Raw genomic sequence first — 71,878 nt, forward strand, 5'->3', positions numbered from 1 at the left:
CCTCTCTCTCTCTCTCTCTTATAGTACAAATTTTTATTATTAAATATCAACCTACCTATTTTCTATCTAACAAGGCAATATATTTCTCTAAATTTTATCTGATGTTATTATTTTCTAGTCATGGGGCAGACCTCTCTCTCTCTCTCTCTCTCTCTCTCTCTCTCCACACGTACAACGGCGCCGTAAATATCTCTCCCACATTAATTCCCTCTTTTTTGTTACCATTATTCATTTCTCCATCTCTATAGCTCTCTCATTACTCACATTTCTTCACATCTTTTAAGCCCAATTTGTGGCTCTAAAAATTTTAATTTAATTTTTATACTATTTATTTAAATCTTAATTCAATTTATTTAATGTTTAATTTATTGACCTCTCTAGTTACTCGGCATCTTTTTTCAATTTGTAGTTATAAAAGACGTATAACTTTTTATTTTATTAGATTTATTGAGCAATGATAGATACAAGGGAGCCCTTGCATAAAGAGCGGCAAAAGGGCTCTTCATTGGATCCACATCATTTTCAGTTACATTTTAAAATCATTTGAAAAAGAAAAATGAGTTACATTTGATGGTGTGGATCCAATCACGAGCCCTTTTGGAGCTCTTTATGCAAGGGCTGCCTTTACATTTGATGATGTGGATCCAATCACGAGCCCTTTTGCAGCTCTTTATGCAAGGGCTGCCTTGTATCTATCATTCCTCTTATATTACAAACCTAAAACATAGGGTCATAATTGAAAAAATAATCACATTGGCCATGCACGCTAGTGTGAATGCCAAACAAGACAAACTGGTATAGTTGGGAATTATCCCATCATCACAATTTTTAGGCTTTAAGCCATTCATGATAAGGCTCACCTCATGAACTCGTTTAGATCAATCAGCCCCCATTTGTCCAGTAAAAACTAGGAAAGTTGATAACACAATGCATAAATTATGGATGCGTATGATCATTCCCCACCACCATATACAAAATAACCAAAATAGGACGAGAGAGATTTATGTGCTTCATTTACGTTTATGCGGCTACATCAATGGGCAAACTCAATTCAAAAGCTTCTAATATATGCGCATTTTACATGGTACAAGACACACAAAAGATTAAAAAACCAATACATTAATTGTATAGAAATACCCATATAATGGAAATACACCCTTTTTGTACCCCCCCCCCACCCGGATGCCTCACCTAGTAGACATTAAGGTGTGCATATTGGTATTGTAGGCCCATATATGAGAGAGAAATTAAGACATAACCATGACATAGAAAATATTTACTTTAGGCTCTGTTTCATGTGTGTGTGCAAGTAACAAAAGTGAAGTAGATGCACAAAAACCAAGACAAACATAATAAGAGTTTACAATAATAGTATTGAATTTAATCCTAAAAGAGATATTGGAAAAATAGTTAGTGTTCAAGTTGAGATTTTTGCATAAAGAGGAAAAAAACTTAAAAGAACATGGAAGGATCAAAAGATAAATAATTGAACTTAAGAATTTGAAAAATAACCTTTATCCCTTTCCTAGCGCTTTACTGTTCAAACTCCTTTGCTTGAATTTACTGTACAACAGCCCCTCTTTAGTCATTGATACACTCCTCTGTTCCTGGTGATCAAAAGGGGCGGATATATCACTTCCCTTATAAGAAGTTTATAAAATTTATATAGTGTTTCTCTAATACTCAGTCATAATATTCTTGCTTTAATTCGGCTACCATTCTTTTGTAATGAAAATGCCTTGATGCATTATATTTCTACAAAATCATGCCTTTTGTGTTAATGCATTGTGTTAATGAAAATGCCTTAATGCATTTCATTTCTACCAGTTCTATTAAAGTCATGCCTTTTGTGTTAGATTCATTATACTAAAATTAAATGTGTCAAAACTGAGTCGTTTTGAGTTGATAGAAAATCGAGCCAAGTCATTAACCGAGTGGATGAGTAGTTTCAAGAACTGGATATTGCACTATACTTGCACTATACTTATGTTATGAAGATGCACCGGGTCTAAAAAGCTAATTTATAGTGGCAAACAATTTAGAGGTTAAGATAATCCTATGAAGATGATTTTTGTGGTAGGGCCCAACAAATGATCGATTTGCATCTTCGAACGAGGTGGGCCCAGATAAATGTTCTAATAAATAAGCATTATATGGTGTCCATACGAAGGTACACTTAGCATAAAAAATAGTTTAGAACGGTAAAAGGCTAATTTAGAGTGGTAAATTTTCTTTTTCCTTTTTCGATATTGTGTATTCATTACTTTTGAGAATGATCATATAGTGCAGTAAAAAGCGAATTTATAGCGAAAATCGATTTAGAGTAGTAAAAAGTCTATGTAAATTTGCTTTTTCTTCATGACAATGCATATTTTTTGTTTTAATAATACAATTTATAGGTGCAAAATGCCAATTTAGAGCAGTAAACAAGAAGGCAAAAAGTCAATTTAAAATGGTAAATTTGCTTCTTTTTTAATTTTGTCGCAAAGGTACACGGGATCATTCTATATAGATAATTCTTGGGGAAAGACCTATTTACGTTGGGGTCCAATAAATGAACGGTTTGGATCTTCAAAAAAAAGTGTGCCCCAATGAATTTTCTAATAAATATGCATTATATGGTGTCCGTACGTAGGTGCAAGTATTTAAAAAAAGAAAGAAAAAAAAAAAAACTTGAACCCAATTTATTTGAAGATCCAAACCATTTATTTGTTGAGACCCATTGTAATTAGGCACCTAAATGCATGGTCAATCTCTAATCAGATTGATTGTTGAATACAAATAACCGGAATTAAGAAAATAGCCTTTGTTTAGACTTCATAGACAATAAAGGAACTTCTTTAATCTAGTATGTTCATAGACAACAACACTAAAAAGATTGAGAGGGAACATGCAACAGTTCGCTCTAACCATTGTTAGGCACCTAGATGCGTGGTTAATCTCTAATTAGATTGATTGTTGAATAGCCTTTGTTTAGAAATGAGGAGAAAGAGGGGCTTTATGCTAAGGGTTTGGGGCAGAGGATCCCCAAACCCTATAGCTATCCGCAACCTGTTTTTGTGAAAGAAAGTGCAAAAAGCTGTAAAAGTACCTAGTTTAGGGTTGGTGCTGCTTTAGATCCTTAGATATTCGGCAGAACTCTGATGTCCCATGGTATATCAAAGGGAACTTCGGCAAAACTCCGATACCTGGTGATACAAAAGAAGAGATTTCAGCAGAAACTGGTTCTGAAAATCTCTCTAAGCTTCTCTCACTCACTCTCTCTCTCTCTCTAAGGTTTTTTTAAAAGCAAAGGGGAAGGGGCTGTGAATACCAAAGAGGGAGGGGTGCTAAAACTAAAACGGTGTACTTAACCAAAAGGGGCGGTACAAATGCTAAAAGGGTGTCACAACCAGAAAGGGGGTGTGAAAACTAGATCAAAAGCAAGTGGAGGGAGGAAGTGATAAAGAAGGGATGAAAATTAGAGAGGGAGGGGTCCCCTTTTCTAGATTTTCCTGGGAAAATCGCAGGGGACCCCTCCCTGCAATTTTGGAATGCTCCAAAATCACAGGGGCCTCCCAAAAATCGCAAGAGGTGGGTCCCACCTCCTGATTTCTAGGTTTTAGGCCCGTAGTTAGGGTTTTGGGGCACCGGGATGGGTTTTGGGATCCCGGGAGTGGTTTTCTAGCTGTAGGGATGCTTGCCAATTCTAAAATAGTTATTTTGGTATCCCAAACTGATCTCCAATTGCCGAAAATGGTCCCGAGCAGTGAAAAAGTAACTTTTAATAGCTACTTTATGGTTTTTTATAGCAACAAAACGGTCATTTGCTCTGGTTTGCTGGTAAATGGTTTCTAGTTTCCAATGACATGTCTTTGGTATCCAAATGTGATCTTCAGTTCCCGAGGTCTAATTCTTGGTAACCGAGAGTGGTTTCCGGTTCCCAGAAAATGGTTTCTGGTGACCAAAAGTGATTTTCGGGTCCTGAAAATGGGTTCCGAGTCCCTGGAAGTTGGTACCGAGTTCCCGGATTTTGGCTTGGGTTTGTGGGTGGCTTGACAAGTGGTTTTTGGATATAGGAAGGTTGTTTCTAGTAGCCAAAGTTGTTTCCGGTTACCAAAAAGTGGTTTTCGGGTCCTTGGAGGTTGGTATAGGGTTCCAAGTTTTTGGTCCAAGTTTGTGGGTTGTTTGGAAAGTGATCTCTGACTTTAGGAAGGTTGTTATTGGTAGCCAAAGTGGTTTCCAATTTCCAAAAGGTGGTTTCTGGTGACCGAAAGGTGGTTCCTATCCCCAAAAATGGCTTCTGGTAGAGCTTTTGTTGAGTTTTAGTGTTTGGATCTTCAAAATGTTGAGTTTATTGTAAAATCTGGGTGCCGAGCTATCGGGCTTTATCCTTGAGACCTTTGTTTGACCAATTCAGGGCTCGTTTAGAAGGTTTTTGAGAACTCGATTGGTTTTGAATGCAAGCTTGATTGCAGGTTGTCTTGGGTATTGGGTGTCTGGGTTGTTAGGGTGGTTTGGGTAACTTTGTGACTTGGAAAAATCTAGTGAAATACTGAGAGAGATATCAAGAGAAAGACCAGAGAAGCTTTAAGACTCCTCATACGGTCCGTCATCACAGCAACCTATCATTATTTTTGTCTTGACAAAATGGGGTGTTTACAACTACCTTGGTTTAGATCTCCCTACGACCGACCTAGTCAAGCAGCTCTGAAGCTTGTGGATCACCCTAAGTTCGATCAACCTAAAGCCGATCCACTAGGACCAATCTACTTCGGAAAATTAACAACGCAGAGATTGGTTACAAAGAGGGTAAGGCGAGTAGGAGCAACCACGAAGCAAAAAAAAAATCCCAGCTAAGGCTAACGGTCGGGACACGTTGGGATATCCACCTTTGTTGGCTGAGCTACCTATGCCAATGTGTACAAAACAACAAAAAACCTTCGGTTGGGCAATGGCCGGGGGCACGTCAACATAGACACCTCTGCAAGCCGAGAACTACATATGCTGATATGCACAAAATGAGAAAAAAAACTCAAGCTGGATAGCGACTGGGGCACGTCAGCATAGTCACCCGGCAAACCGAGCTACATGTGCCGATGTGCACAAATAACAAAATTCATGACCAAGGTGAACGCCCTGGACATGTCGGCATATCCACCTCTTCCAGATGAGCTACATATGTCGAGGTGCACAAAAGGCACATATCCCGGCTGAGGTGAACGCCCGAGAGGCCGAGACACGTCGGCATATCCATATCTTTTGGACGGGCTATGCCGAGGTGCACCAAAGACCAAAAATCCGGCCGATGTCAACATCTGAGGCACGTCGGCTTATCCTCCTCTTCCAGGCGAGCTACATATGCCGAGGTGCACAGAAGACAAAAGTTCCGGCCGAAGTGAACAGTCGAGACATGTCGGCAAATCCACCTTTTCCAGAAGAGCTACATATGCTGAGGTGTGCAAAGACAAAAATCACGGCTGAGGTGAACGGCCATGACACATCGGCATATCCACCACTTACGGATGAGCTAAATATGCCAAATTGCACAAAAGATAAAAGAAATTAGCTTAGGCGAACGGCCGGGCACATTGGCATATCCACCTCTTCCAGACGAGCTACATATGCCGATGTGCACAAAAGAAAAAAATCCCAGTCGAGGTGAACGGTTGGGACATATTGGCATATCCACCTTTTTTGAACGAGCTACATATGCCGAGGCGCACAAAAGATAAAATTCCGGATGAGGTGAACAACTGGGACATGTCGGCATATCCACCTCATTCGGATGAGCTATATATGTCGAGGTGCAGAAAAGACAAAAATCACAGCCAAGGTGAACGGTCGAGACACGTCGGCATATGCAACTCTTCTGGATGAGCTACATATGCCTAGGTATGAAAAGATAAAAAATCCGACCGAGATGAACAGCCGGGACACGTTGGCATATCCACCTCTTCAAGACGAGCTACATACACCGAATTGCACAAAATATAAAAATCCCAGCCGAGGTGAACATCCGGGACACGTCGGCATATTCACCTCTAATGGACGAGCCACATATGCTGTGGTGCACAAAAGACAAAATTCCCTACCGAGGTGAATGGCCTGGAAACATTGGCATATGCACGACGAGCTACATCTGCTGAGGTGCACAAACAATAAAAATCCCGGCCGAGGTGAACGGCATGGACACATCGTCATATACACCTCATCCGGATGAACTACATATGCCGAGGTGCACAAAAGACAGAAATCTCAGACGAGGTGAATGGCCGGGACACATCGGCATATCCCCCTCTTCCGGACGAGCTACACATGCTGAGGTACACGGAAGACAAAAATCCCGGAAGAGGTGAACGGTCGGGACATGTCGGCATATCTACCTCTTTAGGTTGAACTACATATGCATAATTGCACAAAAGACAAATATCCCGGCATAGGTGAGTGGTCGGGACACGTCGGCATATCCACCTCTTCCGGACGAGCAACATATACCGAGGTGCACAAAAGACAAATTCCGACCGAGATGTATGGCCGGAACATGTCGGCATATCCACCTCTTCCGGACGAGCTACATATGATGAGGTAGACAAAAGACAAAAATATCGGCCGAGGTGAACGGCCAGGACACGTCGGCATGTCCACCTCTTCAGGATGAGCTACATATGCCGAGGTGCACAATAGACAAAAATCCCGGCCGAGGTGAATGTCTCGGACACGCCGGCATATCCACCTCTTCCGGATGCGCTACATATGTCGAGGTGCACAGCAGGCAAAAATCTCGTCCAAGGTGAATGGTCAGGACACGTCTTCATATCCGCCTCTTTGAGATGAGCTACATATGCTAAGGTGCACAAAAGACAAAAAAAGAAGAAAAAACACCTTGGCAGGGATGAATGGCTGAGACACGTCGACATATCCACCTCTTCATGGTCGACCTACTAGGGTCGAAGTGAACGACCCCATGACCGGCCTACTTGGGCCAACGTGAACGACCCAAGGTCGACCTACTTGGGCCGATGTGAACTACCCCAAGCCGATGTGAACGGCCACAAGGATGACCTATTTGGGCCGACGTGAACGGTCCTAAGGCCGACCTGCCAGGGCCGTTGTGAACGCTCCCAAGGCCGACCTACTTGAACCGAGGTGAATGATCCCAAGGCCAACTTGAGTCGGCCGACCTACCATGGCGACCTCGAATATAGCTATACAGGGCTAGACGCCTCCAAGACAACTTGTAGAAGCTAAGGTGTAGTTCTACTCTCTCGGCCCGAACCTGCCTAAGGAAGTGAGGAGCATCTGATGGGGGTAAAAATTGACATCCAATAGGAGGTTGACATGTGTCCAGAGGTAAAAGGGTAATTCCACACCTCATATGTGGAAGCGCTAAAACCCTAAGACGCAATTCCAGAACCACTCGCCAGAAGTAATCTTGGAAACCTGTATTCCAAGAAAGCTGGCAGTTGCAGGATATCTATGGAATTCCAAATTCTAGGAAACTGACTCAATCCCAGAAGGAAATTGGGAAATTTACCAAATTCGGAAATGGAATCCCAGCCAATCAAGAAAGAGCTCTCAATAAGCAATTTTCCCTCCTCTAAGGCTCTCTATCTATATAAACCATTCTAAGGCTCAAATTAGGAATTGGTTCTGCAACTAGTATTCATGCTCTATGTTACTTATCTATTGCGGGTCATTGACTTAAGCATCTTCGTGGTGAACAAACTCCGGGTGGTCTTCTGACCATTAGTTCGTATTCGCAGGCAGCTCTTCTCACCTTCGAAGCCATCTTAGGCGATCCAAATTTTGCCTGCATTAATACGGCTTTGACTCACTTCCTTTTTCTAAGCCAATTCACCAAATTGCCTCATAAAAAGGACACAGGGATCCTATTGGTGTCCTACAAGCTGTCTACAAGAAGAATTTTATCAATAACAAGTCAGAAAAATGATTTGAAGATGCAAAGGGAGGAAGCCAGGACTAGGAAGGCCGCATCCCACGGACCTAATGTGAGCAAACCACCTAGCGATGTGGTCTAGCTCACATGTACATCACACGTTAAAGATCGCAGTACTGGCAACCTCTCGTTGCATCCTGCTAATACTTCAAATGTATTCCGATGATGATCACCCCAATTTTGTGGTGTATCAAATGGACCCTTAAATTGATTCAAGGCCAAAAGGGTTTTTTTTATTTTTATATATATATAAAAAAAATTAGCCTATTTTCATGGTTTTTGAAAAGGGATACGATAAATCCAGTGTACGTGGCAATCAGGCCCATTGAATCCTTCTGAAGTACATCAGCCCCTCTGCCAGGGCAGATGTATCACTTCCCTTTTAATTTAACTTGCTTAAATTATAGTATTTGATCTGAGAGATCTATAGAGACACCCTCTCTTCATGGCCATGCATTTTAAAAGTCTTCACAGTACCATAGATGGTGGGGGGTACTGTTAGCTGCTCTTAAGATTATCAAGAATACCGTAATCGTTATGAGGGAGACTGCAAATATTGCGTTGGATTTGAAAATACAGATAAACAAGGGATTAAAAAAATGGTTGAATTATTCTATTATCATTTTTGAATAGTTGTAGTGCAAAGTGGCTTGCCTTTTGAGTAGGAAAGGATCCACACATTAAAGTATGAAGTTTATAACTACTTTCTTTTCACCTTCACATGTTAGCAATGGGAGGAGAAGAAGAAAGAAATGGTTGAAAAGCTCTAAAATTTAATAGCTTACCAGCTATATAGCATTTAATAAAAGGTATAGGGTAGAGATTGAAATGATGTTTCTTCATGTTTTCTCCCTTTAAATACTTTTCCAATGGGAAGTTAATGGGTAGTTATGGAGGTCAGATGAAGAGATGGTAGGGCCATAGTTGAAATATTGTGCCACGTGGACGTGATCGGATTTGTTGATCAGATGGGGGACCACAAGTTGCCTTAATCACACATACATGGTGTGTGACAGTAACATCCAGTATTTTTCAAAAAGTATTGTACGGCCCACTTCATAGGATGACCAAACCATTCATTTGCCGGTTCACAGCGTAAATAGGTTGTGTCCCAAAAATCATTGGGGAGTGATACATCGACCTCCAAATATTTTAAATTGACCCCCATGTGTCTTTCTCTCTGCCCAAATCATTTCCCTATGATGATCCTAGTTAACCCTCCGATCTATAGTTTTCCATAATGTGCAGTCCCTCTATAGACCGAGGGTTATTTAGGCCCTGTTTGGATTGCAAGAATTTTTTGGAAAAGTTTGGAATGGAAAACTAATTTTAAAATTTCTTACTTTATTTCCACATGAAAAAAGATAACTTGAACCAACCTTATTCAATTTTAATCTTAGAGGGACCTTTAATTTATGTTGATATCCCTCCAAATTAATTGCAATTATATCATTTCCATCTACAAGAAATTTTTTTAGTTCAAAAATGTTTTTCTTGCAATCCAATCAGGCCCTAAGTAATCCTATGGAAATGATTTTGGGGGCACAACCTATTTACGTTGCGGCCCGACATCCTATTTACATTTTGGCCCAACAAATGAAGGGTTTGGATCATCCTATGAAGTGGGTCGTACAATACTATTTGAAAAATACTAGATTTTTACGGCCACAGACCATATAAAATCTCCACTGATAAATATGTATTCATATAAAAAAAAACTAGAAGGGAAAAATACAGTTACACCCCCTCAACTGTTTAACATTTTCAACTCTAACCCTCCCTGAGGTTTCAATTTGTATAAGGTAGACGCCTCTTTTGAAACACTATCAATGCTAATGAAGACCCCAGAACCCCTTCCAACCCGAATCTAAACACTACCAAAACCACAATGGGCCCATATTGTTTGGATGATCGAAAGCATTCATTTGATGGGCCCCAACACAGATAGGGTGTGCCAAAAAAAATCAGTTCCATATGATCATCCTAACCCTTCGATCTGTGGACAAACCGTCAACTGAGAGGGTCTACCTTATACAAATTGAAACCTCAGGAGGTGTCGTTGGTGGCTTTTAAAAGTCAGGTTTACAATTGAAAAAGTCAGAAAGTTGAGGGGGAGTATCTGCATTTTTCCCAAACTAGAAAACCCAAAGCTCGGAGAAATTACAGGATATATATTTGAGGAATTCTAGACTGAAGGGAGCCCTTGTGAAAAAGAGGTGAAAGGGCTCTCCTATTGGCTGCACATCAGCATCATGTTTGACTTTTCAGCTCTTATTAATGCATGATGGTGATGTGTAGCCTATAGGAGAGCTCTTTCACCTCTTTTTGCAAGGGCTCCCTTCAGTTTAGACTTCCTCTGTATATGTAGGCCATGTTGGTCAAAGATTTATGGCAACTGATTGTGAGTGTTAAACCGATTATTGGACTCAAATTTTAACATGATTTTGAGTCCAATAATCAGTTTTGCACTCTCAATCGGTTGTCATAATCTTAGATGAACAGGGCCTCATTGATTGAGAATCGTTGCATACAAAAGGTCATTAAAGGGGTTTAAATAGAAGACTAAGGCCTGGTTGTTTTGGATTTTGAGAACCGATTGTAAGTGTAATTGGACTCAAAAGTATACGTTCCAAAATTGATTATTGGACTCAAAATTATACCTTGTAATTTTGGATGTACATGCAAAGTTATCCCCAAAGTAGGGGTATTTTTGTCATTTTATTAGAAACCAAATTTGGCGGCCTTAATGTGTCGGGTAGAGAATATGTTCCTTAAAAATGATAGCTACATAAATTTGATAATGACATATCATACTTTAATTAACCACTTTTTTTGGTTGGAAACTTTAAGAACCTTTAAATGCGAGTAGGAGTGTAAACGGATCGAATTCGAATCGGATAGTGCTATATCCAAATTCGAATTCGATTACAATATTCAATATCCGTATTTGTATCCGAATCCGACGGATAATTATTATTTGATACCGAATTCGCATCCAACGGATATTATTCGAATTCGGATATTATCCGTATCCGTTTATCCGGATTCAAATCATATCAGAATATCCAAATTTGAATAAATCATATCCGAATGTCTGAATTCGTATCCGTATCCGAATTCGATTCATGTCTGTAACTTTAAGTTAACTGGTTAAATATCCAAAATTATCTAATTGAAGTTGAATTCGAATGCGAATATCCGCATCCGTAACCAGATATCCGAGTTTGCATGCGAATCCGGATATCCGAATTCGAATACGAATTCGGATATACGGATACGGATGCGGATATTTGGGATAAACGGATGTACTTGTCGGATTCGGATGTTAAACGAATCGGATGCACCATTTACCAGATTCGGATCGTTAAGAACCAGATATCTCCTAAACGGATTCAGATAATATCCGCTTGAAGCGGATTTGAATAATATTCACTTTAAACGGATTCGGATGCGGACGGTTATCGAATTTTCGAATATCCATTTACACCTTTAAATGCGAGTAAGAAAAGCATAAAGTAAAAGCCTTGTTACAACTTACAACCAAAACAAGGGAGTGCCCATATCAATTTCCTAAAGGAAATTTGGTCAAAAGGGTCCAAAAAATAGCGGAAATAGTGAAACGGTACCCCCACATTTGAAATTTGTGAAATGAGTCCATTTTACTTTTTCTGACATATTTTTTTTACCTAAATACCCCTCAGGCAGTTCTGTTTATTTTAAAAATATTACAGGCTTACAACCCTCTTTTACCTGGAAGTGGTTACCAGGTCAAGGAAAATGGGGGTACCACATATGAAAATGGGGTGACCAAGAGATCAAATGAGGTTATCACACCTGGAAAATTTTCAGTTCATATCTGTTGGGCCTGGAAGGAGTTACCAGGTTAAGAAAAATGGGGATATCACATATGAAAATGGGGTGACCAAGAGATGAAATGGGGTTATCACACCTGGAAAATTTTCGGTTCATGTCTGTTAGGCCTGGAAGGGGTTATCAGGTCAAGGAAAATGGGAGTATCACATATGAAAATGGGGTGACCAAGAGATGAAATGGGAGTATCACACCTGAAAAAAATTTGGTTCTTATATGTTGGGCTTGAAAGGGGTTACCAGGTCAAGGAAAATAGGGGTATCACATATGAAAATGGGTTGACCAAGAGATGAAATAGGGTTATCATACCTGGAAAATTTTTGGTTTATGTCTGTTGGGCCTGGAAGGGGTTACCAGGTCAAGGAAAATGGGAGTATCACATATGAAAATGGGGTGACCAACAGATGAAATGGGAGTATCACATATGAAAATTTAGAAATTACCAGGAATGAAGGGGACCTCTGTTATTACTTGACCATATCAAGCCGACTTATGCCAAATTGTGGGACCCACTGTAATAACTCAGCAATCAATTCGTCACCGTTTCAAAAATAGGGTGACTTCTACTCTAAAAAATTTATAAGTGTATCTGAATACAGCTACTGTTTACAAAATAACAAAAAAATTCATAAGAGTATATGAGTACATAAAAAAAATCATATACAACTTCTCCTAAAAAAACCCACACCCTTACGCAAAGAATGGAGCTTGACAAGGTACGCCTGACCTCGTGAGTATTGGTGCAGAAGGTCCAATAGCAGTTTCGTCGAGGTTCGGTCCGACGACGGGAGGTTCTTTGTAACTTCTTCTATTGTGACAAAGTTGTCGACATTGGGTGCACTTGTAATGTAATCCACATTTCAACTCGCGATCCGTTCTTCTCGTACGTGGCCTTCCAGGTGGTCGCTTTGCAAGCGGTAGAAATATTGTCATTAATGGTTTGGGACTTTCATGTCATTGTGTCCGATCTAGTGTTGCGTGTACAACCTTAGCGTATGTATCCCGATACCTTTCTGCATCAAAACATTCGTCGCAGTAATCGTACGGATCGAATTCTGTGATGTTAATGGCTGCGATTGTATATCCGCACGGAGGTCCAAATGTTTGGAAGGCACGACAACTATACGTTCGAGTTATCAAATCGACAGAATCTGTAGTTTCAAGGGACTTTACGGATTGACGTCCTCTGGACGAGCGAATAAATGTAAACATGTCTCAGCTACCCAAGCTGCTGTAACGAGAGGGTGATCATTGCCCCTTATTTTAACTGTACACGTATGGTCTGCAACAAACGACTGCAGTACTACAAAAGTCATATGAATCACACCCGTTATACGCCATTTGCAATCATCTTCCTTACATCGAACATAGTACTTTTTGCGTGATGACTTTGCCTTCTTAAAGATGAATCTCTATCGAATAGCATATTCTCGAACAACCTTCTTGAAGTGTCTCATGTCATAAAACATTGCCCTAACTGTTAACTGGTCAAATTTTAATGTATCAGCTTCTATATCTTGGGCTCCAACAAACATGCCATATACTTCAATTGGCCCACTACCGTCACTCAGAACCGATTGAGTACCACCTCTGATAGGAGTACCCCCTCTAATAGGAAAGCCTCTGTTGTAGCCACCGTTGATAGGCTGAGTGGTTGGACTAACAACGATGTTTTGATGATGATCATCCTCGTCCTCCACTTCCTCGTCCTCCTCCTCCTCCTCCTCCTCCTCATCATCATCATCATCATCATTTCTTTCTTCTTCATAATCTAAACCCCTTACACAGAAATCATTTTCAAAAACATTATTGACATCCACTTCATGATCTCCAACATTTTGTAACTCGTCTATACCTCCAGTAACATGGTTAGCATGCAAACCACTTGCCAATGTTTCATTTAAGTCAAATTGAGACCTGTATAGTTCGGAAATATATAATTAGCCTCAATCCATATGATTAATTCATAATTTGAACTGTGGAAGTCTTGAAAGATTACCAAAGAACAAAAATCCCTTATGCTGTGTTGATCTCCAACATTTTGTAACTCATCTATACGTCCGGTAACATGGTTAGCATGCAAACCACTTGCCAATATTTCATTTAAGTCAGATCGAGACCTGTATAGTTCGAAAATATATAATCAGCCTCAATCCATATGATTAATTCATAATTTGAACTATGGAAGTCTTGAAAGATTACCAAAGAACAAAAATACCTTGTGCTGCGTTCTCCTGGACCACCTCCTATACTAGTATCAAGGATTTCTTCACTTACAAATTCACTTTCGTAGTCTTTTTGCAAGTCCACTTCAAAACACGGGCGAAGTTTGACAGTTTCTCGTTCGCTTGCACCTTCTTGGAGCGGAATCGAAGTAGATAGAATGTTAGGATTAATAAAGGTTTTACTAATACAAACATTGTTTGGGGGAAGCATTGACGAATTCAATAAATTAATACCGTTCTCACTTATGGTTTTCGTTATGTATATCATCACAGAATTGAACATGTCTCTGTCAAACATCCTCAACATTGTTTCAAGGACATCATCATCATCAAATCGATTAAAGTGATTATATATGGATCAACAACGTATCGACATTTGATCGATGGTAAAACATTCATTTCTGTTACACCAATGCTTCTTTGGATTGCACTTTGAAATTCATCAAAATTAATTCGGAGGGAAACAGATAACAATGTCTTCCTCCCCCCAACATAGTCCCAAGAAACCTCATCCTTCAAATGTCCATCATAGTGTAAAAGAAGAGAAACCATTGATTCGGGCATTTTTCTATAATTTTACACAGGGGTTCTGAACTCTCTAACATAAACTTCAAGACTCTAAAAGGAGCTATAAAGTTGTGGCTTAATGAAGCTTATCTAGGGTGTTTTCAATTGGACAGATTGGAATAAAATAGGGTCATGGACTAAAAGGCGGTTTCCAGTACCTAAATGGGGGTTTTCTATGGGATTATCAAAGCCAAAAAATAAGGGATTATTTTTTGGATAATCCCTTAGACAACCCTAATCACGGCAGTTATGAAATACCTAGCAAGGGTTCAACTCAATGGTAGGGCCATCAAACATTAATAACACTTACCAACCCTTATAAACCCTTAGACAACCATAATCACGACAGTTATGAAATACATAGCAAGGGTTCAACTCAATGGTAGGGCCATCAAACATGAATAACACTTAGGAGCCCTTATAAACCCTTAAAAACCCTTAAGACACCCTTATACATCCTTATACACCATCACAAAAAGACAGAGTTATCAAACACATTAAATGAGATATTAGGGGTTACAAGCACAAACCCTATTAGGACAAAAATAAAACTGACCCTTTTCTCCTTTTTTTTTTGTTCCAGGCGTTAATGAAGATTGGGGAAAAAGAAGGGACCACTTTTTTATCCCTTTTCTTATGGCTTAACGTGTATTTTGAGGGTGGAAGGGTACTTCGGTCAAAAACCTTGTTAGGAAAAGCAAAATGGAACCCTTTGACAAGCTTGAAATTCAAGGGTTCCGTCTCACTATTTCAAATATTTTGAGGTACCATTTGACCAAATTTCCTTTCCTAAATAAAACAAGAGATACGCTGGGAAATATTGTGCCACGTTTATCAAAGGGAAGAATCAAAAACTTTTTGGAGGATAATTCACAAATGACTTTGACACTCTTAATTTAGAAGTTAATTTTTATATAGATGCTATCATTTACATTTCTAGGGATGATGGAAAAAAATTTTATTTTACTTTTTTGCAAAATAAAAATTGGGCGCTGATAGTCCCCCCCCCCCCTTGTAGGCTATTTCCCACCCCTTGACGGCTAATGCTAATGTTAAACGTTAGGATTTAACTTATATGTCACTTTCCCACCATTTGACCTCTCTCTCTCTCTCTATATATATATATATATATATGAGAAAAATGATTGTGAGCTTGAAGCTCATATAACGTATATGAGCTTGAGGGCCCAAATTGTTAGGATGATCCAAAGCATTCATTTGAAATGCCCTTACATAGATAGGGTGTGTACAAAGAATAAGCTCCATAGGATCATCCTAACCCATCCAAAAGTGGAGGGCAAAATGGACAGACACCGTTTGCCACAAATCTGCCCATTTTTGTCCTAAGCTTTTGGAGGGGTTAGGATGATCCAATAGAGCTGATTTTTGGTACACACCCTATCTATGATGGGGCCTTGCAAATGAGTGGTTTGGATCACCACAAAAGCTTCAAGCTCATATAAGCTATATGAGCTTCAAGCTCACAATCATTTTCCTATATATATATATATATATATATATATATATATATATATATATATATATAAGAAAACGGTTCCTACACATATGTGTAGATAAGTTATCTACACACTAGCTTAAAATACAGTGGGGTCCACATTATTTGGGTGATCCAAACCATTCATTTTTAAGGCCCTCACATAGATAGGGTGTCCACAAAAAATCAGATCCATAGGATCATCCTAACCATTCGAACTGTGGAGGCAAAAAATGGACTAATTTGTAAAGGTTTAAAGACATCCATTTTACCTCCACAAATCGTAGGGTTGGGATGATCCTATGGATCTGATTTTTTGTAGACACCCTATCTATGTGAGGGCCTTTAAAATGGATGGCTTGGATCACCCAAACAATGTGGGCCCCCACTGTATTTTAAGCTAGTGTGTAGAGAACTCTCTACACATATGTGTAGGAACCGTTTTCTCATTATATATATATATATATATATATATATAGAGAGAGAGAGAGAGAGAGAGAGAGAGAGAGAGAGAGAGAGAGAGAGAGAGAGAGAGAGAGAGAGAGAGAGAGAGAGAGAGAGAGGCAGAGGGTTTCTTCTTGGGGTTTTTTCTCAGGTTTCTCTAGGGGTATCTTCTTGGGTTTTCTCTGGGGAATTTTCATGGATTATCTCTTATGTACGGTCTTGGGTTGAGAAGCAAGGAAAGGGTTGCGGGTTTGGGTTTAACCCATTTGTAATCCTTGCATATTGTTTTCTCATAGTGGAAGATCATGTTTCTTGCCTGTGGACATAGGCTTGGCCGAACCATCTAAATCTTGGTGTTCATCTTGTGGTTTGCTTCTTATTTTACTTTTTGTTAATTTGTGCATGATCGGATTGGATTTGCTTGGTGGATTTTCTCAACATTTTCCCTTAAAAAACTCGACCCAACATGAGCTAGGAGAATTTCTCAGTTGAGGTAAGGTTAGGAAAAACCCAATCTGTGGGACCCGAGTTGCCACCCTTAAAAAAGGGAAATGATATATTCGCTCCTATTTTTTCTACTTGGGACAGGCCCCCCTCTTATGTATTTATGACTACTCTTTTAGAGTGGGTTAAGACAAATTTTAGAGGCAAAGGTCTTACATGCACAGCTATGAAGGTATCTTTCTCTACCCGTATCTATCATATATGGGCGGAACGAAATAACAGGGTGCACTCCAATCTCAAACTTCACAATCAAGTGATTCTTCGAACCACTATCCAATCCATCCAAACTCGCATCAGGTACCTCTATATTAACAACGAAATCACAGATAGAAACTCTCTTATAGTAGCTCAATAGCAGTTTTCTCTCTTCCCAAGATCTATAGCCCCGGAATCCTGCATATGGAACAAAACCGAGGGAGGAGTCTCAAAGTTAATACCGATGCCTCCCTCGAGAAGGATGGGTCTAGTATAGGGGGCCTTCTTCGGCATGCTGAAAGCAACATCCATGGGGCTTCTCCAAGAATGTCAATATAAACCAAATCACATACCTTGAGATAGATGCCATCCATCATAGATTAAAGCATGCCCTTGAGAAGAACTTCAAACATATACAGGTCGAGTCGGACTCCCTCATTACCGTCACCATTATCAATAAAAAGACTCAACGTCCATGAAAGAACCTTCAAACTCTCAGCCTCATCAGGAAAACGCTTAGGGCCCGTTTGGATACCTCATGCATTTGTATTTTGATTTGGATTTGAGTTTTGGATACAAACTACATCAATCTTCTTCACGACCATGTTTTGAGGGAGGGAGGTAGGGATGTCTCGCTGCTGCCGGAGCAACGATGGTGAAGGAAGTTGCTACAAACATTGATTTCCAAATAATGTCTCGCAGAACAGATTTGAAAATTGGAATTTCTTGCACTGTCGTAGCTGATTTGGAAATCTAGAAGATCTGATCGAGCTCAAAATATGAACTAAATCCAAAACTTAATCTCGTGGGTATCCAAACGTGGCCTAAAGCGATTTAAATCTTGGAAGGCCTCTCACATCCGAAGTGAAAAAAAGGTGGAGAACAAATCATTTCCCTTAATAGGGAGTGACATTTCCTTATCATTTTTCTCAATAGATCCAAAGGACTTTTCAAATAATCTTTATTAAAAGCAGGTTAACTACCTTTATTAATTATTTAATAGATAAGGTAAAACTAGTCACCCTTCCACTCATAATTCAACAACCATAATTTTCCAATAAAACATAGTCCTATGCTTCTAGATGAATTCCGTATAAGCTTTCCAACAGTGCAAAAAACAAGACCACAACAACCTCAAGGGGGATGTATCTATCCAAACATGGTTGTTGTGAGTATGACCTCCCCCACTTTAATATAAGATAAGAATCAAAGATTATCCGAGATTCCAAAAGTAATGGGGGTTTAATTAAATTAATCGTGTGGCCTGGTAAACCATTCGTCTAGTGGGCCCTACCATGCATCATGCATATGTGGTAATACAAAAGGGAAATGATAAATTTGCCCCTTATCTTCCCCGGGCCACTCCCTTGTAGTGTAAATTAACAGAGTAGTCATAAATACACCATAGGGTATGGCCCAGGGAATAAAGGGGGCGAATAGACCATAAGTATTCGAGCAATATACCCATCTAGGCTCGTTCCTAACGATAACTTATTGGGTCCCACATTTGCCCCTTGTAAGTGATCCGATTCCCTTCATTAAAATCTAAACCGTCAATATCTGTAATCCCTTATCTTACGCATTGGATGCCAATTAGGAATGGGACCTAGACCATGTGGATCATCTCATGATGATCTATAAGATCAAGGGTCCTGATTTTATATCCAATGAAGGTGGGTCCCGGTATACTGATGTCTCAATTAGCTTTAATTAGCCACGTGTACGTCAAAGATTGCACGGGCCCACCACTTGATGTAGTCCACCTGGGTCCCCCCCCCCGCGCCACAATCATTTTCCTCCCCGTTACAACGAACTGCTTAATAAAAAACCGTAACGGTAAAATCTGAGGGCATTTTAGTAATTCATCAAAGAATCAAGGGCACTTCCATAAAAACATTCTATATAAACACTCTTCCTCGTCCTATCTCTCATATCTTCAAAACAAAAAGCAAAACTCTCACCGAAAACTCGTTTCTCTGTGACTCTCTCTCTCTCTCTCTCTCTCTCTCTCTCTCTCTCTACAAACAAGCAAAAAAAACCCCTAGAAACCCTAGAAATCTCTCCTTTCTGATGCAGAACTAATGGGAGGTATATTCTCATGTTTTTCTCACAAGGAGGAGAAGAAAAAGTCCTCAAAGCGTTTTACGAATCCTCCTCCTTTGAACGGAACCAGTAATCGTTGGAACAAGATCAGATCTTCGAGAAAAGATCGTATCGAAGAAACTCTGATCCAAGAACAAGCTCTCGCTGCGATCCTCCTTCAGCATCATCAGCAAAACGGAGGATCAAATCTTCCATTTGATCGCTCCTCGTCTCTTCGTTATCCGATCTCTGGCTCTAAAAAGCAGGATTTGCCTAGGAGCTCGAGTTCTAGAGCGAGATCTATCACGGATACTCTTTTTCAGCCTCAGCAGCTTGTTAATCAGGTAATTTTCTGTTGGAATCGTCAAAATCCACAGCGGAATTACTGTAATGTTTTGAGATTTTAGGTATATAAGCATGCGCTTTGTTTTTTATCTATTTTTCCTAATTTTTTTTACTGCTACGAAAATCTCGTGAGTTTTTGGACTTATTAGAGTATCTTTTTTTTTTGTTGTTTTTTGTTGCCTTGACAATCTAAGGTTCATATGTTTTTTTATGTTATACCGTTTTATCAGCTCGTTAATCCGGTAACTGTCTGTTAGAATCGTTGAAATCCAGATCGGAATTACTGAGATCTTTTGAGCATTTAGGCATGCAAGCATGCGATTTGTTATTTAACTATTCTTTTCTATGTTTTTACTGCTAGCAAAATCTCGTGAGATTCTGGCAAGGTTTTAAATTTCGGTTTCGGTACAAAATTGAAACATTTCCGTTCAAAACCACGGTCATAATTAGGGTAAGATTCTTCAGCGCTGATTTTTCTTTTTCTTTTTTTGCCGTTTCAGTAGTAACCGAAATCGAAATATTTCAGCCGAAACAAAATGTTTGGGCTGATATTTAAAACCATGGCTTCTGTACGTATTACAGTTTTTTTGTTGGTTTCCATCACCTTGACAATTTAAGTTTCATATCTTTATTGAAGTTTCATGTCTTTCTTATTTTACATTGTATTATCGAGATCTAGAGAATTTCTGGTATTATCGAGATCTAGGGAATTTCTGGACATAGTAGGATACGATTCTTATTTTTTATTGGACGGACTGAAATTTTGTTTTTTGTTTTCCTTAGATTCTACCTGGACAATTGGAATCTAGTCAACTCCTGGATCTGTTGGAGCATGTTTCTTATTTTTGTAGCCGAGACGGAGACTTCCAAAATTTACGATCTCAATCCTAATTTCTACCACTGAGCGAAATCTCACTAGTCCTGATAGATTAATATATATTGCCACTTAAAATCAATTAAATTTTTGCGAATTTTGGGCAATTTTGCTTACATTAGCTGCTGAGTGAGCACACGAGTGGTTGGCTATGATTTTCATATGTTTTATAAAATTTTTACTTTCACTTGTTCAGGAAAAAAGGAGATAAAATTTTTCTTATGCATGGGCTGCACAAGTATAACAGCCTGGTAACTTTTTTTTTTTGAAATGGCAAGATGAATTCATTAAAAAAAAAAAAAAAAAAAAAAAAAAAGTTACCAGGCTGTTATAATCGTTCCAAATTATTATAAGTAGCATTAATCAAATTCTCTTTTTCTCGTTCTATCTCAGAGTATCCATTCATTCTAAACTCATCTGCTTCCATTTCCACTTTCCGTAAGCGAGCCCGGGCTTTTTCGAGCTGCTCAATGGCTCTTCCACGTAGTTCTTCTGAATTTCGAATAGTACTCAAGATCCTCTGTTTTCGATTATCTAATAAATCACCTGTTTTATATTCCCATGCTTACTAAACTATTGTATATGTGGGACCAACCATGATTGGTCTAGAGTTCTAAGCATTCATTGGGTAGACGTCACTTTCGGTGGTTGCTGCCAAAAGTTATGATTTTTTGAAGCAACTACACAAATGACTATCAATCAAGATTGGTTCCATGTGTTTGATAGAGTTACAACGCATGGAAATATGATACATCAGAGTAGCATTGGGTAATTCCTTATTAATTAAACCATTTCAGGTACCTCACAGAACATGTGTAAAAACTATTTATATTGGCAAACTTGTACGATCTGGCCTCACACAATGACTACAAACTATGTCAGTGCCTGAATTGCTTATGCTGACATGCCGTCACACAATTCACTAAATTTTGCTAATTTAGGCAATTTTTTCTTTTTTATTATTTTATGCGCTTGATATAGGTTCATCCAAAGTGTGGTATAAAATTTTCTTTAAAACTGTTTAAACTGAGATTTTTAGTTTATGCAAGGACTTAGGCATAGTTGTCAAACTCTTACGACTCGTATGAGTCAACTCCCGAGTTGAGTCGAGTCGCTGGGCTTTCGAGGCGAGTCGCATGGGTGACTCGCCTCTGTTGAAGGCTCTTCCGGGTCGTCTGGTGACTCGAACGAGTCGATGCGAGTCGACTCGAAAAAATAAGACTCTTACGAGTCGAGTCGAGTCGTTGGGGCTGTGCTTTCTTATTTTAATGGTTGAAAAGTTGGAAGTTGGAACTTAGAGCTTAATTATTTTTGTGCATGCAAGTTACAAGCATATCATTATTTATATTTTTTCACTTAGTGCTTTATCTATGTGCTATTGGGTTATATTGTTTACTTTCTTCATCTTTTGATATAAAATTTTATTTTTTCCAACTGAATTTCTATTCTTGTCAAAAACTCTTACGAGTCACGAGGCATAAAATTAAGAAATCGAGTCATGGGTTCACAAATATGGACTTAGGCTTTACATTGAAGTTCAGAAACTTTTTCATAGCTCAGCTTGAACTTTATATTTCAAAACCAGCCCCTGGACATAGGAAAAAATGTGATTACCATGAGGCCGATCTCTATCATATATATTGTTCCATTTCTTAAGTACTTTGTGGGGGAGTAACTGCCTCCGAGAGATTTTTATGTATTTAACAATTTTGCTCTGTATGACTAAGGAAAGATGCACACCCACCTTCTAGAACAATGCAAGTTCTCTTTTGAGATAAAGGCTTCTGTTTAGTGTCCATTGTATCCTATCTGGAGTTCATTGGCCTTTATTCAGGATTAAGTCATGTGTGTAACCTTGAGCCAGTAGGCATTGGGTGTATTTAATTTTGACTTATGTGTGCACCATCAGTTCTTTTGACCTTTCGATCCTTGAAGCATATACTACACTGAACACACCTTAATACACCAACAGCTGATTGAAACCTCAAGAAGTGGCACACTTGTTGAGTAATGTGCAATTGTTACACTTTACACTTTTATTACATTTACTAGAAATAATCATTTAAAACGGCAGTTGTTGTAATGTAACTCAGGCCATGCATTTTCTTTCTTAACTATAGAAGGTAAATGTGGATCTGGAAAGTTTTTTCTTTCTCTCCCATTTCTTGCCATGTTCATCTGTGATAGAGGACAAAGGTGGATTTGAGAATTTAATTCTCTAATTTTTTTCTGGACGGGAAATGCTTGCTTCTTATCTTAATGAATTTCTAGCAAGGATTGATAAATCTACTAATCCAAGCTCAGGATGAGAACAAAAGGGGGTCAAATATATGTTGAGAAATCATCACTGTGGTAGTAAACCCCCTACATGTGGCTGGGGTTTTAGATTACATATTTACTTACCTCTTCATGTTCTGGGATCTTTGACTGAAAAGCCTTCAATTCATCAGCATTATGCCCCTTGTAGGTATTCCTCAAAAGCGACAGCTGAGGCCTAAGTCCAATACCTTTAGGCTCACCTTTGAAGCCTGATTGGACAAGGCTTAATGGAAACCTGTAGTTATAGAGGGGCCAATGATTTAAAGCTCGGTGCAGTATTTCAGAATGCGAGGCAGCCATCTGTGATGATCGTTTTCATTTCTAATGTGGCAGTTTATTTCTTCTCAGCTAATTGCAGTTAGTGTGTCAAGGGTCACTTGTGCCAAGCTTTGATGATATGCCCGTACATGTGATTAACTTTTTTCTTTGCCAGTTGGAGCACATTTTACCTCATCTACTTTTAACTACATTCAACAAAAAGCTTTGTAATATGGTCCAATCATGTTAGCAATGAATGATTCATAGAGCTATCAAAACTGCTTGAACAGGAAGTGAATGACTATGCTTGTCTTTATGACTTCTAAACCAGAATCCAATTGTTTACCAATGTCCTTCTAATCCTATTTTTTAAAATGGTATCTCATTCTAATCCTTTTCCCATTATTTTTCTTTTTGCTAACTTCTAGTCATTTTCCTTTAACAGGATCTAAAGATTGATGATCTAGAGACCAACCATTTTGTTCTTGTTCATGGAGGTGGTTTTGGTGCTTGGTGTTGGTACAAAACCATTGCACTTCTAGAGGAGGGTGGGTTCAAAGTTGATGCCATAGATCTTACTGGCTCAGGGATTCATTCATTTGATACAAACAACATTGCAAGTCTTTCTCAATATGTAAAGCCACTTACTGATTTTCTTGAGAAGCTTGGAGATGGGAAGAAGGTTTGTTCTCTTTCTTATGCTTCCATTAATTTCTTCTCAACTCACATATGCTTTAGTAACTTCTGGTTCGAAGAACATACATGACAAAAGAGTTGGCTGCAATTGTATTCTTCTAGTCAATGATGCTACCACTTCTCGTCCACAGTTTGGGACTTGAAAACTGTTCATCCTAACATATGCAACATTTTGATCACTAGAAACTGCGAGGTGGATGTCTACTTCACATCCCCAGCATCACTTGATTTAGGGAACTAGAGTTACAAGATGATCATCTCCCATCCAGTTTCCATGGAGAAGCAAGCCAGTATTGATTGTGAATTTATTGTAACAGTGTTATTTTTTTGAATGTTTTATTAACTTTATTGTAACAATGTTCTTGATCGGTTTTTCAGTTTCCTTGATTCTTCCCTGGTCAATTGCTTATCATGTTGTTCACAACATAGTAATGGCTAGAAACTGCCGCTCGTTTGTGATTTGAAAACTCTATCCTTGTGTTGATTTTTTACCAATTTCTTAAGTCATCAATTTTCTGTATTGTTTTTCTTATAATTTAACCACCTGGTGGTCTTGCAAATCATTTTTATACTTCCATAAATGCTTTGTTAGTAAAAACTATGCCATTTTTTTACTAGCTCAGCTCTCTCATTGTTAGTAAAAGCTGTGTCATTTTTTACTAACTGAACTCTCATTCTCTCTACTCACTTTACTACACCTTTTTAACCTCAATCCCCCAATCACTACAGATGAAGTTATTGACATGTTAAATGCAACTTCCAAATGTAAGTCTGATCAGCAAAACTTAGCATTGTTATTAAAAAATATATGAAAAACAGGCTACATTATTGTTGGAAGAACCTTCCGCATGCAAAACTGCAAAATTTATATGATTTTTATCATTGATTTACTTGTGGAAGATATTCTTCAATATTACCACATTTGCTGGTTCTGCTTTTCTCTATTATCTTCATTGCTATTGAAACAATTATTGAGTTGAATTTGGAACACTACCAATACTTATGCAGGTAATTTTAGTGGGCCATGATTTTGGTGGTGCATGCATATCTTATGCAATGGAGGAGTTTCCATTTAAGGTTGCAAAAGCTGTTTTTGTTTCTGCCGCAATGCTGACTAGCGGACAGAGTACTCTTCATATGTTTGCCCAACAGGTTCTCTCCGTTCTTTAAACTATGCCAAAATTCTAGAAAATGATTTGTCTATAATATGGAGTTGTCTCTGCACATTTTTGTTGTTAAATATCTTCATCAAGACCTGCAATTTCTTCGAAATCCATTTCCCTTTTTTATTCTATACTCTTTTATGCTTCTTGTATGTGGTGAATTTCAAACAACAAATACAGTAGATACCGTTTGCTTCTTTTCTGCATTATTCCAGTGAATGTTTAGATATTAAGATCAAGAAGTGGGAATGCGTTACAAAAGTTACAATTAAATCAATATGTATGAAAATCAGGTAAAATGCAAAAGAAGTAGCAAATGGAGTAATTGAACATAATTGAAGGAAAGGGTTTGATTGCGTGTGCGTGTGCGTGTTAATTTTCTTCCTAGGCATCTTAAATCTCCTTCAATCCATTGTGTTTCTTTTGCATTTGTTTTTTACTTATAATACAACCTAGGTTAGCAACTCCGCTTAACCATCAGACCATGTTGAATCTACATCTGGTGACATTGTTCAAGGTTTCAGCTTGAGCTCACAGTACTTGGTATGCACACGACCTAACCCTGGCCTAAAGCTCTTCATTGCTTATGGTCGTATATAGCGGATAGCTTTTGAGTTTTGACCAAGCAACTAAGTCCTTGTTTGACCAAGCAACTATATCCATGGAAAATGATTTTTAGAAGGTTTGGTAATGCCTTCGAAACTTATCCAGAGGAAAACCTTTGAAAGTTTTCCTGAAATAATTTCCACCTGCAAAGGGGTTAAGACACCTTAGAAAATCATTTTTTCCAAGGAAAAACATTCGAGCAAAAAAATTTCATGGTTGCCAAACTTGTCCCAAGTTTTGGGTGTGTCATTTCACCCAAAAAAAAAAAAATTGCCCCAAGTTTTGTACAGAAATGGACATGGGTGCTAGTGGTAGACACGAGGTTGAGTCAAAACCGGTGTATGATGTGTCCAGCACATGTGGAATGGAAGCTGATAGAGCTGAAGAGACTCATGATTAGGATAAAATTGCAATGCTTCTTCTTGTTTACGGCTTTTACAGCTCTGTGAAGTTATGTTTGCCAGACTTATCATGCTTACTTAAAAACCACAGTGCGATTTGATTTAATAATTGGTTTCGCAGACACATCCTCTGTTGCTGTTTAGCCTTTTGAGTTTTCTATCTTTAATATCTGTTTCTTATGTCCTTGTTCTTTCAGGCTGGTCCAATTGACCTGATGAGACAGGCTCAAATCTTTTTATATGCAAATGGAAATGAGTACCCCCCAACTGCTATTGATCTTGACAAGTCATTGTTGAGGGAGTTGCTATTTAATCAAAGTCCTGCTAAGGTATGTTCTCTACAGGATTAATTTGGCAATATGAAGTTGGCTGCGGAAGCTATGAATAATTTATGATTTAGTATCCAACGTTGAAAAGGATGGGTGTCGATCTTGAACCCATGGTCAAGAGCCATTGGGCATGACTGGTGTAAAAAAAAAAAATAAATAAATGGTGTAAAAAAAAAGAGCCATTGGGCATGACTGTCCCAAAGAACCTGACATGCTAACATCAATATGGATTATTATATTGAGAACTTGTCCACAATGTATTATAATACAGAATCTCACTGAGCTAGATGAAAACCTCAACTTATTGGCCTTCATCTATGAAATCTGTAGTTCTATACTACAACTCACTATATAAATAAGCAAATAAGTGTGTGTGTGTGTGTGTGTGTGTGTGTGTGAGAGAGAGAGAGAGAGAGAGAGAGAGAGAGAGAGAGAGAGAGAGATGTGCTTTTATTTCAGTGTAAATGCACAGCCCACAAAAAAGTAAAATGGGGGCCAACTATTTTAGTTGATCTAATCTCGTCCTTTGTTGCTCCCAGTATGACTCCAGCTATTGGATTGCAAATTTGAACCACATTTAAGCCCTTCTACCACTTTTCTTTGTTATCCTGTTTAAGTATTGGTATGATTTATCGCTATTAAAAACATTGACCCTGTTCGGAAATGGCATTACAAAATCCAGGGATAGCCATTTTCTTACCAGTTTTACCGGTCATGAAAGGCAGCCGTACATCATCCCTTCGTTTTCTTTCCTTCCATCTCCCTCCATTCCCCACATTTCTGTTTCATGTCCACTGTTTTTATCTCATTGGATGTAACAATTTCCAATGAGCACTGCAAACCATGAAAAGAGTTTACAATATGTAGTAGTTGGAAGTATCAGCTCCTTATGTACAGAATTATACAGAAACTTGTTTTAGTAAATACTTAATAACAGCCACAGAAAAGATTAATTGTCTTTTTTCCTGAATGGCATTTCACACTAGCACAATGTTGGTGCCTCAGATATGCATCCTGACACTATCTAATTTTAATGATACCCCTACACCATTTCTTTTTGTTTAAAGTTTGAACTCTTTGCCTCTTTATCTAGGATGTGGCATTGGCATCAGTTTCAATGAGGCCGATTCCATTTGCACCAGTTCTGGAGAAGCTATCCCTTTCCGACAAGAACTACAGCTCTGTCCGAAGATTTTATATAGAGACTCCTGAGGATAATGCAATACCTCTCCCTCTACAGCAAAGCATGATAAATTCAAATCCTCCAGAACGGGTTTTCCGATTGAAAGGGAGCGATCACTCGCCTTTCTTCTCAAAGCCTCAAGCTTTGCACAGGCTCTTAGTAGAGATCTCGAAGATCCCTTCATAGTCAGTCCGGTGATCAACTCATCCCGGTTAACAACAGTAAGAAAGATCCTTCTCTCTCTCAGTCTCTCTTTCTCTCGCTTACATGATTGAATAACATGCACATGAAGCCATTCATGCATGTAATATATCCATATGCGATTCATATTCATCTAAACTGTTCAATCTTCATCCATGCATTCACATGTCACTGCTATTACATGTAGTGATTTTACTGTAGTGAAAATGGAAATATCTCCTACCCAAATGCAAGAAATACACATGTTATGAAGTCAACAAACTGTTTTGTAAGTTCGTCTTATTTCTTTCAAAGTTTTATGTTCTCAACCCATGTATTTTGTGAAAACTAATCCATAGTTAAGAGTCACTAAGGGGCCATTTGGATACATGGGTTTTATCATTCAGGATTGTAAAATCGTAAATTTTACAAGTTAAAACCTGGATTTTTTTTTTTTTATGTTAGCTAGCTGGGGCTGAACCTCAGACCTCAGAGTTGAAGAACAAATTCTTAACCAATTGAGCTAGAAGATCAACACCGCTAAAACCTGGATTTTACAATCCTGAAAATGTGGAGTGTAGCTTATAAAATCCAAGTTCTAGCCTATCAATGTTCCAAGTTTCAACGTTTAAAATCCAGAATTTTACAATCCTGGATTATAAAATCCTTGTATCCAAACGGCCACTAACTGCTGTCGTCCACCTACTTACTTGCATATGGTCACCTCCGTCAAAATGTCGGTGTTTCATAAATGCTTCTGCATAAGATTTTAGCCTTTCTTTTACATGGCAGAGAAAATACTTGCTCAACAGACCACAGTTTGTGTCCGTATCCGATAAAAATGACTAGTTTTGAGGGAAACCCAGGGGAGAAAGGGGATAGATCTTGGATAAATGATACCTCAAGAACATAAATTATTGACGGACCACAACGAGTCCATTGGCGAGGCATGGGAGAAGGTTCCAAGAAGAAATACCCCCGCCCTTTGTATCGAAGATGCTCCTGAAGATCCTACTATGCACCCACCAAGCTAGCCCAATATGTAACTCTAACACTCATGCATTGATTGTTGAGCTACTTCCGTATCGTATAGGATCTTTGGGAACCCATTGCTATTTCCCCGAAGTTATTGTCTCTAGTGTTAGTTAAAAGAACTTGAATCCACTGAGATCCTTGTTCCCCTGGACCCAGATCGGAGGTTGGCCGCGTAGTCCTAGGCCTTGTGCCAGCAATGCCTCCTGGTCTGGACTCTTAATAAAGATAATGGTTGCGCCTTTCCCATCACCAATTGGTTTTGGGATAGTTGGTAGCACTACGATCCTACATCCCCCTTTCTTTAGTTATGGGGTCCTGCCTAACCCCAACTTACCTATAAAAAAAAATTAATATCAGAAAGACGACTATTACTCGACAATAGACGACTATTACTTGTTTAGAATGACTTATGCATATGTGATATGTTTTTGTATAAACATGTTATCTATTTAATTATCTATAAAAACAATGTAAACTAATAAATATTTCGGGAACATTTATAAGACCACGTCCTCGCTTCTTGCCTTTGGTAAATATGCTTTGGATACCGCTAACGCCCTGTTCGTTTTGAGATTGTGACAACCGATGGTGAGCCTTCCAACCGATTACTAGATTCGAAAATAATGTAATTTTGAGTCCCATAATCGGTTGGGGTGCTCACAATCGGTTGATACAATCTCACACGAACAGGGCATAAAACGGACCCTTGATTGCGAACAAGATTATTATGTTAGTTTTATTTGAAAATGGGACATTAAGGCTATTTTGTAAGCCATTGACTAAGATTTATGAACTATTATAATCATTATTTGCTTATAAGATTATATATGTAATTGAAGTTAGCTACAAATAGTTTTTGTTGTGTCCAAATAGTCCCTAAAGTAAATCTCTACCTTGTGCTTAGTTATGTAATCAGTTGCATATGCAATATACATGTATCCATGTCACAAGACTAATCAAGATAAAAGATACATGCTCAAGCAAAAGCAAGGTAGAAGCCTTGTACCAAATAAGGCCATGCTTGGCTACATTGAAAATTTTTTCCATTATTGATTGATCTAAACCAGTCATTTGTTTGTCCACGCTTACGACCAAAAAAATATTTTCCATCGGATCATCCCAACCCTATGATTTGTTGAGTTTTAAAAGGGATGGCATGATATAGAAACCTCCATGGATTGAACGGTTAGGATCATTTCATAGAGACGATTTCTAGGGTCCGCTGTAATCACGTAGGGCCCCAACAAATAAATGGTTTGTTCGGTCCGATATAGATGGGCCATTCCCCAAAAATCTTCTCCATCGCATAATCCTAACCATTCAATTTGTTGAGGTTTAAAATGGAAGGCACAATGAAGAAGCCTCCACGGATAGGAGCATTAGAATCATCCTAACATATGTTGGCCCTGTTATATAATTTTTCCTGTATGTGCATTTATTTATCGGGAAGAGAGAGTGCCAGGGATGCCATCCGAACATCCGGTCAAAGGAAAATTGACGGAAAAGTAGTCTACTCTCCACGTTAGCATCTGGTCACCATAAAAATTATGGAAAAGTAGTCTACTCTCATCAATGTTTAACATCTGGTCAGCGGAAAATTGATGGAAAAGTAGTCTACTATCCACGATTTCTTATGCGGACTCAACTGAATGGGCCCTTAAAGTTCCAATATCAACATTGCAAGGGACTTCACACGGTTAACATAACGTGAGAAGTTTTATAGTACATTTTTTATTTTAGTTTTGTTTTAGACATTTGTTTGCAAACTATTGATTTGATGGTTAGGTTATGCATTGTCCGATCCATGTCATTGGACCCGTCAAAAGGAAGGTCTAGACTAATAATCGAATCATCATGTCTATAATTCACACTATAATTACATTATGAAGATGGTCGACACTGTCTTGGTCTCATGGGACATCTCATCTCTAAGATGCCTAAGAGCTATGCATCTTTGTCGTGCCTCCAATGTATCTCAGGATTCTCTTTGCTGCTGGAATTTTTTTGGTTCTTGGGACTTTTGTGGAGCAAAAAACTTCCTGGGAGATTGGTGGGAAAAAAAACTCCCTGGAAGTATCCGGTAAAATAAAAATCCCATGTTTGGTTGACCGGACTATTGTGGGAAAAAAAAAATCCAGGTAAAATAAAAATCCCATGCTTTGTTTGGTAACTTGAATTGTTGGGAAGAAAAAAGTTTTTCTTTTGGTTATTTTGGTTCCTCGGATTTCGTGCGGGATTATTTTGGTTCATGGGATCTTTTTTTTTCCAGCTTTGGGTTTTGTGCGGGGTTATTTTGGTTCATGAGATTCTTTTGTGCCCACTATATAACCAGCAACCAGACGTGGTTTTCCTGCGGAAATTCCACAAAAGTCCCAAGAGCAAAAAAAATGATCTAATAGTAAAAAAAGCCAACTAAAATATGCCTGACTTTCTTCACTGGTTGGATCAACGGACATGATTACATCCACGTGGCACGTGTGAGCCCCCAAAAGTGGTGGTGAATGCTTTTTGGATCCGGGGAAAAATTCTTCGGAAAAAAAAAAAAAAATTCTGCGCTCCTATAGGATTGAAATTTTACTAGAAAGCAGGGAAAATTGAGGATTCTAGGAAAAAAAAAATAGAAATGAGTTAGCCAAACATAGAAAATCTTGCATTTCAGGAAAGACATTTCCAAAATCTAATGTGACAGGATGGACCATCATTTGGTGTGTTGGTCTTATGGCGAATGAACATCTCATCTATAAGATTAATCACTCATAAAGCCAATGGTTTAGCATCTTTCATTAAACCCCAAATGATGCTTTAATACATCAAGGAGGTGGGGCCATTTAAAATGTAGACTCTAGTTGAATCAATGGACCTAATTATACCACGTCGCAAATGTAGAATGTTTGAACGAATATATAAAAAGAATTCTTCGAATTTCTTGATTTTCTGTGAGCTAACCATGATGCAAAGTTGTTTCATTTTTGTTACTTAGATCCAAAATGTTTATGCACCCGAAGTGGGTAAATCCATAAATTGGCATGTATAGATACAAATCAAATTCTCAATGGGAATCTTCGGATTCGCTTTGATTTGACTTGATTCTTTTGTCACATCGTGAGATTTAGAATTTGATTCGGTGGATGCCTTTCTATGCTCTGTTTGTTTTGGATTTTGAGAATCGATTGTGAGTCCAAAACTGATTAATTGTCTCAAAATTAAGGCTTTATTTGTTTGAGATTATGGTAACATTGTAAGTCCAGAATCAATTATTCGACTCAAAATTTAACATGGATTTGATTCCAATTGATTCTTGGACTCAAAATTTAACATGGATTTGATTCCAATAATTGGTTCTGGACTCACAATCGGTTGGCCGTAATCTTAACAGGGTCTTGAGGTAAAATTGAGTTCAATAATCAGTTTTGGATTCACAAATCGATGGTTGAGATTATCTGGCAGATACATTCAACTCATCCATAGTAGGCTGGCTACATGTAAGACAGTGATCGTAGACTAATCCGGCACAATTGGTCTCGATCAACAAAAGAGTGCCTGATCGGCTTAATCAAAGCAAGTGTGCCACGTGTACGGTCGAGATCGAAGGAGACCACCACCTTTTGGTCGTCCAAAGGAGTACTACTAAGTCCCAAGGCTTCACATAGGCGTGGCAACTCCCAAACCGAACATGCTTACCTCCAAACTGAAACCGAACCGAACCGATCATACACTCCAAACCGAACTCAACCGATGAGAAGGGGTGCATTTATCATTGTCCAAACCGAACCGAACGGAAACCAAACCGAAACCGAACCAATCATCGGTTTGGTTCTACCAAACGGAACCGAATCGATATTTGAATCGGTATGGTTTAACCAAACCGAAACCGAATTTTCAGTTCTGTTTCGGCTCGGTTCGGCCAATTTTGGCAGGCCTAGACAAAGACCTTACGTCATCTTTAATTCCGTCAAAGAGTGAAGATAAAGTCGCACTCCCTTTAGGATAATTCGCACCCCTTTAACGTGATTTGACGTTAAAGAGCGTTAAAGTCTGCCACAATTCACGTGATAATGGGGTGTGAATTATCCGACAGGGGAAGCGAATCCCCCGTGAAAACCTATAAATACCCCATATAAACCCTCCTTTTCCGCCAAACTTCTTCCCCAAGTTTTCTCTTCTTGTTCGAATCTCCGATTTTCTCTCCAAATCCGACCCGAAAATTAAGGTAGGAAACCCTAGATCTCTCTTCACAACTCTCAAATTCGTCCCTTTCTTGCATTTCACTGCTTTTTCCTGTCAAATCTCACTAAAATACACTCAGTACTGTTGAATTTCTCATCCTTTTCATGTTAGGGCTCTAATGATTGCATTTTTGTGGTGGATTTCTCTTGTAATGATGCTTCAATACTTCTCTGTTGCAGATCCGAGGCTTTTAGTCACATTTGGGGTGGATTTGTAGCTTTTTTTTTAGTAGCATTAAAAAAGAAAATCTAATGATGCTTTGCCTTTTCTCTTGAATGTTATTGTTGCTTCTTTTTTGTAGAATATGTTGTTTTGATTTGTTTTTCTTGTGTGAGATCTTAACCTTTTTTTTTTTTTCATTGTTTAAGCATTTGGATTGATGTAGATTGGTTTGTTTATTCAATAAGGTGTCGCTTTCGGCCGCATAATCTGTGTTATGTTTGTGGTTTTTTTTTTTTTTTTTTGAATGCCTATTGCAGAATTTGGTGTTCTAGAATGGATAGCCATCAAGGGGCTGGCTGATTTTCTTTACGATGTATGTGAACTGACATTTACAGTTCATTTTCTGTAATTCTCAATGTATACCTAATTTTCCAGCGGGATGTCGACTTTCCATTATTTTCATGATAATGTGAAGTAGGTGTTTAAAAACGCGGAAGTGGCGCGGAATGCGTCCGAAAATAATCCTAGTCGACCACGGCACGACATGACTACTCGGTTGATGCGACTACGTACTCAGTTGACACAGTCATAATTCGGGAGAGTCAAAGGAGTTTGTATCGAATATGTAGGGAAAAATGCGGAACAACAATGTGGCGCAACTCGGAATGCTTAAAATGGAGTCGATTCAGGGGAGTCGACGCGGACGTGGGGGATTTTTAAATCTATTTGTGAAGTATTTTCTAGAATTTTAGTCTGCTTCTCCATGGAGTCGATGGCAGCCCACCATGGAAAAGAAAAAGAAAAATGCTTAAAGAAGATCACAAGTTGCATATTATATTGGAAATTGTAGATCATAATGTCTCTTCTTTTTCACGGGTTGTTGTTTTCAAGAGCTTTACCCCCTATTTGCACACGTGGATTTCAGAATCTAGGTTTTAAGTTTGAAAGGAGTGTAAAATTCTGGATTTTACAATGGAAGTAGGTTGCAGATGTGGGGGAAGTAGGTTGCAGATGAAGGGTTTAAGTAAGAAATCCAGGTTTTAGAAATCTCTCCCACATCCTGAGATTTCTAAAACCTGGAAGCAAAGGCGATCTCCTACTCTCTTGCTCGAGGAAATAAGGGTGAGAAATCAGAAAATGACGGATGGTCTCCTTCTTCTCTCGTCTTCCATCCATGATTTTGAGGAAATCCAAGATTCTAAAATCCGCGTATCCAAACTAGTAGAATTCTTGCCCCGAAAACCTCTGCTCCCTTGCAGACGCTAAGGGGCCGTTTGGATACGCGGATTTTAGAATCCAGGTTTTTAGTTTGAAAACAGTGTAAAAGAGGGTTCATGATCAAGCTGTTCCGCTGTCCTGACAGCGTTTCTTGGATTTTAAGTGAGAAATTCAGGTTTTAAAAATCTCTACCGATTTTAGAATCCGAGATTTCTTCAAAATTGTAGCTAAGAGACAAGAGAAGAAGCGGACCAGCTGTCGTTTTTGAGTCGTTTTTGACTTCTTGCCCTTCTTTCCATCAGCAAGAGAGTAGCAGATCCTCCCACATTTCCTGGTTTTAGAAATCTCAGGATGCAGGAGAGATTTTTAAAACCTGAATTTCTCACTTAAAATCCAAGATACCAACAGCTTGATCATGAACCCTCTTTTACACTATTTTCAAACTAAAATCCTGGATTCTAAAATCCGCGTATCCAAACGGCCCCTTAATATCCTTAAAAGATTGTCTTGCAGATTTATAAATTGTACTTTTTTGGGGCAAATGTCATGATTCGAATTCAAATAGTATAATATTTTGAGAGAAGTGAAAAGATTTATTTTCTGCATCCTATGGGGCTCATCCGAAGGAGAATCCCTCGTGACCCTTGCCACATTTTGAGCCATGAGATCAGAGTAGGGAAATAAGTTATTTGTCCTTTTGAAAGTCAAAAGACTCAAAACAAACTGATGTCATATGGTGTACTTCGTAAAGACAAGTCTAAGGTTTGAACCCCTAGCTTTCCATGCAAAATAAGAAAAACCATATGATGCGTCTTTTAAGTAAAACAAGTTGTTTAATTTGTGTTGCTTGCATGCAAAAAGGAACGACCTTATCAGCCTTTTTTTTGTTGTTTGTGAGAATTCTTCATATACACTTCTCTTTGTTAGCACCAAGTTATTCTTTTGGTGACCTTTGTCTTCTTTTTTCTTCTCCTAACACTCGTAGTAATCATCCCATCATTGAAGCATGAAACATTTTACATTCCATTGCTCTTCCATTAGTAATTTCTTTGACATACTGTATAATTTGGGTGCTTGTTGGTAGTATGATCTCATTACTAGTTTAGATGTTCTAACCTGATTGTGTGAAGCTACTATGCGTGGCTACCTAAGTTTATCTTTGTTATGGTCACAAGTTCTAGGATTTTTTCAGTAGATTTCTTCCTTTTGGCTTGTTCCTAGTTGTTAAAACATTGTTTACATGAGGGTCTCTTTATTTGCAATTTGAGTATGTTGAACCTATCTCTTTTGCTCTTAAGATTGGGATTCAATCAAATAATGTAAAACTCGTAGAATTTAATTCACGTTAAGGATTATATAAGAAGCCAGTTCCTTAGATCTCTTTCATTTTTTCTCTAATAAAAAGACAGATCTTGTTAATAGCTTTGGGACCATGGGATTAGCATTTATAAATTTGATGCTTTAGGATTAGAGAATTTTTGTTGCTTGTGTCCTTGGCAAGAATTCAAACATCAGTTTCGGTCTGGACGTTGGGCCCTACGAAGTAGTACTTGGAAGTTTATAGAAGTTTGCAAATCTTGTAAAAATCGTGGAAGTTTATTGAAGTTCATGCAAACTATGGAAATTTAAGATGAAACTTCAGAAAATGTTAGAACAAGCACAACTACACACTTAGAAACCACCACTTAAGCAAGACGTTCATCCATAATGGTTTAACACCATCAAACAACTTAGACCGGTAATGTTCATTCTAAGAACATAGATATGTCTTTTATATGTTTTGAAAGCTGATGATTATGCCATTGCTTTAACTTTTGAACTTATCTTATTAATGTAATGAGCATTAGTATTTATTAAATCTATGAGATTTTTTTTCTAGTTTATGTGGGTGCATGCAAGGAATTAAACTTCTGACTTTGGTCATCATAGAAGTCAACACATGTTGGCCAAAATTGACATGTGTCAATGAAAGTTTAAAACCATGGTCATCCAGTGGTTAGGACTTAGGACATTGTCTTTTCATGTGAAAGACACGGGTTCAATTCCCATAAGAGATAGTTACTTGTTCCCAGCCGTCAGTATCATTGCTAAGTAATTGCTTGCTATTTGGCTGGAATGGTTTAAGGTTTGGAGGGATTATTTTTTAATTTGAAGTGAAGTTGGGGCCTGTTAGAAGCAGTGTTTAAAAACACGGGTGTGGGTCAAAATGCGGCCAAGAAAAATACTTGTCGACTTGGCACAGACGTGGCTAAGAACACGATTGATGCAGCTGAGTACTCGGTTGACGTGGTCATAACTCGGGAGAGTCAAATGAGTTTTTATCAACTTCATGGGGCAAAACGTGGAACACGGCCAAGGGAAAAGTGAGTCAACTCGGGGGAGTCCGCGATGATGCGGGGAGTTTCTAGACTATGGTTAGAAGGTTTAAGGTTTTTAGGATTATTTGTTCTTGGGAAACAAGGCTCTTCTAATTTCATTCATGAGATCAGGGATGTTGTTATCGTTCTTTTGTATCCTTTTGTCATGTCCTCCACAAAGCCAATGAGGTAAAGATTGCTGGGAAGAGGTGATTTTAAGACATGACTTACATATTGGACAATCTTTGTCCCTGGCTTTAGTTCTATTATTATTAATAAAGTGTTACTATAAAAAATATATAAATTTATATGCATATGTTTAATTGTGATTTGGTTTTTTAGCTCATCATTGGTTCATAGTGTTGTCCTGTATACAAGTGCAGTTTTGTGAACCAATGTTGACCAACCTAGGCTGGGCTGGGTGATCCATTTCTATGGGATGTTATAAATTTGTAATTTATTTATTGAATTGGCTAAGTCAAACTTGGAAATACGAAGTTGTAGTCAAGTTCGAGATTCTCATTAATATGAATGCCTGCAGGTATCTGTGCATGTACTTGTGGGGAATGATTCGAGTCTTATACTCCAATCCTTTCCTTCCCTCAATCCCCTCTCCCACACTCATGTAATTGAATTTTATGATTTTTGGGTTAATCTTATGATGCGATAAAGAAACAGGGGCCACTGTTCGGGGTCATGTCCCAACTTACAAATTTTGATATTTTGTTTTTTTTTTATCTCACATTTTTTCTTTCTAAATTTCTCTTGCTTGCAAGCTTCTCCCAAACTTTAAGCTGCCAAACGAAATCTCAAAATCCCTTTTCCATTTAACCGATTTAAAATCTCTCTCTTCTCCTGTGTTTCTGCATCAATTGAGGATATCTTGGGGGAATTTAGTGGTGGTGCTTTTTGAAAGTTGTGGGTACTAAAAAACATAATCCATGATCCACGTGGTGGTGGAGGCTTTTTTATTAATGATCATGGATGGAATATAGATTGTCAATCAATGTCTTTTGTTTTAATATATTTTCAATTTTGCTTATTTTGAAAGTATTTTAAGATTATTTGAAAATTAATGTATGATTCAATTTGGGGCATGGCCTATGAGCCTATCTACGATGGGGACTAACACATGAATGATTTAGTTCATCCATTCATGTGGGCCCCATTGTACTTTCAGATGCAAGTGCAACCGGACTCTCGTTCACCATATAAACACTCATGGAAATACATAGAATTTTATTTTTCTTTTATGTTATTTTATTTATTTAAAATATTTTAATTTGTTTTATTTTCTACAAAAAATTCCCGATATGAACGTTAAATGTTGGAATTGTCCTAATAAATACCCGTGCCGACAAATTCACTTGAAAAGATTTGTCACTTCTTCATTATTGTAGATTAAGATGCATTTATTCATACATTTTTCTAACGTGATTTTATATTCTATATGTTTTCATGTCCTGTTTCTTATGGAACCTCATTATATATGCATATTTACCTGTTTTTTCTTCTGGAAAGCTTATACAGGATCTGGGCTTAATTAAATAAAGAAAAGAAGTCGGAGATAATGGGCCGTGGAGTCAGCAGTGGAGGGGGTCAGAGTTCTTTGGGATACCTATTTGGGAGTGGTGAGGCTCCCAAACCTGTTGCAGTTCCTGCCCAAAATGTGGAACCGCCACCTGTCCAGAACTCACCTGTGGACCCACCACCTGTCCAGAAGTCTCCCGTGGCTTCTCCACCAGTAGACAACAGTAAGCAGATCCCGGCAGGCATCCATGGGAACCCAGCAAACAATTATTTCCGGGCAGACGGTCAGAACAGTGGCAACTTTATCACGGTATACTCATAATCGTAATCGTGATAGTTCAGCCATTTTTTTTTCTGCAATTCATTGATTTATGCTTCATGTCAATTGCAAACTGGAAAATTCAGAGGATGTTATATAATTAGGCATTAATAAGAACTGGGTTGATTTACTTTTTCTACATGCATGACAAATTAGCATGGGTGGTATGTTTTGTGTTGAGGATGGCATACCCATTTTTATGTGTGGTAATTCCAACATACTAGAAAATTAGAAAAAAACAACATAATGATATAGAATACTTGGCCTACGGTCCAGAAAGGGGACAAGTCATCCCACACATGTAAACTCTAGTTACAGTAAGTATATAGTCAATAGCATTGTTGATTAACTGACTATATAATTTGGTAGACTAGAATTTCTCAATGCTCTGTCTACTGAAATATACTGCACGATGCCTACACATGGCATATTATATGTGAGTAGGATTAGGTCCTTGCAATGGCGCAATGGAGTGAGCTGATACGAGGGTTTTCGATATAACCCATGTTTTAAAATTGTTGTATTCTTGATTAGGTAACCTGTCTTCCACTTGGGTGAGTTTCAAAACATCAGTTAGAATCCCAATTTTATTGAAAGTATTGCAGAAAATAAGGGAAGAGTAGGAAATGGAAGAGTAGTTCTTGTCACTTTTTCGTTTCACAGACTGATTATAGACCTGCTACCATTTCTTTTACCTGATTAATGTTTTGTCGTTTTGAGAACTTAACCAGGAGACGAGAATAGGAATAGAGATGGGTGGGTTTGGATTTGATTTCATCTTCGGAGACAATAAGTAGATATTTTTGTTATGTGTCAGTTAGATTGGTACTCTTTACAATTTATCTCCAAGAATGCGAATGTCAGTCGCAATTTGAAACACCCATTTTTTTGGCTAGGAATTGTCGCCTGTTTTCAAACTGCTTTCCGGTTGTTACTCTGACCTCCCCCAGCAGTCCTCAGATGATTCTATTCTTTGCACTTTACTTTCATGAACTTCTTTCAGTTTTATACTATCTCACTATCAAAACCTCAGATTTAGTAGTTTTCAGTTCAAATGAATTAAAATGGATAGAATCAACTGTGCTTAAAACCCACTGTTTCTATTCAATGCTTACTATGATAATTTTGTCTATTTTTTTTATGTTTATGTCAGCTTATCCTTTCAACAACCTCAACCGCTCTTCTCATCTGTCTATTGCTAACTTTTTGGGTTCTTTTTGACACAGGACCGGCCTTCAACTAAGGTTCATGCTGCCCCTGGTGGTGGATCTTCCCTTGGCTACCTCTTCGGCAATGGCGGTGGCAACTGATTCCTTCTGCTCCTCGAGTATGAAATTCTTACCCGTTTTAGAAACCACAGTCGGAAACTTTTAATGGCTTGACTGTTCGATGATGTAATATACCTCTTTTTCTGGGATTGTTCCACTGGATTGGCGTAGACTCACTATCAGGATAAGAAAAACATTCCTTGTGCTTTTGCCCTGATAGCGCCGGAAAGTGATTTTCTTATGTGCCTAGTAACTGTTCTTGTTACTCTTATCAGTTTTCTTAAAAGACTGTTCTATCTGTTTTATTTTCTAGTCTCTGTAGAAGAATTATAGATGATCTGTAACTGGTCTAGTTGAAGATCCCTTTTTTGTTGTCCTATGACTAATTCAAAACTACTCAAAATCGTGAAAGAGATGTCCTACAGTAATAGAAGTTACACAGTTGAAAAATGGAAAAGAACATAACTACACTATGGCTATGTTCACTTGCCTTCTTGAGAAAGGAAAGGAGAAGAAAGTAAGCCAAAATTTCCCGTGATTAGACATGATTTGACATTTTCCGCCGTTCATTTGTTTTCTCGGGAAAGAGGAATTACACAGGTGGAAAATATAAATAATGGCGTGGAAAACCAACTTTATTGCACTTTCCCTCTAAATTTTCTCACCAAAAGGATGAGAAAATCACTTTCATGAGAAAACCACTTTGCCTGCATACTATCTTTTCCTTTCTCGCCTAAGTGAACAATGGAATTTTCTCACAAAAGAAATTTTCTCACAGTTTCTTTTCCTTTCTTTTCCAGTTTTCTAAGTCAGATTCTTTTCCTGCAGCTATAAAACAAGTGAACATAGCCTATAGGAAACCCATAATTGAAACCATTTTTTCTTCAGTTGTCATCACTTTGAAATCTTTTAGCATTCTCTTTTCTCCAAAATCTTTGGGAATGATTATCTGCACTTGTTTTGTTAATGACACTCTCTATTTGTTTACACTTTTCTAAGTAACTTTTAAAGGCTGTTACAATTCCCCAAAAGCTATCAACAGCTAATCAAGAAAGTGTTTAATAAAGTAAGTAGTGACATTATTGAAACAAGGGGGGTGAGGATAGGACAACGAGGTGGACTTCTGATTTCCATCAAAATTCACGAATTGGATAGGGTAACTGGGTTCGTTGATTTAATTGCAACCAGTAGATCAGATATGTGGGGGTTGGGATTGACTAACCAACGATTAAATGGATTCGATAAATGCTGTCATTTTGGCCAATCCAGACCATTGATCTGATGATCTGGTCGATCGACAGCCCTGATCGATCACTGTACATCGTATAATAGAATAGAAAAAAATAATCTAAAAAAGACTCTGTTAGGCTCTTTTCTAGCACACATTTTGGGTTCCATGTAGATGGGGTTGGGTTTGTTAACTACTTTTTTTCCCTATTATCCTTTCATTATATTAAGTTCTTAAGAGATGCATACATTAATATAAAGATTAGATGAGAGAAGATGCCATGATGGAAGAAATATAACATTAGATGAGAAGATGATGATGATGGCAGATGACCTCTTTTTTATAAAATAGAAGAAACAATGATTGAAATGGAGTTGGTAAAGTGAGGATGTATGTAATAATTTAAGAGATTTTATATGGTGCCCGAATGTCAAAGAAACAAGGGCGGAGAGAGAGAACCCCCACCCTTATTTCTGATCCAACAAAAGCCCCCACTTTTTACTTTTTGTTGGATCGGAAATCAAGGGCGGGGAGTTTTCTCTCTCTCTCTGCCCTTGTTTCTTAACAGTCGGGCATCATATAATTTCTCATATTTTAATTCAAGGATGGTCTTTTATAGACTTTTGATATTTAGTAAGGAGTCTAATGTAAAATAACCCTATATTTTGGCCATGATCTCTACTTAGCATAGTTTGGTGATGGAATACAAGAGCCGTGGTCCACGTTCCAAAAGTTGCCTCATCTGTGGATAAGAATCGTGACTTGAGAAAAAAAAAAATTGTTTAGGGCTCTCCTCAGGACATTGGAAAGGTCACTAAACTAGGCAAAAAAAAAAAAAAAAAAAATCCTTCACCAACCCCACTTGTAGCAAGAAAGCAAAAAAAATTCAATGAGGAATGAATGAATGCACATGCCATTATATTATTGTGTATAGATGCTATCCATCCCTTATGCCATATTTTCAAAACATTGCCACGATTGCCCGATTCGACTCCCTTTCACCTTGGCCTCATTCTTGTGAGAGTCCGTGTTGTGCCTAAGTCAATCAAAACTACTATGAATCTTGTGAGTTATGATTCCCTGTCAACTCAAGTACTAAGCCGCATCAACCGAGTACTTGATTGCGCCACACCAAATTGACCATGATTTGCTTTAGCAACATTTTGGCCCACATGCATTTTAGAAGACAGTCTGTATACCAATCCCCAACTGTATGAGGCTATAAAAAATGCTTAGTGGAAAACCAATGTGGAAAGATGGAAAGAGGTGACATGGAAAAAGGTGACATTGGTGCTTCAACATTGGCTCCTATTGACATTAATTTCCTAATTTACCCACCACCATAGTTTGTTATATAGAGAGGAAGAAGCCTGGTTTAAGCAAAAGGAAAGAGAAAAAGAAGCCATGAGAATTGAGTTGAAGAGAGGGCTTTGTTTCTTCCTAACTCTGCTTGCTGTAGTTTTGAGTGTTTCTACAGCTGTTTCTGAAAGGAAAGAAAGAAACCCAACATGCAATAACACAATTGCAGAATGTCTTGGAGAGGAGGAATTGTTCATGAGCTCTGATACCAGTAGAAGGTTTCTACAACAAGCGACGAGTCAGAGACACATCAGTTATGGAGCTCTGGGCAAAGACCGGCCGGCCACCGGCGAGTCTCAGCCCGGACAATCTTATAACAGAGGATGCAAGGGCTCATATGGCTGTAGGAGTGGCGGCCAATAAGGGCTCAAGAAAAAAATTTGGGCTCTATTTTTCTTTTTTTGGATGTAAAATGGGCGTGAAATTTGTTTTACGCCCCAATTACGTGAAAAGAAATGGGCCTTGATTCTGGTTTCTAGCTTCATTTCTGTAGGAATCACTCTGATTTCTTCCATGTCATATTTGTTCCATAACTAAATCAATTTCTGATATTTGTGTTGGTTTGATACCCGATCCTTTTAAGATTGGAAATTTCTAGTCAGTGAGAAATAGAGGAGCATATTCCTCAGTGAGCATCAAGTATGCTTGCTCAGCATTGTGTCATGCCATGTAAATCAGGGACAGCAAGTTTTTATATGTAATCTTATTAGGGAAGTGAAATATTTGCTCCCTTTTCTCCCCCGGCCCCACGATCCATATGTGAGAGTTGAGGGGCAGTGGGTTGTAGGGCGCAAAGTGTGTTGCTTTATTGGCGCACTTTAGGGCACTTTGGGGAAGTGATATATTTGCTCCCTTTTCTCCCCTGAGCCACCATCCATATGCGTGAGTTGAGGGGCAGTGAGTTGTAGGGCGCAAAGTGGCCCTTATTTATGCACTTCGCACGTTCGCATCGTCATGAGTTGGGTTACATTTTTTGTATGCAATCTAGGCCGTTGATCATGATCGAAATTGACCCTGATCAATTGGTGTGATTGGATGATAATGATCATGACTGCAAGATCGCGACTAGACGTGAACAAACAATCTTGACCTCAAAATCGTGACCAGACAAAAACAAACGATCATGTGAAATCTGGTTCACAGAATCGTGACCAGATACGATCTAACGCGCATACAATTGCCTGTGTTTAATCTAGACCGCAGACACGGGCATGCGCGATCTGATAGCATTCTGGACGATCAGACGCAGTCTGACTGTCATTGATAGCCCATGATGACAAGATGCAATCAAATGTTGCAAATCCATTCCAATAGTAACCTATAGGTTTCTATTTAAGGATTAAAAGACCAACCAGTAGGAATAATTACAAACTAAGGACTTCCATGCATTCTATCTTCACTTTCTATGTTTTGTCTCTCTAGTGTTCTATCTTTTACAGAAATAGAAACTAGTGTCTGACAGCTTGTAAAATCTCAAGGTAGTCTTGTTTGTTTTTGTTTGTGCATAATGCATCAGACAACAATTATTTTTAATTGTCTTCATTATATCTTGGAGGCAAATTTGCTATAACTCGATGCACATAAATTTGTCAATTGGTGAGAGCAAATAAGAGCTAATATTGTCTTAAGGAAAGTGACCGAAGTAATGTGCCTTGAAGGGGTGCTTTTAAAATTATGCCACAAATGAAAAAGGCAGGCAACTTCCCCACAATGACCAACTTTCTTCTCATGTTTTCAAACTCTTTTAAAAGTGTGTGCCCCAAAATTGCTCCTTGCCACATGGGTATCTTGGCAAATTCATTCCGAGATGTGGAGGGACATATTTCCAGGAAAAAGATTGTAAAGTAATTCAACTCAATAAAGCTAAATTTAAAACTAAAGAACCCCATTGATATCTATGCAGAGAAAATCATAAAATACAAACTTGGGGTGCCTTGGGAGACTCTAAGATAGAAAGACGCAATAAAATAACATGAAGTTGCTTCCAAAGTCAACAGTTAAGTAACTAATACAACCCATCTGATAAATTTCAAGGAATGAAAGGCAGAAACACCTTTTTCAAGATGCAGAAACAAGCAAATTCCAAGCTCTCAAGATGCCTGCCAAGCCCTCTTCCCATACTGTTTTATCCTCTCTTTCTCATAATACTACTCTCACTAATCATCATCACTAGCAATATTATTTACCCCTACAAAATCTTCACCACTACCCATGACCAGATTCTTCTACCTTCCTCTATCCACCACCACATATCCAATCTACAGACCCAAGTAGGCATTTTGCTAGAGCAGCTACATACAGAAAGGAAAGATTCAAAGAGTGTGGCAAAATATGCTGATCAAATACTCCGCATCGCCGTAGGCTTAGACAAACTTGCTGATAATCTATCCCACCTTTATAGAGATGCTCCTATTGAACATAACAACACAAGCAGCATGGAAATTGGTGATGATTTTAGTGGGGAGGATGAGGTTGATGAAGGATCACAAGGAATGAGGATCTTTAACTCAGAGTTAGTTCAAAATTATACTTCACCCAAGCCCAATAGGCATGGTGCAAAAAACTTCATGGGTATTGAAGCAGTGCACCCATCAGTTGGATTGGAATGTGCTAGTTCTAAAACAGATCTCGCTCGATTTATGGCGTACAAAGTTCATGGGTTGTGTCCAGATGACTGGAATTTAGCTCAGAAGCTTATGGTGGCGGGGTGCGACCCGCTGCCGAGGAGGAAATGCTTCTCAAAGTCTTCCCCACATTACACTAAGCCATTGCCTATAAACTCCTCGCTATGGAATCTACCTAATGATTCTGAAATTCTATGGACACACTACAAATGCAAAAGTTTTTCTTGTCTGGTGAATACTGAAATTTCTGGTGGAAGGGGTTTTTTCAAGTGTGCTGATTGCTTCAACCTCTCGATTCGAGGATGGGAGACCCCCACAGACGAATTAACCTCTGCGGAGTTCACTGTCGATGAGGTACTGTTGGAATTTTTGATTCAAAAATTTAGAGGGAAGATTCAAAATAAGAATCTCCCTCTTGTTTTTTTAACTTCTTGTCTTTTAAGCCATGTCTGGTAGCCAAAATTGAGATGAGGGTGAGAAGTGGCTAAAAAATCAGGAAAAAGTCGATCCTATTTTGAGTAGAGCTTTTTGTTTCCTAATTTTTAGTCACTTCTCACTACTTGGAGGCACTAGTTAACCCTGAAAAAAAATTCATGGTAGCGAAATGTGCCTTTTCGAGTAATTGGTTGTTCACAGTTAACAATAAGTGCATCTGCCTCTTTACATTTCATTTTTGCATACAACAATTTTAAATCCTCGGATTAGCATCATCAATTTCTATTTTATCCAACAGGTACTAAAATTAAAGCCCGGCGAGATCCGACTTGGGCTGGATTTCAGCCCAACAACTGGTACTTTCGCTGGAATCATGAGGGAGAGGAATGTGACCATTGCATCAGCCACCCTGAACCTTGGGGCTCCCTTTAGTGAGGTGATTGCTCTGAGAGGTCTCCTTCCACTTTATGTTTCAGTCGGTGCGAGACTGCCATTTTTCGAAAACACACTGGATATCATCCATTCAACACTCTTCTTAGATGGGTGGATAGGAGTAGAGCTTCTTCAGTATGTCCTGTTTGATTGGGACCGGATCCTCCGGCCCAACGGGCTCCTCTGGGTTGACCGTTTCTTTTGTGCAAAGAAAGACTTAAAGTTATATCTAGAAGAGTTCAATAAATTGGGTTACAAAAAGCTTATGTGGAGAGTGGTACCAAAGACAGATAAGCTAGGTGATGAGCTCTTCTTTTCTGCAGTTTTGGAGAAGCCCTTAAGAGCATAGGATAACTAGACTGTCTATTTATATACTTTAAAGTATTAGTCTTTTTAAGTACTTACATTAAGGTTGTAGATATAGTTCTACACCACAAATTAATAACCCAAGTTGCAGAAAGTCTGTAATGTTTGATCTATCCCCTCTTGCCTTTCAGTTTATACTGTGTTCCTTCATAGTTTTGTAAGTCTTTTTCATGGGATAATCTGCAAAGCATTGATGTAAGGTACAAAATCACATAAACATGTTTCTAGATTGATTCAGTAATTTGTAACGCTGACAGTTCTGCAAATTGGTTCATGGTGTTGGATATAATGAAGGAATTACATTCACTTTTGATAATTGCATTCCAAGACTTTATCAACCACTTTTCTTATTGGCCATTGAGAGCCTTTTGGGGGAATTGTAATATCCTGTAAAAGCATATTAGAGAATGGTAAATCAAAGATTAAAGTGCTGTTATTGAAACAGGAAGTGCAGATATCAAGCTCCTTTAGGTGCTGTTTGGATATATGTAAAGTTTTATACAATTTTTTTTCCATGTAAAATGAATTTGCAGCATTTGGTTCACTCACTTTTCATGATTTGTCTTCCAAAATCGAAAATTTTGCTTGTTTTCAAGAAGAATTGAAAACCTACTAGACCCTGGAATTTTATTTTGGGCATGTTTGGAAAACCATGAAAAAATATTCCATGAAATATTAGTTGGGCCAATTGTGAGTGATGGGCTGAAAATGAGACATTGAGAAGTTGAATGTGAGGAGAGCATCAACAGACCCTGAAAATTAAGGAAAAAAACACCCATTTGAAGTAGGTAGTTTTTTTTTTCACTAATTTTAGGGATATCTCATGCTCTGTGCACTTGTGCCCTCTTAAGTCTCTCCTCCTCCCCCAGGCTCTTATTTCACAATTGGCCCCCCAAGCTGAGTTTGTGCAATTATTAAAACATGGTTGTGCCAATATCATTTCTATCTAAAATGTGGAACAGAAAATTTTCGTAAGAAAAACAAATTCCACAATAAATGTTTTTCTTGTAATCCAAAATGGGTCCAAGGGGATATTTGGATGCAAGACCAATTTCTATTGGTAAAATATTTCCATAGAAAATAAGTTTTTGAGCATTTAGGTAAAATTGAAAATTTTCTAGGATTTTTAGGAAAATTGCAACCATTCTAGATCCTAGAAATTTTATTTTCTCCATAGAACAGTTTTTCAATAATGGGGCTATTCAACATGGGGATAGCTATCCCTGAAGTGGGAGCAAGTAAGCAGGGCTGCAAGTTTCACCATAACTGTAGAGATTCTCTTTCAGTTTTCAGATTCTTGAACTGCATCCCATATCTGCCATATATTTTCTGCTCAACACAAAATTCTATACCTCAGATGGAATGTAGAGCACAAACAGAACAAACGCAAATACCAAGCAAGAATTGGAATTCCTTGCTAATAAATATATACTTATTACAAGCTCAAATGAAAATAATGTATCAAGTTGCAAGTAGTAATTTGTTCTGTAGATATCTCCAATGGAAGAAAAAAAACCGCAACTGATTGAAAGGCATCAAAGGTCTGTCTGTTACATAACCGACAAATTCGTGGTCAGTCAGCCAAAGTAATGGGGCCCGCACGGTCGTTGAGCCCCAGTTCAAAAATGGAGAGGAGAGTGCAGAAGCACTATTTCCGTCTGTTTTGATAAACGGTTTTGTGGGTTCACAGCACCAAATGATCAAGTTCAGAACTAGCACAGATATGTTGAGCAAAGGCTAACTTGAGTTTCAAATCTTGAATCTCCGGTACAAGGGGGGCGGAATGATAGGAGTGCCAATGAATATCCATTAGGATTAAACTTAATCTTGAACACACAACCGCTCTGCAAGAAACAAGAGTTAAGTACCCATGCTAAGATCAGGCTTTACAGTTGATCAGAAATTTAGATATTGTCTATAGCTTGAGCATTATACATGTTTGAACTTAAGGCAATTATGAAAACATTGCAATATTGTTTCGGGTGCAACTTGGGTCGATCTTTGGGAGTTCAGGTTGAGCTTTGACCATAAATGGGGTCAGTTTTGCGTTGATTCCAATTCTTTTTTTTTTCCGCAAAAGCTCAACCCGATCCGACCCAAGTTGCACCCCTAAATATTGTATCAAGGTTTTTCATGCTTCAGAGAGAAAAAATGCATCGAGGTTTTTTATTCAAGTATGTTGGAAGAGACTAAAAAATGGCCTTCTAATGAGAGTAATTACTACATTTCTACAAATTTTATGTTGAGGTTCTTCATAAGAGACAGAGAGTACTAGAAAGAGCATTAAAACATGTCTGGGTCATTATAATCAAGTCATAAAGTCGCCGGGTATTATAATCAATGAGGAAAGAAGAGAGTTCCTTACTCAAATATTCATAGGCTAATATCATTGATGTTCCCCAGGCTGACATGCTGACGAACCTCGGGCCTAGCCCTCTGTATAAACCCTTCCATCCATCCTCTACAATCAAGCTTTTGATGACTTGTCTTGCAGGTTCTCTATTTTCATTGTCCATTACCTGCAACACTCAAAAATAAAATTCAAGTCGAAAAATCAACAAGCAGTGATAATAACTGTATATCTAATTCATTTCTAATATATCGATGGACTCTCCATTATTGCTATACATTAATAATAGATAAACAAAAACCCTGAGAAGAATATACCAAATCTCAGCTCAAGATGTGTTAAATAGATAGGAGATCTATGGCAATTCTTTGAATTTCATCAAGATAGTTAGGGGCTTAAAACCATTGAAAGGAGACACACCAAACTGTAAATGAGGCAATAGCAACTTTTGGACTTATTGTGATTGCTGTGGTAGAAAATATAAAATAGTTTATATGTTTATACCTGAGGAAACTACTAGGAAAAAAGAAAAACTGAGGCAAAAAATAAATGAGGTGCACTTGATTTCGAGAAGAGTACCTGTAACCGAGTCTTAATAGTGTCCAAAGGGGTTGTGATGCAGGATGCCACGGTGCCCGCCACAATTCCTCCACCTGCTTGAACCATCACTATTGTCGACTGGCTAGGAACATATTCCTTCTGACCACTGTCATAGTCTAATAGCCTGAACAAAACATCCAACAGGAAAGAGTGAAAACTTTAGTGAACGTACTGAACAATTTTAAAATAGTTAATCACGGACTCATTTCAATTTCCATCCTGACAAGTGTACTAGGATAAGCTCTATAGTAATAGTACTCTTCAAATAAGGAACTAGTGTATGATTCTAACGTTCCTGTAAGTGAACTCCAGTGAAACGGGGTATAAGTGAACAGAAAGAAATTTAAAGCTGAAGAGTACCAATGGCCTATCCCAATCTACTGAGCAAAAGAAGCCTGATTTCCAAACTAGCTTAAAACAAATAGCATGCATTGCAGTTTTTTTTTTCTTTCTATATTGAGGACTGGGACTACACTACTTGATGATACATCGTATGGGATAAGTTTACAAACCAGTAAACCCGTCAGAAAGAGACAAAAATCAAAGAAGAAAAAACTTGGAATAGTTGGAAAAACCAACCATGATACTGTCGGAAAAAGGAATTTAACTGGATGCTAGCTGACCATATATGGTTGGGCCAAAGATATGGTCTCTCGTCTAATATTTTAGGACCTCAAATATACGTAGTGAGTTCGGAAACCAACCATGAGAGCACCTGGAGAAATTCTTTTTGAATAGCAACAGATTCCATTGATAAGCTCAAAATTACAACAAAAAAACCGGATTGAGGCGATCAGACCAAGAACATACACATGGATCTAATAGAATGTAATTAAAACAGCATGGGCTAGGAATAAAAACTACAATTACGCTATGATTTTCCTAATCATGCATATGATCCCTAATGATAAGATTAGGACAAGAAACTGCCTCATTAGCTAATTTTAACAGTGTCCCTTTTATCCTCTCTCTTTGCGTGACATAAATGAATCAGTGACCCTCTAATCTTTCGAGGATCTCTTCAAAATCATCCGCTAGCTTCCATGGGTATCACTCCCCCTCTGTACACCATCTAATTACATTTAAAGATACCTTCAATAAACGAATCCTCACTTAAGAAAGATATCAAAGTCTAACTTTCTGACTAACTGCGAAAGGATCTGCCTCACTGGGTTCCGTTCTCCCACGGGACCAGCAAAGGTGAGCCTTACCTCACCATTTCCATCTCTTATGATTCCTCTTATTACTGCTCATCCGATTCCCCTTGTTCCATCAAAACTCATCTTTATACTTCCCAATGGAAGAGGTTTCCACCTATGCCCAAAAAGAAGAGGAAAAAGTATACAGCCATAGGCATAAACACTAATAGTGAGCCATCAAGGAGGGAGAAAATCGAACACCTCTAAGGTGTCCTTGGACCTACTCTAGCTAGTCTAACGGCTTCAATATTTGCCAACCAGTTGACATGCTGGTAAGAAATGGAAGAGCCAGCCACTTTGTACTGAATCTCATCAAAGTAATGCGCACATCTACATGAAAAGGAATGTGACCCCTTGAGCCATCTTATCACATTGAGGGTGTCTTCTTCCACTGTCACTTGATCCAAGCAGCTGCTTCTCTAGCAAACTCGATACTTTGCTGGACCGCCCTAACACTCCGTTGGAGTCTATGGTACCAATTGAGCCCGAGTAAGCCCACCTTGTCGACCCACTATCATTTCTTCAGAGACCACCTATCCCAGCTGGCCAGGGGTTACCCAAACTGGACCCATCGAAGTTCAGCTTTGGGTGTCCTTGCGCAGGCAGGTTCCATTCCTAGGATATAAATGACACCTGCTCAGAACTAGTACACACCTCCTTCCAACCATACCACAAATCATCGGATGATACAAGTCTAAAAATGGGCAATATCCTCACCAAAGAGATGGTTAAGGCTATCACCTTTAAGAATACATAATGGTAACTCTTCGCCCATCCTCTTAAGACATGGGAGTTCCTTTCCTTCCATAAAACCCAAATCGTGGCTAGGAGTATCACATTCCATAGGATCTTCCCCTTCTGCCATAGAACTGCGGACCATCTTTCCAAAAGGTTAATTTGTCTTGCAGTGAAAACCCAAATAATACAAATCTACACAATATTCTACTCCGAGATGAACATATGATCGACTGGTTCTCTAGCCTTGCTGCATGATGTACAGTGGTCTATGATAAACATGTGACGATTACACTGACGGTCTTTTTTAATGGAGATATTGACATACCTCCATTATAAAAGAAACTGTGTCAACTTCCTAATCCAGAAATCTTCTCCTAAAAGACGGAGTCCAAGATACAAATGCATCATCTCGGTTAACTTGAGAACTTACCTTTGCTTCCTTAAGCGCAGGGAAAAGCGTCTTGAGAGAGGAATCACTACACCAGATGTCCTCCCAAAACCTTACTCTATACCCTTTCCAACCCAGAATACGGTCCATTTGATAGGATTCTCGACACCACACTCTTCCACATTCATGAACCTTCACCTCTCACTAATATATATGCAGACTTCATCCCGTTCATTCTACTCCATATTGAAATAATTTATCTCCAAAGACTCAACTACTCCCCAAACTTCCAGTCATTTGCTTAATAGAGTTTGGTTCATCTCCTTTAGTCTTTTTATCTCAAGACCAACCTCCGTTTCTGGTTTACAAACCAAAACCCATGCTGCCAACTGATATTTGCGATTTTCCTCCCTATCGTTCCATAAAAATCCTGTCTGAATTCTGACCATTTGACCTAGAATACTACATGGGCACAAGAATGACAACACATGAATGATGAGGAGATCTGCGAGAGCTGATTTGACTAATATAATATTTTTTGAACGGTAAACATTCGATCAAATATAATAATATCTCCATTTTCTAAGAAGAAAGCTTGCTTTCAAACCTCTATTATTGGGTCCAATGAGTCTTTTTCAGCATGTCTACGCATAAATGTGTTAGAGTATATGCCCTGGAAAGCCAGTAGAATGACATTTTCTAATTAATAAAGATTTATTTCATGACTTGAATGGGTATTTACATTTATGAATGTGTGTGATGTGCTTATTTTATTGACACATGTTCGTCCTTAGGTAGTATAGTAGAAATGCCATGCTCAAAGGATTCACAGATCCAAGAGAGCAAGGAGATATGGCATCTCGGTTCTATGCAAGCCTTAATAGTTCCTAGTTGGGAAAGAGACTGGACATCTCTTTCTGTATACAACTAGCACCAGTCTTGCCTACATGCACGTGACGTGAGGTGACTTATCTCGGTCATCTGGGTAATAGAGCCTAAGCAAGAAGAGTAGGTGCGACGATTGGATCGCGTAACCGAACCAGATCAAATAAAGAACTACTTGTGGACAAGAAAGTATAAAGTTGTTCTTCCATACAGGACCCTTCACAAGTCCTTAGACCTGAGGGATCTTATTGGTCTGCCGGTCCGTTCTAGTGTCTTAGTCTATCTTATAGTGATTTTATTTTTAGAGCCACATTCGGATAGAGTTATATCCTAGAGCAAACCTCGAGACCAATAGTGATACTTAACAAGGAATTCTTCGCCCTAAAATTTAGGGATTGACATCTAAAATTTTGTCAGAGCGGTAGGCCTATTAAATAGCCTGGCCAGGCGGATTTGATAAAATGTTTATCGGAAAGTTTTATGAAACATTGAATTGTTTTCAAAGGATTTTACAAATGCATTTGGAGGCCGAACACCGCTTGACCAAAATGGTATACCAAGAGTGGGCCAAGGGGGTAAATGGTGTCCACCTCCCGTATGACTCAACACAGTAGATGTGGTTAGGAAGAAAGGACTTGCACATACATGATGTGATTAGGGGTAAGATGATATGACGGTCATCTTCAAGGTTACGTCTCGATGGAGGCCACTGACCTAATGCGAGTGTAGTTTAACTACAGAGCGAGATCGCAGTGGGGCCCACCATAGGGTTCTACAGGATTGACCGTTGGATCCCTGCGACGATCCCTCTCACAACTCGAATGACCCGGTAACATCCAAACGGATCAGGGTTCCGCATTTTATGTAATTGCACCGACGGATATGATCTGTTAGATTAATGTGGATATTAATTAAATATATATATATATATATATATATGTTGATATATATATATATAAGGAAAGTGTTTCTAGTCGTCCGACTAGAAAAGTTATCTAGTCCGTCGGCCAAAAAAACAGTGGGGGCCCACACTGTTTGGGTGATCCGAATCATTCATTTGATAGGCCTTGACATGGATAGGGTGTGCCCAAAAAATCAGCACCATAGGATCATCCCAACCCTACGATTTGTGGAGGTTAAAATGGACGAGTATAAAACTCCACAAATCTGTCTATTTTTTAGCTCCACAAATCTAAGGGTTAGGATGATCCTATGGAGCTGATTTTTTGGGCACACCTTATCCATGTCAAGGCCTATCAAATGACTGCTTCAGATCATCCAAACAATGTGGGCCCATTGTGTTTTTAGCAGACGGACTAGATAACGTTATCTAGTCGGCCGACTAGAAACACTTTCCTATATATATATATATATATGTATATATATATATACAGATGTCTTTGTTAGGAAAGTAACAAAAGACAGTAAGAGAATTTTTTGAAGACAAATTAGAGCCGAAATAACTCCCATTAGATGTAAGTTATTAATCGATTAAATTATTAATTAATTATTTAATTATTATGCATTATTATGTATTATTAATTTGATTAATAATTATCATAATAATGTGTAATCCAAACGAGGATAGTTATTCCCAAACCGGTTTTGCAAAAGTCGGAATTGGGAATTGGGATAGGACTACACATTTGGATAAGGTTTGTGGGGCCCACAACACTCCTAAATCAGTTGGAGAGCTAGGGAAAAGAGTCCCAATTGCTCAAGGATTTTGAGTTGCATTCAAACTCCTTGTTGGATAAGAATTGCTAAATTGTAGGATCTACAAAGCAAGCAATTTGTTTCCAACACCAACTCTTATGAGATAAGGCCACAAGGGCTGGAGGAAGGCCTCCATACACATTCTCCCATGTATCTTTAGTGTCCCCACATAGCCTTGAAGGTTTGGGAGAGTCCCATTCACTCGAGGAGTATCAATTGGATTGGAATTTGGAGAGAGAAACAAGGATTTATCAAACCAAAACTCTACTTTATCTAAAAGAGAGAGGGGAGAACGAAATTTCAAGTGTGGAATACTAAAAAATTTGTTCTCCTTTGCTTCCCCTCTTTGAAAAATAGTTTTCCATCTCTCTTTCTATCTCTCTTCCAATTGAAATAGTTTCAAAGAGAAAGGCTTCAAATCAATTTCTTTATTCTCTACAACAAAGGTACTGATTAGATCAGACCTTAAATAGGTGAATAAGAGTTATTCACATCCAAAATAGTCTAAGCAAAGAAAAAGAATCCATCGGTTCAACTTGTGGGGTCCGTGGCGTTTAGAACGATCGCAACCGTTCGAGGAGTAGATCAAGTAGCGTGATTCCTTGATTTCTTCTTCAAAGAGGTATTTATTTATGTTTGATTAACTTAATTAACTAATCTAGATTCTAAGATCTTGGGCAAAAGCAAGATCAAAAGAAAATTTTTAAAATTCTATGCGATTTTTGTTCCGCTGCGCATAGCGATCTTGTCGGAAGGGGATAACCTTCCTTCAAAAGGATGCCAAGGTACATGCTAGGCAGCTCAGATCTGCCACACCCAAGTATTCTAGCAGTCTCTTCCACTAATCTGTCATCTGTTTTAATCCCATGACTGCTGATTTGGAAAAATAGACCCGGTGGTTTGAAACAACCTCATAGAATCGTAAAATGGATTTAAGTCTTCTCGCTTGCTACACTTGGAGAAATTTTGACTGGATGCAAGCCATTATACATTAGGGCTTACGGAGATGAGATTATTTTAGGATCGAAGATTTTCTTAAAGACACCAGCTACATGCTTAGTCTTGGAAATTTATTAAGCTGTTTGTTGGGATTTTGGCCAGCCCTTTCCGTTACCAGTCAACACAAGATAACACTCTGGAGTTCAATCTTGACCATAGTATGTCTCTCCTTGTTCCTGAAGTTCAAATGCGTCAAACATCAATAAAAAATATTATCTAATATCTTTGGTATAGGGAGAGATGTTGGCGTAGACGGAAGCGCGAAGAACAAGTCAGGGGTTGATTGTCGGCAACCTCCGGCTCTGATCGAATAAACCTTCGAATCGACGAAGGGTGCTCGCCGAATCCACGACGCGCGGGATAAAATCACTCTTCCCTCAAGAGGAAAGAAAATAACTTTCTTCGAATTCAATAGGAAAAATATTCAAAACCGTGCCAGCAGCCCTTGCACAACCAGTTTTATAGGCTTTTAACAAAACTTCTCCCACTAAAACACAAATACCTAAATTTCTAATCCTATTACAACTCAATTACCCCATCTTATCTAAAGTCCTAAAAGAAAGTTAGATAAATAAGGAATCAACTTCCCAACAAAACAGAAATGTGTTGCAACACAAGTTATTCAAACCCTTATCCTTTTGCAATGAGGAGACGTGGATACGTCAGATGTTCCTAACATATCATGTAAAATGTCTGCATCTTTCCAGAAAAGCACCTAGATGTTTCGCTACTTTACTAATATTGCCTTCCATTTGCGGGTCCACATGTTGGAACAAATTCTATTGTGCCAGAAACCGAGCCACTAAATATGGGCCTGAAACTTAGTATGTTTTGTGATGTGGGTGGATGGATCATGAAAGGTGATTCCTTAAACATGGTGCACCGGGCTAACTAAAATCCAATATCCCTTGAAAGGACAGCTGATTCATTGACAAAGATTTTTGGCTTGGTTTGGGTTTGGGGGAGATTCAAATACTCCAGAGTTACATACAAGGAAGCCACTTCTATGGAAGATATCTTGGCTGATTGGGGCGTGGAAGTTGAATTTTTGGAACTTATGAATTTATCAGAAGAAAGAATAGAAGAAGAGACGGACTAGCAGATAACCTTATTTCATTCGGATTTGAAATCATGCGGGAACCTTCTACAAGAGCTCCCCCACTGGTTGATCATAACATGGTGCATTTATGGTAACCTTTGTCTGCGTCATTTTCATTTTTTTTCGTACCCTAATAAATGCACGATGTTGAGATGGACCAATGGGGGCCCTTGTACATGGGTTGTCAAGCGCGCCCTTCAGTTTATCATGCCTCTTTAATACATAATAGCCTCAAGTTACTCCTAGAAACTTTTTCATGCTTGGTTAAGACTTAAGAACAATGCTAGCCTCTCAGTAAGTATAGCAGAATGCAGTTTCAAAATATAAAGGGTAGAGCATGAGTAATGTGGTCACAGGTACACGCATAACTTAAAAAGAGATCCTTTTCAGAACCAGTGATATCTAACCACTTGATGTGATATAATTTAACACTAAATAAAAGATGGACCAGTTACATACCTCCAGATGAAGCGTTGACTCGACCCATAACTTGCCCACCATACAGCACTTGATGGAGAATAGGTCATAACTGACAAGCCAAAACCTCTATATAATCCTCGGATGCCATCAGACTTGAGAACTTTACGAGCAACATCAAGTCCACCATTATACTTTGCATAACCTGAGTACCCTTGCACCATCAATTTCTGGCTAACCTAATACAAATTCATTTCAGTTAAAATAAGATTCTGAAGGCTTATTTGGCTGCTCTCCTATACATATAGATCCTCAAAATAAATTCAAGTTTCAAATTGAAAACTTTAAGAATCACAAAATAGACAAAATTGATAGTCAGATAACATATCAGTAACTTAAGTCAAATAAGTCGACGAGCAGATAAATATCAGTAACATAGATTTTTTCTTCTTTTCTAGCCAAAGCCATACAAGTATACTAACTCTGTCAGTCATGAACCCAAATGGAAAAGAAAATTAGACACAGCAGCCCTAGTTAATACATTGGAACCGGCAGTTGAGGATCATATTGCTCATATTGTTCTGAATGGATAAGAAGCTCCCTTTCTAAATTTAGGTAAACTCCCAGTTTCTTTAGTATTGTGAACATGATATATTTTCCATTGCAGATCTACAATAATCAACCCTTAATCCCACCACAAACAGAAATTATGCACCCCAGCAACAATATAGTTAACATTTAGATTACTCTAAAAGTACATACGAAATGTTTCCTACGAAGTTGAGCAAGAAAAAAACGAACAATCGAAACCCTCCATCTTCTAGAGGTTGTAAAAGCAAAATTTTTGAAATTGCAACATTATTAGAATCTAAACTTATTTACATAGATGATTTCTGACTAGCGGGCACATTATCAGGTTCGTATCAGCCCTAAAGATAAAAAAGAATATGAGTATTGCATTTCAACTCTTCTTCAGTGATATAGCAAAAGATTATAAAAGCCAAAATGTTCATCAAGAAAAATTAAGTATACCACATCAAGAGGAACAAATACAGCCTGAGCGAGAAGAGATGATGTCATGCCAGCAATGCCATTTGCAATAGCTGCCTGTGTTGGTTCAGAGAAGTTAAATTGCTCAATCATTCTAAAAGTGGCCACCTTTGTGGTCTCCAAAGAAGTAAGGAAAATAATTCTAGCAGGAACTGCTCCAGTGATGACTGTGCCAAACCCTCTATAAAGACCAGGAACACCATCTGTTCTTAATATGCCTTTGATAACTGAAAGAGCATTTTTCTCCACATCTTTTGAAGCAACTTGTAGCCTGGTCTTTATAACGGAGATTGGGTATAAGGCGAGGGTAACACCAGTAAAGAGGCCAGCTCCTACGACATAAAATTTAGTTTTGTCAAGCCTGCAGGATTGGGTTGAAATGTATGAGCGTAGAAACTTCAATTTAAGATCAAAATAGCACAGCAACAAGCAGTAAAAAGGTTCAAACAATATAGGTACAATTTAGTTGGGAGGGATTAGATAAAAAAATCAGTAGAACACTCAGAATCCAAGCACTAAATTGTCAATAGTTAATGTTGCAACATCATATGAGTTTACGCAAAGTATGCTGACAAAATAATAGTGAGGAATTATATGGTGGTGGGTAGAAATACAGGTGGAGATCACTTTTTCAATGATCTAGACTATTCATAATTTGGTCACCATGGATAGACCATGCCCCAAAAATCTTCTCCATTGGACAATACCAACCATTCATATTATAGGCCTAAAATGAATAATTCGCACAGTGAATAAAAAAAGGACTAAAAAAATTGGAAGGTTGAAATCGTCCCATACTGAAGTTTTTTTAATCTATAACCCATCCACTGTGAAGGCCAGAAGACGAATGATTTTCATCACAGTGGCAAAACCCACTTTTACTTTTGCCACCAGCCTTTTTTTGAAGGAAAAATATGCCCAAACACCCTAAAATTTCTCTACAACAATAGTAGTTAAATTCCAAAAACCAAATCATCACATAAAACAATAAGTTGTCAAAGGGCTGGATTGAATTGAACATTTTTTTTAAGAAAAAAAGGGGAGTGATATTCCCCCCTAACGGTTTTCGTTTACTTTTATGCTTTTGGAGTTAACGGTTGCTTCTCCACCCATTCATAAAAGTTAACGAAAACTGTTAAAGGGGTGGAAATAGCCATCAGAGAGGGGGGGGGTAGAGGAAGGGGGAGATATCACTGCCCGAAAAAAAAATGCATGGAGGAAATGCTGTTGTCAGGAAATTCTTGAATTGAACACAATTTTTAAAGATTTCCTTTTCTACTTTTAGTCATATAATTTTCCAATTATTTTATTTTATTTTATTTTGAGACGATAATAGAAAAAAAAAAATCATTGCAAAAAGAAGATATATCCAAGAGAGCCAGAGATTGCCCCACATAGAAAAAATAGCTATAGACGCCACTTCTAGGGAGAGCACTCGCAAGCTCATTAACACTTCTAGAAATATGTGGAAAATTTTTTCATGCCTCTTAAAATGTTCAAGATTATATCAATGATAGTTGCCGTCACCTCGGGCCTGAAGTATGGCATTTAGCCAAAGTAATGTTGTGGAAAGAGTCACCCTCCACCCACAAAGTATCCATGATATCTTCAACAAAAATTTTGCAGCCGATAAGACAAGCTCGAGCCTCCACTTCACTTGAACCCAATATGTCAATTGAACTATAGAAGGCCAAGACAATCTCCTCTCTTTCATTTCAAAAAGCATGTTCGATCACAGCCAGAACGGAGTTCAAAGACGATCCAACGAAGTTTAACTTAATGACTTGATGAGTGGTCGGGGGGCAAGGGGAGGAGACCAATTAACATTTTGCTTTCCTCTGCTGGAGGTATTCTAGTTGTTGTTCATCATTTGATAACTTAACCTCTTTGTTTATCAAGGAGAAAATAATTCCATTTTCCTTTGTCTCATTCTGAAATTGTTTCTTACTAAGCAAGTGTAGAGGTTACTTTTCACTTGAAGACTTTGTAGTCTCGTTCACAGATTTCTTGATTTCACTGACATTCATGGGATTTTGTATTACTTGCTTGCCATTATATAGAAAGTAGTATGTGTTTTCCCGTCTATTTCAGTACCAAAGCCTTCTGAGTAAGATGTTCGCAATATTCATGGGAATGTCACAACAACATACAAAGTCTTGATACGCACCAATACAGAAAGAAATTAAACATCGCTGGGTTGTTGGGATGATGGTCTTGTCAACCCATGCGACCTTATAAAGACTCGGATGTGGTTCTGGTGTTAACTTTAGGCGGTCAAGAGTGCTCTGTGAGACAACATTCATGTTTCTTCCTCTGCCAATGATCAGAAGGCACACTTTATCTCTCCACACAAAATGTTGGTGTTGAAAATGGCAGTGTGTAACCAATCTTCTTTCACTTCCACATCCAGGAATGCCAGCATACATGTTACTATGTTAATTGATGAATTGTTTTCCTCCAAATCAAAGTCTTCATCCATATTTTCTCTTGACACGTGCTAGATCTTTGGGCAGATTGTTCATGTCATCCTCAATTCCCATATGGTTTAGATTTCTAGTGGGACAACTATAGGAAAGGTGGCCTGCTTTCACTCAACGAAAGCACTTGCTTTCTTTGTTGTTACCTTGTGCCAATTTGGTCGCAAATCCCTTTCCTTTTACATCATTGACTTGTACGGCCCTAAAATCATTGGATCTAGTGTTGGGAGTGGTATTGGGTGTGGCTCTAGTCATACGCTTGGCTTCCAAGAATCTTCTACCTGCGTTTTGCCCAGACTTTCAAGGAGTTAATTGTTCCAAGTTCTTGTCCATTATCAGTGCCATGTGGAAAGCTTCATAGATGTCATGAATCCTTAAGGCAGCTAATTTGCAAAGAATATCAGATCTTAACCCAATACCAATCAACATTCTACATTGTTCAATCACACATAAATGGCCTTTTTCTTTGGTTTTCATCCCTACAATTGATAGAAAGTCGCATAGGACTGGAAAGGAATAGCTAGGAAAGGAATTTTCCTAATGTTTCGACCGAAACAACTGAAATGTTATAAAACAAAAAAAAAAAAATGCAGACCATAGTGAACCAAAACAAGAACTGCGCAACAATCAATGACGTGCAGGATTATTTTGACTCAGCATATGCTGGTAGCAAGCCATGCCACCCGTTTTTAATCTATCATTACAAGAAATTTCTCACAGATTACAGCAAAACTATGATGCTACTCATCAATTTGCTTAAAAGGAGCTCTCTTCTGGGGTTTTCGAGACAAACTCGCTTACAACAATCTAAAGAAAGAATTGAGTACAATACTAGTGTATTGCCCTGGGGTTATTGCAGACCCTACCAGTGTATTAATGAAATAATATTACTTTTTTACTCTTACATAATCTCTTCCTGTTCTATCCATGGATACAATACCTAATAACCTTTAGGTCAATCATACAAGAAGAGGAATTATCTCAAGTCATTTATTTCCCATTTATTCACACTATATAAGTTGTTAATTTGATTGAAAGAGTAATATCACTTCAAATCTATTATGGATAACAATTAGCACCCCAGACAAAAAGAACACTAAAATGTCAATAACATCCATTTCTATCAAATATATAAGCATAAATACACATATATAATACAAGAAATCTACCAAAATAAAAGAAACTGAATCTACCAATCGAAGATCCAGCAAAATAACAAAAACCCAACTGAGAATTCATAACAAAGGATGAATAAAACAAAGATTCACATAAATTAAATGGCCAAATCAATTTAAAAAAAAATATAAGAAATATACTTGTCCCAATTTATTTCTGTTTGGCCAAACGATGGAGCTCCAGAGCGAGAAGAATCCATAGGAGAATTGGGTTGATGAGTATCAAAAACCCCTTAAAATCCCTTCAAAGACTGATAAAAACAACACCCATTTCCCAAATTGGTAATAGAAGAATACCCAGAATTTGGTTCTATGTGGAATTGGATCGATGAGTATCAAAAATCCCTTCAAAAACAGACACAAACAAGACCCATTTCCCAAATAGGTAATGGAAGAAAACCCAGAATTTGGTTGTGTGTTCAAATGTTATGATCTGAAGTTAAATTCCTCAAAATTAATCCATATCATCAATATGGGTTGAAGAAATTTCAACTTTGGATTTGGAATGAGCGGCGGCTTCGGTTTTCTTTTGGGTTGGGTTTGGAGGAGACTCCTTTGTTTTTTTCTCTCTCTTGGACGCCAAGTCAGAGAAAAAAAATGCAAATTGAACTTCAAAGGATGGTGGGTCACCTGATCTGAATCGTTCATTAAGTTGGGTCCCACCATGGATGGGACAATCATAACCATTCAATCATTGTGATAAAGACAAAAATTGTTTTTTTGTGTGTTCCTAATCGTTTTTATAGACTATTAATTGGATAATTAGGAGAGGAATGCTAAACTCACAGGCGCCCTTGCCAAAAAAAAAAAAAAAGGGGGCAAAGGATGCATATTGACCAATGGAGGCGCCCTTTACCCGTTGTTTTGCAAGGGCGCCTCTGAGTCTAGCATTCCTCTAATTAGGATTAAAAATAATAATGGGCTTGGGTGGAGATCGTGGGACCCCATGAAGAATATGATGTAAAATAGGGACTCCCGCCTATGCATAGGTTTGAGTGGAGCTCTGAACAGTGTGTAAAATGGTACGACTAACCCTGTGCATGGATTTGGGTGGAGATGGTTGGCTCACTCATGGTCTAGAGTGGTGGGCCCCACTTTGTGCATGATTCTGGGTAGAGATAGTGGGCCCACTCATGGCTGTAAAGTGATGAGCCCACTGTGTGCATGATTTTGGGTAGAGATGGTGGGCCCTACCATACCCAAACATGGTGTGTAAAATTGTGGGCCCCAATATTGAGGGTGTAAATTGATAGGTCTCACCTTATCAAAACAAAATGATGGACCTCTAGCTCAATTGGTTGAGACTTTGGTTTTCAACCTTAGGTCCAATGTTCTTACCTATCAAAAAAAAAAATGAGGAGCCACACCCATTAAAAATTCTCCATAGAAAAAGCTTTCCAATGGAAAGAAACACGTTTAGTTTATATTATAGATAGTAGATAGATAGATTTGAACATGGTAGTGGTGACAAAACCATCCCCATCCATCTCACACTTATTTTTATATCTTCCCTAAGAATGTTTGATACGCCTCTATGTGATAGGCTTGACTGGACTTGAGGGGGGATTACACTAAAACCTTTCTAAAGCTACGTATAACTATTCATAATCAAATCAGTTAAAGGAGGGAAAGTGATATATGCGCTGCCTTTTCTTCCCGGGCCACCCCCTTCTACTGTAAAAAGAGTAGTCATAAATACAATAAAAGAGGTGGCCCGGGAAGAAAAGAGGGTGAATATATCATTTCCCTTAAAGGATTAATGATCCAGATTTTTTTTTATTAAAACTATTTATAACTACTCACTTAAATCAATGTGTGGGGTGACCTAGCTGATCAAGGTTATTGTGGTTTACCATCTTCATGTAACCCTCAATGAAGTTCTCATGCGACACATGCTAGATCAGGCTTGCGTGACTCGGATCTCACCACGTCATAGGAGAGTCCGAGCGGCCTATATAGATCGGTTATTTGGGGGTCTCAAAGAACGAACTAAAAAACTTCAATATCCAATCTAAACCTTATAAAATAGGGAATTGCCAGCGTCCATCACAAAAGGGTTTTGCGGCTGGTCTGTCGCACATCAGACCAGCCACCTCGTTAATGAAAACAACTTTTGTCTCCATTCACGAGGTGGCTAGTTTGATGTGAGACAGACCAGCCGCGAAAACCCTTTTGTGATGGACCTTAGCAAATCCCTATAAAATAAACCTTAAAGTTCAAAATTAGTACATCTAAATATTTTAATTGTAAATTTACATCGATAAATCCCCCCTCCCCGCGTGTAATCCTAGAGCTTATTGACATAAACAAATCAATTTAGATGGTCCTTTGTAGCCTTAGTTGCGGCAATTTAGATAGTCCTTTATAGCCTTAGTGGCCGACTAAGTCAATTTTCAATATATGAATCTTTGGGTACCTATCATGAGATTTGTGAGCACTATCTACTAGTAAAGAATCTCTCTCTCAAGTGGCTTCCATCTCCCAAGGACAAATCTAAAAATTCAAATTTTATTTAAACAAATGTTTGGCAACCATGAATTTTTTTTCATGAAAAATTAGTTTCTCGAGTGGCCAAAGTGGGGTAGCATGGGTGGGAGAGGAGAGACTCAAGAGAAGGGCACGAATGAGTAGAGGGCGAGAAGTTACAAAACAAGGAAAAAGTCAGTCATATTTTGTAAGGCTGCACAACAAAACCGCTCAAACCAATAAACCGAACCGAACCGGGCCATTCGGTTTGGTTCGGTTCGGTTTTTATATCTACCGGTTCGGTCGCGGTTACGATTTTCACAAAACCGATCCAATCGGTTCGGTTCACGCTTCAAAAAATATTAATCCACAAAACCAAACCGAACCGAACCGCAATTGATATGAAAACCGAACCGAACCGATTCAGATATCTCTTTTTAGTATTTTTTGCCGTTCAACTTCAAACTTCAAACGGTTCGTCCATTATCCCCAAAATCAAATGGTCCAAAGTTGTCCATTATCCCGAAAATCAAACAGTTCGTCCAATAGTAATCCATTATGTCTTTTTCTATTTATGACTGCCCATTACTTATAGGTAAAATACAGATAAACCGTGAACCGAACCAATCAAAACCGGTTCGGTTTGGTTTGGTTACTGCCAATCGGTTCGGTTACGGTTTGGAAAAAATCCAAACCGATGAGATCGGTTCGGTTTAAGAAATTCCCTTAAACCGAACCGGACCGAACCATCTGCAGTCCTAATATTTTGGGTGGGTGAAGTTTCTTGTTTCCTTGTTTTTCAAGCTTTCTTACAATCCCTCACCATTGGGTAAGCTAATATTCTTGGGAAAAAAAAGTCATGGTAGCCAAACATGCCTTAAATTTTAAGACCCCGTTTATAATAATTATGTGAGGGAAGCAACTAAATCATTTAAGAAACCAATAAATTTTGTAGAATTAAATTTCTTGTGTTATATTTTCTACTCCGAAGTTGGTTTTTCGGTTATTTGAATAAATGCACATATTTTGTGCTATTTTAAAATCTACTTAGCCTGTTTCAAGTTTCAACACAATGCTACGAAGAGTTTTGCTTTTTGAAAAATTGATTTTAGTCATAGTTGAAAATCTGATAATTCCTGTACTAAGCACAGCGTTAGGCTTGCAATTATACCGTCGGAGTTCCATGTGAAAGCAAAAAGATCCCACATTGGAAAAGTGTGTGGATGTGGAAGGGCTTATAAGGACTTGAGCACCCTCCCCTCAACGACTAGCTTTTAAGAGTAAGTTCTACCCGGGTCCCAATATCAAAGCCGGAGCGTGGTAACCCTGGTGTACCCTCGAGGACGGAGAATATCTCTTGGGGAAAAGGAGAAAGATCCCACATTGGAAAAGCAAATGGATGTGGAAGGGCTTCAAAGGACTGTGGTACCTTCTAAGGACTTAGGCACCCACACCTTAAGTTCGGGTCATATACTACTCTGAGTAATCCTGCCAACATCAGTATCTACTTGATTTACATTACCAAGCATATCTCCCACAAATTCATGTATCATCTCCATGCTATTATAACCCAATGATGGAACTCAAATCTTAAATGAGTAAGATTTTAAAACATTTCAAAATAGAAAACAAGCTGACCATGATCCAATTCAATAAAACCAATATTTACCTCATCATAACTGATTTTCTTTGCTTAAAAAATGCATCACAGACCCTTACAGCAGCCAAGTTATCCGTAGCATTGTGAACTCTAATGATGTAAGCACCACCCAAAACCCTTACAATGATAGCTGCAATGGTGGCAGGATCTCTCTCGGCCACATTTGGACGGCTGCATATCTCACCCAAAAACTTCTTTCTAGAGTGTCCAATCAAGATGGATGAATGCGAAGCAGCATAGCTCTTCAAGACAATCTATCTTCGAATGTTCAGTATATCCATGAGAATTTCCAAATTATGTTCAATTCTCTTTGAAAATCCAATTCAAGGGATCAATGTTAATCCTCCAAGCAGGGATATTCTCACTCGCGCATATAAATCAGAAGCAACTTGTTTGCAAACATCTTTGTAGAGTGTATTCTCATCATTTTGCATTGATTTCCTATGGGTAAAACTCTTCTTTAGCCTTGCGTTCCAATTACGGGTTCGCCCCTGATCTTGTCCCAAAGTTCGAAAAAGTCCGCCAGTTTGTCTTGCAAAAGAATGCCAACTTGAAACATTATCATTATCTAAGGATGATCCCAACAGTTCTATAAGTGGAGCCATTACAAACGGCCTCTCCCATATTCGTTCATGGGGGACAATAAGAACCTCGGAGTCAATCTTGAACCACCCATAGAACAAAATGTCTAGGTCTATCGGTCTAGGACCGTAACTTATCCCATCTGTTCGACCCAAATCTTTCTCAATTTCCTTGAGCACTTTTAGTAATTCATGAGGCGCAAGTTTTATCATACTCCTAACAGCTGAGTTGAGGAATAGGGGTTGATTTGTCACATAAGCAGGATCAGTCTCATATAAAGAGCCATGTCTCATGATGCAGATGCCTGATTTCTTCATTAAACACAGGGCTTCATTGAAATTATGAAGTCTATATTGCCCAAATTGCTTCCCAAAGCAATCGATATTTCGTGTTCTACAGAATGAATTTCTACCAAGGTTTCTGGTGATGAATGAAAACATGTAAAACCTGTTGCTACACAGTTAAAGGAACAGTAGAAAGTCGTTAAAGTCAAGCATAAGATGTCAAAGGAAGAGAACTGAAAAAGATGAATTGAAATTACCTCGAAACTTGCTTGCCTTGATAATTTCTTTCATCCCATGTGTAAGACTGGGAAGTATTTTCTTGAATATTTTCATGCCAAAAATGTTTCCCCTTGATCATAAGCAATGCAGAGGGTGCAAAAGTTGACAAAGTGCTACTCAGAAGAGGTTCCACGAATTCCTAACAGAACCAACATTTTTAATTCATAATTAGAAAGAGAATAGGTTACATCAAAGATGAATTCAGCATTTCTGATCATTCTTCGGTGTGTTTAAGATATGAAAATTGTAGCTTCCCAACTGAATTGCTTTACAGGGTGAGGTCAGAACTCAGTTTGTTTTGATTAGCTTCTGTCTTCTTCTAAGTATTAGCATCAAGAAATAGGCATGTAAAGTTAGTATACGTATACAACTATGACTGGTAAAGCCTAACATGCAATAAGGAAGATCATGAGAAGTAATGGGACCTGGGTAGAACTCACCTTTAAAAGCTAGCTATTAAGGGGAGGGTGCCCACGTCCTCATAAGCCTTTCCACACCCCTTCAATTTTCCATTGTAGGATCTCTTGCATTTGCGTGGAACCCCAAACAATCTCCCCCTCCATGCAGAAGCAACATGGAAACTATGAGATCTTCCCCGAGGGATTTTCTCCAGTGTTACCATGCCCTGGCTCTTAGGGACGGATCCCGGAATTTGCCCCAGAGGGGCAAATAAAGGTTGTTATACACTCAACTCAACTCAACTAAGCCTTATGGATCATGGGCAAGGCTCATCAGATCAAGGTGGGTCTGATGGATATGGACCATATTTGTGTACAAGTTTCAAATCGACAGACCGGATCACATTTACTTAAGACGGTGAAATGCCCAAAAAGTAGGGGTCCAATTTGGGTCTCTTCTGGTTGAGCTTTTGCTAAAACTTGAATTAGAATCAACCAGAACCCGACCCCATTGTATGGGAAAAACTCAACCAAAACTGCGCAAACGTGGACCCCATTTTATGGTCAATATAAAATGACCATAAAACGAATTCTATGCCTAGTTTTAAATGAGTGTAAAATTTGTTTTACACCTATTTTATGTTGAATAAATGGAGCTTCAGAGTAAAAATTATTTTATGTCGAAATGACTCATGAATTAGAAAAATAGGCATGATAGAATCAATCTATATAGTTTTATGCATTGCTCAATAAGTTTTATCTGATGGCTGTAAAGTTGATTGCGTGCATCTGTAGGGAATAGTTCCGCCCTAAAAATCGGGGTGGGGATACCCTATGTCATAAAAAAATAATGGCCCTAAAATTTGAAATTTTGAAGTAACTTAAAGCTTCTTTTTTTCTCAAATTAGCTTTTTTTTTTAAGTTTTAAAGCTTTCTTAAAACCATGTAGAACTTCTCAGGTGTGATTAGAATTTTATCCAAAATTTATCTACTTAAAACAAAATCAGATTGGTTAGAAGACATAAATGTTGATGGTGTAGTCTCATACTCTCATCCTATTAACTACTTTTTATATGATTTATATGTTACATCAAATAAGATTTTTATATGATGTGCATGCATGAATCCTAGTATATTTCAAAAAGTACAGTGGGGCCCACTTCATAGAATGATCCAAACCGTTCATTTGATCATCTTTATAGGATGATACTAACCCTCCAAACTATAGACATTTCTGTAGTGGGCAGTCCCTCAATAGATCAGAGGGTTAGGATCATCATATGGAAATGATCTATGGGGTAAAACCTATTTACTTTGTGGGAGGACAAATGAACAGTCTCGATCATCCTATGAAGTGGGCCCCACATGACTTTTGAAAGTAGACTTCCCATGCACACATCATATAAAATCTCCATTAGTTGTTAGGTCTAAATTGATTCACTTGGTTATAATTTTTGAATTTTGGGATTAAAGTGATGCGATTATTGTTAAAATGTTGTGAACATTCATCATCTTAACTACTTCCTAAATCTGTAGATGTTTTGTAATTGCTCTAGAGAAAGGAGCTTCCTTATAAAAAATTTCTGGGTATGGCGATACCGAGAGTTTAATTTGGTCTCCGTCCGTGACCATTGTGTTCTTGGATTTCTGTCTCCACTATACCTCTTCCATAAGACCATAAGTAGAAGTTGGTGTAGTTATGATAAGAATTCTTTTCTACGTACTGTTCCGGCTGGATTGTGAACGGGTATATCACCACCGACTCATTAGAGTCCTTGTTACCGTTTACATAGATAGTGTTTAAGTTATTTTTGGAGTACTATAGATAGTTGAGAGTTTTGTTTTTATTGTTTATAATAGATAAGGCCAAGAGAGTTTGAATTTATCAGGTAACTTAGTTGTGGCTATCTATCATTGGTGTATATATTAGTTAAACGTTTCAATAAAGTTTAGAGTGCTATTCAGTATTCACGTTATTTTTCACAAATGCTTTCACCGCTCTGCTTATGGTGTGCTGCATGGTTTTTGTATAGCAGTTAGTATCTCTCTCATTAATTCTTTTTCTTCCTAGAATGCCAAAGAAGGTTTCCAAGTGGTATCAGAGCCAGGTGTTCGATCGGAATGCCGGTTTGTTCTTGGATTTGCTTCGAGGGGGATATCGAAGTGGGAATACCGGTTTGTCTTTGGTTGCTTCGAGGTGATATCGAGGTTGGAAGAAGAGATGGCGGAAAGTGTTGGTATGTTGGTGGGGGTCGAAAAGCTCAACAATACCAATTACATATATTGGAAGTCGTGCATGGAGTCGTATCTTCAAGGCCAGGATCTATGGGAGATAGTGAATGGCAATGACACAGAGGCACCAGAAGAGGGAGCGGATACGTTAGGGAAGTGGAAGATCCGTGCCGGAAAAGCGTTGTACGTATTGAAGGCGTCAATACAGAAGGAGTTGATTGAGCATATTAGAGATGCAAAAGCGTGGGAGGCACTCTCATCTCTCTTTTCACGGGCGAACGATACACGGTTGCAATTCTTGGAGAACGAGATCGGTTCATTAACACAAGGTAATTTATCAGTTTCTGATTATTTTATAAAAGCTAAAAACTTGTGAAATGAAATATCTCAATTAGACGAGGAGTCTAAGATTAGTGAAAGCCGTATGCGGAGAATGATTATCCGCGGTTTGAGGCCTGAGTTTAGCAGTTTTATCACTGCTATTCGTGGTTGGCTAATGCAACCGTCTCTCCTGGAGTTGGAGAATCTCTTGATTAATCAAGAGACGTTGGCAAGGTAGATGGCCGGATTGTCTGTGAAAGAAAGTGAGGAAGCACTTGCGGTGAATAGCAAGCGGAAGTGGCAGAAAAATAAAAAGCCGAATGATGGCTATAAGAGAGGTGATTTGGCTAATAACAATGAAAAATCACAAGAAAAACGTGACATTTATTGTTATCGATGTGGAAAGCCTGGTCATATTAGAATAAATTCTTGACCGATGATGGGAATTTTATCATTGAATCCAAAGACAAGGAGGAGGATGACGTGAATGGGACGTGCAAGCTTCTTTTGCATGTGATGTGGCAGTGGAAGAGACTGCTACGAAATATGATTTTGAGTGGGAGATTTCTTTTGCAATGAATATTGCAGAATCTCCTGTTGTAAAGAGTCATGATTGTGAAACAAATTTGGTTGGTGATCAAGAGACACTTACGGAAGAGTGTAATGTCTCAGAAGATTGCAAGGTGGATGAGCCACTTACGGTAGATTGTAATGTCTCAGAAAATCGTAATGTGGATGAGCCGACTTCTTTTGAAGAGGCAAAAGACATCAAGGAGTGGCAAATCGCTATGGGCGAGGAGATCATTGCCTTGAAGAAGAATGAAACGTGGGATCTTGTCCCACCTTCACCAAACGTAAAGCCTATTTCTTGTAGATGGGTATTTAAGGTAAATCAAAAGGCGGATGGTTTGATTGATCGATACAAGGCGAGGCTAGTGGCACAAGGTTTTCCCCAACAATATGGGATTGATTTTGATGAGACATTTAGTCCGGTAGCAAAGATCACAACAATTCGTGTGTTGATTGCATTGGCTGTAAGTAAAGGATGACAGTTGTGGCAAATGGATGTGAAAAATGCGTTCCTCTATGGGGAACTTGATAAGAAGATCTACATGGTCCAACCACAAGGATTTGAATGTCGGAAAAATCCTAGCTACGTGTGCAAGCTAAGGAAGGCGTTGTATGGCTTAAAGCAAGCACCACGTGCTTGGTATGGGAAAATTGCACAGTTCTGGGTATTCAATGGGAATACCGTAGCACCAACGGATTCCAGCTTGTTTGTGAAGAAGATAGGAGGACATGTGGCTATTGTTCTTGTTTGCTTTAATCATCTAGTCGTCACAGGAGATGCCATAGAAGAATTAAAGGCCATCCGTAAATATATTACCGTAAGATTTGAGATGAAGGAGCTTGGGGAGCTCAACCAATTCCTTGGTTTGGAGGTAGTCTATAAATCTAAGGGTCTATTTTTGTGTCAGAAGAAATATACATCTGAAATCTTAGAGAAGTTTAGTATGACAAACTACAAGTCGATCTCAACTCCGATTACGGTGAATGAACGACTACGGAAAGAAGATGGGGAGATTTTGGAGAAACCAAGAAAGCCACATCTGGATGCAGTTCGTCGAATATTGCGATATCTTGCATGCACGATTGATTATGGTATCCTTTATGAAAAATGGGTTCCATTTGAGATTTATGGTTGATGTGATGGTAGTTATGCAGATGACCATTCTACACGCAGATCAACAACTAGATACATATTCAGTGGTGAATCTGGAGTAATATCTTGGTGTAGCAAGCGACAATCAACGGTTGCGTTGTCAACAACTGAAGCGGAATATCGAGCAGCAACGATGGCAGCTCAAAAATGTATGTGGTTACTTCAGCTGTTGCGGGATGTTGGGCAAGATACTGATTATGCAGTTGGATTGTATTGTGATAATGAAAGTGCAATTCAACTGGCGGAGAATCCAGTGTTCCACGCAAGAACCAAACACATCGAAGTTCATCATCACTACATTCGGGAAAAGGTTTTGTGTGGTGAAATTTCTCTAACACCGATTGAAACCAATGAGCAAATCGCGGATATTTTCACGAAGGGGCTACCGATCGATAAGTTCAAAAAGTTTCGTGAGCATGAGTCAATGCTCGGAAGGAACTTAGCGTGACTTGTGGAGAGTTAACGCTGAAGGGGAGTGTTAGAGTCATCACTGATTCATGCACGGCGTCGGAGGGGCCGGGCCGACGGATTTGAGTAGTTTGGCGAGTCAGTGTTGAGGGGGAGAATTGTGAACGTGTATATCACCACCGACTCATTAGAGTCCT

At 38.5% G+C, this 71,878-nt stretch overlaps 4 protein-coding genes and 1 pseudogene across 6 annotated transcripts; 3 read left to right on the forward strand and 2 right to left on the reverse strand.

Annotated features, from left to right (window-relative positions):
• The first annotated feature begins 19,187 nt into the window (after positions 1-19,187).
• On the forward strand, positions 19,188-28,790 carry LOC143851840 (putative methylesterase 11, chloroplastic). Of its 2 annotated transcripts, none has more exons than XM_077361336.1 (6): positions 19,188-19,665; positions 23,563-23,799; positions 24,822-24,965; positions 26,181-26,312; positions 27,406-27,716; positions 28,449-28,790. In XM_077361336.1, the coding sequence occupies exons 1-5, from the start codon at positions 19,321-19,323 to the stop codon at positions 27,679-27,681; spliced, it is 1,134 nt and encodes a 377-aa protein (XP_077217451.1). In that variant the 5' UTR covers positions 19,188-19,320; the 3' UTR covers positions 27,682-27,716; positions 28,449-28,790. The 2 variants fall into 2 exon arrangements, with proteins under 2 accessions (XP_077217451.1, XP_077217450.1); XM_077361335.1 differs by having other exon boundaries at positions 28,468-28,790.
• Positions 28,791-32,761: 3,971 nt separating this feature from the next.
• Positions 32,762-40,103, forward strand: LOC143851841 (protein SPIRAL1-like 2). Of its 2 annotated transcripts, none has more exons than XM_077361337.1 (3): positions 32,762-32,920; positions 38,196-38,514; positions 39,750-40,103. In XM_077361337.1, exons 2-3 carry the CDS (start codon positions 38,245-38,247, stop codon positions 39,831-39,833), a joined length of 354 nt encoding a protein of 117 aa, XP_077217452.1. In that variant the 5' UTR covers positions 32,762-32,920; positions 38,196-38,244; the 3' UTR covers positions 39,834-40,103. The 2 variants fall into 2 exon arrangements, with proteins under 2 accessions (XP_077217452.1, XP_077217453.1); XM_077361338.1 differs by having other exon boundaries at positions 32,765-32,920; positions 38,205-38,514.
• Positions 40,104-44,340: 4,237 nt separating this feature from the next.
• Positions 44,341-46,331, forward strand: LOC143851561 (putative methyltransferase At1g29790). Its single transcript, XM_077361028.1, has 2 exons — positions 44,341-45,356; positions 45,736-46,331. Exons 1-2 carry the CDS (start codon positions 44,415-44,417, stop codon positions 46,216-46,218), a joined length of 1,425 nt encoding a protein of 474 aa, XP_077217143.1. The 5' UTR covers positions 44,341-44,414; the 3' UTR covers positions 46,219-46,331.
• Positions 46,332-47,626: 1,295 nt separating this feature from the next.
• Positions 47,627-61,909, reverse strand: LOC143849952 (uncharacterized). Its single transcript, XM_077359269.1, has 6 exons — positions 61,470-61,909; positions 57,659-58,037; positions 56,669-56,865; positions 49,165-49,309; positions 48,601-48,754; positions 47,627-48,079 (listed from the first exon to the last, which is right to left on the reverse strand). Exons 1-6 carry the CDS (start codon positions 61,526-61,528, stop codon positions 48,057-48,059), a joined length of 957 nt encoding a protein of 318 aa, XP_077215384.1. The 5' UTR covers positions 61,529-61,909; the 3' UTR covers positions 47,627-48,056.
• Positions 61,910-65,815: 3,906 nt separating this feature from the next.
• Positions 65,816-67,221, reverse strand: LOC143850109 (folate synthesis bifunctional protein, mitochondrial-like; annotated as a pseudogene).
• Positions 67,222-71,878: the final 4,657 nt, after the last annotated feature.

Source organism: Tasmannia lanceolata, unplaced genomic scaffold (assembly GCF_043159265.1).
Source record: "Tasmannia lanceolata isolate RefF3 unplaced genomic scaffold, GAP_Taslan_0.1 ptg000018l, whole genome shotgun sequence".
Lineage (NCBI taxonomy): Eukaryota > Viridiplantae > Streptophyta > Magnoliopsida > Canellales > Winteraceae > Tasmannia > Tasmannia lanceolata.

What these genes read in the sequence shown, in the direction of transcription:
- LOC143851840 (XM_077361336.1), top strand. Translation starts at nt 19,321, where the DNA reads ATGGGAGGTATATTCTCATGTTTTTCTCACAAGGAGGAGAAGAAAAAG. An exon ending in CTCAGCAGCTTGTTAATCAG is followed by an intron (nt 19,666 to 23,562) that starts GTAATTTTCTGT and finishes TTCCTTTAACAG; the next exon opens with GATCTAAAGATTGATGATCT. An exon ending in AGCTTGGAGATGGGAAGAAG is followed by an intron (nt 23,800 to 24,821) that starts GTTTGTTCTCTT and finishes ATACTTATGCAG; the next exon opens with GTAATTTTAGTGGGCCATGA.
- LOC143851841 (XM_077361337.1), top strand. Translation starts at nt 38,245, where the DNA reads ATGGGCCGTGGAGTCAGCAGTGGAGGGGGTCAGAGTTCTTTGGGATAC. An exon ending in ACAGTGGCAACTTTATCACG is followed by an intron (nt 38,515 to 39,749) that starts GTATACTCATAA and finishes TTTTTGACACAG; the next exon opens with GACCGGCCTTCAACTAAGGT.
- LOC143851561 (XM_077361028.1), top strand. Translation starts at nt 44,415, where the DNA reads ATGAAAGGCAGAAACACCTTTTTCAAGATGCAGAAACAAGCAAATTCC. An exon ending in CGGAGTTCACTGTCGATGAG is followed by an intron (nt 45,357 to 45,735) that starts GTACTGTTGGAA and finishes TTTATCCAACAG; the next exon opens with GTACTAAAATTAAAGCCCGG.
- LOC143849952 (XM_077359269.1), bottom strand. Translation starts at nt 61,528, where the DNA reads ATGGATTCTTCTCGCTCTGGAGCTCCATCGTTTGGCCAAACAGAAATA. An exon ending in CTATTAAGACTCGGTTACAG is followed by an intron (nt 48,755 to 49,164) that starts GTACTCTTCTCG and finishes TGAGTGTTGCAG; the next exon opens with GTAATGGACAATGAAAATAG. An exon ending in ATTAGCCTATGAATATTTGA is followed by an intron (nt 48,080 to 48,600) that starts GTAAGGAACTCT and finishes TGTTTCTTGCAG; the next exon opens with AGCGGTTGTGTGTTCAAGAT.